Below are 72,089 nucleotides of genomic sequence, written 5' to 3'. Positions count from 1 at the left end.
TTGATCGAGTAGACCTGCATCACTCAAAATACAGTTAAACATCTAAACACAATCAATTAGTTTCATCATCAAAATCCGAGATTCAACAATAAGCTAGAAAGAGTTTTGACAGGTATGACTTTTGACCAGCTCGATATTGGACCTAGAGGGTCACACATATATGTTAGGCATTGCAACAAGTAGTGGTTCAAATATGAGATCTCCGTCGGAGCCCTTATCTTATTGGATATCTAATAAGCCCTTGAATTATTGGATTATATGGATGAGATCCAATAAGAGCCAACGAGAGATTATTGGATAGAGATCCACTAATCTAAGAGGCTTTGGTAGTTGGATGGAGATCCAATACCCAATATAATAGGATTCATTAGGGTTAAGTTGAAAGGGATCCTATATAATTAGGAGGGAATCAAAGACTCATAGGCTAGAGGCTTCTAAGTTGCTACCTCCTATTCTCCACTCCCCTTCTCCTCCTTAGATAGCTGAAGTGGAGATTTAGGTAGCGATTTGAGGAGTATCATTGCAGCCCTGTTGTGTGGATTACTGCTAGAGAGGAGGGCGCTTGACCTCTTTCATCCTCTCATACATATCTGTAGGGATTTAGGGTTATACAATCTCTATAGGCAATACAACTATCTCACATATGAATTTAAGTTTCGTGGGTTTTTGTGCACTAATCTTCGTATGACGATGAATACCTTTCTGGAAAATTTAGGGATTTTGTTTTTTGTTCTTCCGCTGCGCATGTGATGTTGCCCCTAGATTTCCCTACAGTGATATCAGAGCTAGTTGTTCATGCAAAATATTAGTTTTAAATTGCATGTGTTGTGTTTTAGAAAGACTTTTCACGTTAAAATTATTGACGCAAAAGTGAGAAAGGATAGCAACCGTTGTTGCCCTCATAGAATGCAGCCTTGGCTGCTATCTGCATGCATGCAGCCACTTGCAGCGGCGGCGCCTGCAAGCAGGTGGAACAATGCCCGTGGGCAGAAATACCCACAAGGGTGCTCGCCCTCGGGTGTAGCGTCGCTTACGGGTGCTGCACCCACAGGCAGTACCGTCCACTGGGACAGTGGTGCCCGTAGGAGCGACGTCGCCAACGGGCACACCGCATACGAGCAGAGGCAGCGCCCCCACCCCCGTAGTGGCCACTATTGATGGGGTGGTGATGGCCATCACAATGCAAAAGGGGAGGAGAAGGGAATTAGGGTTTTTGGCCGAATGATAATTTTGCCTCTCAAAATTTTAGAAATTCTGAGTTTTGTCTTTTTTGTCCAAGTTATCAAAATACCCTTCATAATTTGAAAAATTCTCTATAAGTCTCCAATTTCAGAAAATATTAGTTAATTAAAAAATTAATTAATTATTATCATTATTTATCTAGTAGTCATATATTATGATATTTGCATGTGATGTATGATGTGGACGAATGATCATGGACCATGTGATGTGTGTATATGTGATTATTATTATTGGGGCCTACAAGCCTCCAATTTATTTCTCGTTTATTTTCGGGCCTGCATATTTGTGATTAAGTTGTAATTACACGAGGAGGCGCAGCGGGAGCGTGGAAGCGATAGCGGGACCCACGAGGCCGAGACAAACGATCATGATGCATAGAGATGTGTCAAGATGCTGATGGAACCGACGAGAATAGATGATCACATGGCATGGAAATGCACCGCTACAAACATAGATCTTGATGTGAGTGATTAGGCTCACTAGCTCGCGCTTGATCCTATTAAGCTGGGGTTCATCATCATCTAGTGTGATTGCTCATGTGATGTGTGATTATGTTAGGACCCTTTTTCTATGCTTTTGAATAATGTTTATTGAGTCTGTTTAGTCCAGTTGTTTATTGAGTCAGTTTGGTTCAGTTAGAGTCAACTAGGGGTTTATTTAATATTTATTTATTATTAGAGTTCAAGTCCTGATGGACTTTGGGTGGAACTCTATAAATAGGGATGTAACTGTTGAATCTCGGATTTTGATGATGACAACTAATTGATTGTGTTTAAATGTTTGACTACATTTTGAGTGATACAGGTCTACTCGATCAGGATTAGACAATTAACGCAGGAGGAATTGACGTTGCGTCGGAGGAGATCACGTCAGGATATTGGATGGCAGAAGGCTTCGGGCGTCGGGCATCGGGCCAAGAGCGGAATTGCGCCAAGGATATCGGCGTTGTGGAGGTCAACCGCCGATTGGGCAATAAGCCGCAAGAGAGGACGATGCGCCGAAGAATCGGACGAAGCGCCAACCAATGACGTGCCGAGCAACAGAATGTCAATTCGCTTTATAATAATTGTCTAGATCGGAGTAGAGTTTTGGTTTGTGTGTGCAGGATTAACTATGATAACGATGAAGACATAAAGCGAAACAAAGTGCTGGAGTCAAGCGCGAAGGATTCGTTGGGAGTTCGAGAGTTCGACGGAAGTCCGAAGGTTCGTCGGGAATGCTGCCGGAACTAGCCGAGAATGAGTAGGGAGCTTGCCGAAGGGTTTTTCGGAAGCTCGCCGGAAGGTTCGTTGGAAGTTCGCGGAGCTCGCCGAGAAAGATCGGAGCTTACCAAAGAAGCTCGTTGGAACTCGCCAAGATCAAATCGTGAAGTCTAGGAGCTTGCCGGGAGTCCGCAGAATGGTTTCCGAGAGTTTATCGGAAGACCGTCGGAAGTTCGCTAGAAGCTCGCCGGAAGAAGTCTTGACTTGCGGACTTTGTAATAGCTTAGAAAATGTCTTTAAATTCGTAGTTAGCACATTAATTAGGGTTAGGATTAGGTGTTAATCCTATAACCCAAGTAGGGGCCAATTGGGCCCAAGTTCGGACTAGTTTGGGGCAAGATTGAAGCCTAACTAGTGGGCTGAAAACACTGTAGGCGGTGGCACCGCCTAGCTGGGCGGTGGCACCGCCCAACACCCGAGAGCTGGGCGGTGACACCTCCTAGCTGGGCGGTGGCACCGCCCAGCACCCGAGCATTGGGCGGTGGCACCGCTTGGATGGGCGGTGGCACCTCCAGCAGCGGGAACCCAAAGAGAATTCAAATTTTGAAGCCCAAATTTGAATCCTCTTGAGGCCTATAAATACCCCTCAAATCTCAGCTGAGAGAACAACTTTTTGAGCAGCAAGTGTTTGAGAGAAAAGCCTTAGAAAAGTGTTAGCTTGTCTTGTTTTCAATTTGCTAGTGTTCACCTCCTTCTTTCTTGTTGAAAATCTGTAAGAGAGTGAACCGCTTGTAAAAGTTGTAAGAGGGGTATTCACCCTTCACTTTCAAGAGATTTGCTAGTGGAAGGTGGAAGCCTCATCGAAGAGGGGCCTCGCAAGTGGATGTAGGTCACTTGACCGAACCACTTTAAAAACGGCGTAATCTCTGGTTTGCATTTCTTATTGTCATTTACATTACTGCAAATCTTCTTACTTGCTTTGTTTCATCATTACCTTTGCTGCGCAACTTTAAGAATACGCTTTCAAGTTAAGCTTTTCAAGTTCCGTTCTTATCGTACGAAAGATTTTACTAAAACCGAAGTTTTAATCCGCTGCACTAATTCACCCCCCCCTCTTAGTGCCACTCCGATCCTAACAATTGGTATCAGAGCCACGGTTTTCTACTTTGGTTTAACACCCAAATAGAAATGGCTCTTTATGGCTTTCAAGAGGGTCATTCTCTCATTCGTCCTCCCTTTTTCAATGGGACGGACTACACTTGTTGGAAAACTCAAATGAGAGTTTTCTTACTTTCTTTGGATTTGAATTTATGGCACATAGTCGAAAATGGATTTGAAATGTCTTCTCTCCCAATGAACCATTGGAATGATTTGGAGAAGAAGATGTTTTCTCTAAATGCAAAGGCTATGAATGCCTTATATTGTGCACTTGACAAAAATGAATTTAATCGTGTTTCGATGTGTGACTCGGCTTTTGATATTTGGAGAACTCTAGAGGTCACTCATGAAGGCACTAGCCGAGTGAAAGAGTCCAAAATCAATATTCTTGTGCATTCTTACGAACTTTTCCGGATGAAACCAAGTGAGTCCATCGGAGACATGTACACCCGGTTCACGGATGTCATCAATGGACTCAAAGCTCTTGGTAAAAGTTTTTCTAATTTTGAACTAGTCACTAAAATCTTAAGATCCCTTCCAAAAAGTTGGGATCCAAAAGTTACGGCCATTCAAGAGGCCAAGGACCTTAAAACATTCCCTCTCGAAGAACTTATTGGGTCTCTAATGACCTACGAAATGAACAATGTGACAAAAAAGAAACTCGAGAACAACCTTCCAAATGATAGGAAGGATTTGGGACATAGAACACATGAAGACCACTCGAGCATAAGCTCAAGTGATGGTGAACTTAAACTACTAATGAAACAAAAATTAAAAAGCAAAAAGAATGGAACTACTTGCTTTGAACGCAAGAAGAACAAAAGTTGGGATGAATTGAGCTCTTCCGAAGACGAGGAGAAAATCAAGAAAGGCGAGGTGGCAAACTATGCCTCACCCTCTTTCAACAATGAGGTAATCAAAATCCCACTAATTTATTTCGAAATTACATAATACCTTCTTGAGTTATTTTTAATTTAGTTTAGGATTAATTTTCTTGAAAATTGCTTGTGTTATGTTAATGCAATAAAATGTTAGATATAAATATAATGCTTATACACCTAGTAAGATTAATCTTATATATGTGCTTGAGAAGCAAGAATTTGTACTTTGATGATTTCCATATTAATTTTCAATGACGATGCATGACTTTTGAATGGAAGGTTTGATGATTTTTTTTATGAACCTTATCTTTGGTTTTCAAACATGATGTATAGTTTTGACATAAGAACAAAAATTTGAAGCATGCTAATATAAAGTCAATCATATAAAGTAAAACTAAAGAAATTTTAAATATCTATAAGAATCATTCAAAATTATGTTCAATAAAACCTTACTTGATGTTGTAATGAAACTATTGAAAGTTTTGATGCTATGATTTGATGATTTTATGCATGAGATTGTAAAGTTATACATGATGATTTTTTGGTCTTGATGGTTTTTATGACAAAATTCATTTTTCGATCCTAAATGTTGATGCACATTTTTATCTAGCATAAATGACATGAATTTAAATAACTAAAAAGAGAAAAGCATTGTTCTTGAAAATTATTTTTCTCTATCTTGTTGATTTATATGAATCCCTTGAAAATGATTTTGGTTTGATGATTTGAATTACAAATGAGTTATATCAAAATCATGATATTGATTTGACTTGAAGTAATGAGTTGAAATCATTTTTTTTTTTGGAATTATGTGTTGCACTTTTTTATCTTGATGATCTTTGATTTTTTTTGTTTTAAAACGATGATGCATGGATTTGAAAGAAAAGGAGATGCATGCATGGAATCAATCAATAAGTTGAAACAAAAGGAGGAAAGATTTTTTATTGAAAATTTTCTTTTTCTCTATCTTATTGATTTATACCTAAGAGACCAATAAAATTATTTATGTCATTTTGAATCTCTTGAAAGAAATGTTGAGATTTTGATGATTTAGACGATTTGAATTTGAATGAGTTTTATCTAAAATCATGATCTTGATTCTGTGATATTTACAAATTAAGATTTATTATGAATCAAGATTTTTCATTAATCGATCTCCTAAGATTTTCTTTTGATTATTAATGAGTAGGTTTTTCAAAAAGAAATCATGTCTTCTGGTATTCACATGTTCTAATCCTTCATGATAAAATTTTTATGTAATTCCTTAAATTCATGAAATGTTTATCTCATCACCAATTATTTTCTTCTTGATATTCCTTTTTTGGTGATATAAAATCATGCATGAAATACTCTTGAGATTATTTTGATGCATACAAATGAAAAGTTATGATCATGCATGGTAGGATGCAATTTGACAAATTAATACCATTATGATTTGAAATATTTATAATTTGGAATGATGCATGCAATACTTATGCCTTTTATTATGATAATATATGTGATGTATTGCATATGATGTGAATCATGAATGCTTTAAATGATAAATGTCTTGATATCATGATTGATGATTTTGTTCTATGCATAAGATTTTTAAAATTATGCATAATGAATCTTGTAATTTACAGATTATCGATTTTCTTTTTACCATAATGAAAGTGCCTTATTGATCCTTGTCATAATAAATCTAGCACTTTCGGTTTTAAACATGATACATGTTTTTATTTGACATAAAAAAATGGGAGGCATGCTTGAATAAAATAAATTACATGAATTGAAGCAACTAAAAGAGAAGAACATTTTTCTTCTTGAAAATTATTTTTTCTATATTATTGATTTTGATGAATCTATTTGTATTATTTTTATGAATCTCATAGATTATGAAAATGATTTGAATTTAATGGATTTTATTGAAATCATGATCTTGATTTCTCACAATTTTCTATTGAATGAATCAAGTTTGTTTTCTATTTAAAAGGATATTTATCAAAATTTTCATGGTCTTTTAGTATTCATGATATTGATAATTATATTTTGAAACTCTATGTAAATCAAGATTCTTCATCATGATTCTCTCGTTTTATAAAAGAGGAGATGTTCTATGTGAATCATAAGATTTTATATGCATGAATTGAGATTCTTTTTGCTATTAACTAGCAAGAAACTTGTTTTTGTAAACCATGACATGCTACTTGACATCTTGATAATTTATAACTTGAGTTTTCTTTTTGAATCAAGATTGTTTCCTATCATGTTTTCTATCTACAAAAGAAGAAATTTGTCAAAAATGTTATATGTCTTTTGACATTCATTTTTCATCTTTATTATTTACCCTTATCATGATTTGAATATTATAGTAAAGAGAAATGAATTACATGATTGTATTGTTATTCCCTTCTATTTGACACTGACAAAGGGGGAGCAAAACTTGCTAGATAGCAAATTTGCTAGCTTGCACAATTTGAAAAGAGGCAAAATAGTCCATCTTGCACATCTCAAAAGATGTAAAATTTTGCTAACTTTTTATGTGCAAAAGTTGATAGCTTGTATACTATAAATTTGCATACCAAAAATACAATCTTGTTTATCTCAAGATGCAAAACATACTAACTTGCACTTTGCAACGGAAGCAAAATTGCTAGCTCAAACATTGCAAAGGAAGCAAAAATTTGCTAGCTTACAATTTGCATATTTCAAGAAGCAAGAGTTGCTTTCTTGAACATCTCAATATTGCTAGCTTGCATGATGTAGAACTTGCTATCTTGAACATTACCAAAAGTGCTACCAAAAGTACTAGATATTTAAAATTTCTTTAGTTTTACTTTATATGATTGACTTTATATTAGCATGCTTCAAATTTTTGTTCTTATGTCAAAACTATACATCATGTTTGAAAACCAAAGATAAGGTTCATAAAAAAAATCATCAAACCTTCCATTCAAAAGTCATGCATCGTCATTGAAAATTAATATGGAAATCATCAAAGTACAAATTCTTGCTTCTCAAGCACATATATAAGATTAATCTTACTAGGTGTATAAGCATTATATTTATATCTAACATTTTATTGCATTAACATAACACAAGCAATTTTCAAGAAAATTAATCCTAAACTAAATTAAAAATAACTCAAGAAGGTATTATGTAATTTCGAAATAAATTAGTGGGATTTTGATTACCTCATTGTTGAAAGAGGGTGAGGCATAGTTTGCCACCTCGCCTTTCTTGATTTTCTCCTCGTCTTCGGAAGAGCTCAATTCATCCCAACTTTTGTTCTTCTTGCGTTCAAAGCAAGTAGTTCCATTCTTTTTGCTTTTTAATTTTTGTTTCATTAGTAGTTTAAGTTCACCATCACTTGAGCTTATGCTCGAGTGGTCTTCATGTGTTCTATGTCCCAAATCCTTCCTATCATTTGGAAGGTTGTTCTCGAGTTTCTTTTTTGTCACATTGTTCATTTCGTAGGTCATTAGAGACCCAATAAGTTCTTCGAGAGGGAATGTTTTAAGGTCCTTGGCCTCTTGAATGGCCGTAACTTTTGGATCCCAACTTTTTGGAAGGGATCTTAAGATTTTAGTGACTAGTTCAAAATTAGAAAAACTTTTACCAAGAGCTTTGAGTCCATTGATGACATCCGTGAACCGGGTGTACATGTCTCCGATGGACTCACTTGGTTTCATCCGGAAAAGTTCGTAAGAATGCACAAGAATATTGATTTTGGACTCTTTCACTCGGCTAGTGCCTTCATGAGTGACCTCTAGAGTTCTCCAAATATCAAAAGCCGAGTCACACATCGAAACACGATTAAATTCATTTTTGTCAAGTGCACAATATAAGGCATTCATAGCCTTTGCATTTAGAGAAAACATCTTCTTCTCCAAATCATTCCAATGGTTCATTGGGAGAGAAGACATTTCAAATCCATTTTCGACTATGTGCCATAAATTCAAATCCAAAGAAAGTAAGAAAACTCTCATTTGAGTTTTCCAACAAGTGTAGTCCGTCCCATTGAAAAAGGGAGGACGAATGAGAGAATGACCCTCTTGAAAGCCATAAAGAGCCATTTCTATTTGGGTGTTAAACCAAAGTAGAAAACCGTGGCTCTGATACCAATTGTTAGGATCGGAGTGGCACTAAGAGGGGGGGGTGAATTAGTGCAGCGGATTAAAACTTCGGTTTTAGTAAAATCTTTCGTACGATAAGAACGGAACTTGAAAAGCTTAACTTGAAAGCGTATTCTTAAAGTTGCGCAGCAAAGGTAATGATGAAACAAAGCAAGTAAGAAGATTTGCAGTAATGTAAATGACAATAAGAAATGCAAACCAGAGATTACGCCGTTTTTAAAGTGGTTCGGTCAAGTGACCTACATCCACTTGCGAGGCCCCTCTTCGATGAGGCTTCCACCTTCCACTAGCAAATCTCTTGAAAGTGAAGGGTGAATACCCCTCTTACAACTTTTACAAGCGGTTCACTCTCTTACAGATTTTCAACAAGAAAGAAGGAGGTGAACACTAGCAAATTGAAAACAAGACAAGCTAACACTTTTCTAAGGCTTTTCTCTCAAACACTTGCTGCTCAAAAAGTTGTTCTCTCAGCTGAGATTTGAGGGGTATTTATAGGCCTCAAGAGGATTCAAATTTGGGCTTCAAAATTTGAATTCTCTTTGGGTTCCCGCTGCTGGAGGTGCCACCGCCCATCCAAGCGGTGCCACCGCCCAATGCTCGGGTGCTGGGCGGTGCCACCGCCCAGCTAGGAGGTGTCACCGCCCAGCTCTCGGGTGTTGGGCGGTGCCACCGCCCAGCTAGGCGGTGCCACCGCCTACAGTGTTTTCAGCCCACTAGTTAGGCTTCAATCTTGCCCCAAACTAGTCCGAACTTGGGCCCAATTGGCCCCTACTTGGGTTATAGGATTAACACCTAATCCTAACCCTAATTAATGTGCTAACTACGAATTTAAAGACATTTTCTAAGCTATTACAAAGTCCGCAAGTCAAGACTTCTTCCGGCGAGCTTCTAGCGAACTTCCGACGGTCTTCCGATAAACTCTCGGAAACCATTCTGCGGACTCCCGGCAAGCTCCTAGACTTCACGATTTGATCTTGGCGAGTTCCAACGAGCTTCTTTGGTAAGCTCCGATCTTTCTCGGCGAGCTCCGCGAACTTCCAACGAACCTTCCGGCGAGCTTCCGAAAAACCCTTCGGCAAGCTCCCTACTCATTCTCGGCTAGTTCCGGCAGCATTCCCGACGAACCTTCGGACTTCCGTCGAACTCTCGAACTCCCAACGAATCCTTCGCGCTTGACTCCAGCACTTTGTTTCGCTTTATGTCTTCATCGTTATCATAGTTAATCCTGCACACACAAACCAAAACTCTACTCCGATCTAGACAATTATTATAAAGCGAATTGACATTCTGTTGCTCGGCACGTCATTGGTTGGCGCTTCGTCCGATTCTTCGGCGCATCGTCCTCTCTTGCGGCTTATTGCCCAATCGGCGGTTGACCTCCACAACGCCGATATCCTTGGCGCAATTCCGCTCTTGGCCCGATGCCCGACGCCCGAAGCCTTCTGCCATCCAATATCCTGACGTGATCTCCTCCGACGCAACGTCAATTCCTCCTGCGTTAATTGTCTAATCCTGATCGAGTAGACCTGTATCACTCAAAATGTAGTCAAACATTTAAACACAATCAATTAGTTGTCATCATCAAAATCCGAGATTCAACACAGTGACCACCAGTGCTTCCAGTCACCGCAGCCTTCTCCTCAACCGCTCGTGATCCTTCCAGCCAACTCCTTCGGTGGTGCGACAAAAACAGAACCACCATGCAGCAACAAAAACAGTGGCACCCTCGGCTGCCGTAGTCGTCGATTGTAACCACCGTCGTCGCTCCCGGCCAACGACCAACCCCTCGTTCTGCAGCAGTCACCCTCCAACAGCGAACGCAGCAATAGTACCAAGTACGCTGCCTTGCCTCAACCCCAGCAGCACACGCAACATTGATTCCTCTTCTCAACCTCGGCCGCATCAACACCGCCTCCCCCTTGCTTAGCATATTCTGCCACAACCACAGGTTGCTATCACCGTAGCCTCAACCCCGTTGCTCGACGATTGCTTCCTTGGGTCACAACAGCCGCAACCGTCACCTTTCAGCCTTGGCGCTCTCATCTCACGCAGTGACACAAACATAGGGCAGCTACTCTTCCTCCAACGCAGCGACCGCAGCACTGCCCTTGGCGTCCACCTCCTCGGCAACTTCGCATCGACAGTGTTGATGCCCTTGACCGACACCAAAAATAGAAGTTGAGATTACAGATTTGCAGTCTTACGCAATGGCCATTGATAACTCGGTGAAAGCACAAATGGAAGCATTGGAAATCAGAATTGAGAACCGACTACAAGAAACATTTAATGATTTCAAAAAGAGCCTACTGGAGAGCCTTAGCAAATTTCAACAAAATGGAGGCTCAAGTTCTACATTGCACAGATCTGAAAATACAGGAAAAGGGCCCCAAGATTGTGACACAAATTACTCACACATGAAGATGGAATTTCCAAGATGGAAAGATGAAGATCCGACCAATTGGATCTCTAAGGCAGAAAATTTTTTCCGTTTTCACAGAACCCCAGAAGAATCTAAGGTAGAAGTGGCCATAATCCAGCTCGAGGGAGATGCACTCCAGTGGTACGATTGGTATGAAACTTTCCACGGAGTTCCTTCGTGGGAGCAGTTCAAAAGAGGGCTTCTTGTTCGCTTTGGCCCATATGAATATGAGAATGTTGATTGTCAGCTCGCCAAAATTCATCAAACTTCTACAGTGTTAGAATATCAGAGTAGGTTTGAAAGATTATCAAATAAAGCTAGAGATTGGTCGAACCGACAACTTCTAGATACATTTATTCAAGGGCTTATTCCAGAGATCCGGTGTGAAGTTAAGGCTCGTCAACCCCGTACTATGATAGCTGCGATCTCATTTGCAAATCTACATGAGAAAAAAATTAGCAAGGAAAGAACAGCAAGGGGTTTGTATTATGATGAAAAATGGAGTATGAAGCACCGATGTAAACAAGGGCAACTTCTGATGATTGAACCAATTGGAGAGGAACCAAAAGCTAAGAATATGGACTCCGATCATGAAGGTATAAATTCTAATAAAGATGTTGGACCTACCATATATACAATGCATGCATTAGCCAACTACTCTAACCCGCAAACTATGAAAGTTGGCGAAACTCTGGAACATCAGCCTGTTATAGTTTTGATTGATACTGGTAGCACTAACAATTCTATGGATAGTGAGACTGTTGACCGATTGGCCCACCACATTGAAGACTATGACAGATTCGAAGTAAAGATCATTGATGGACGGATTTTCACTTGTGATAGCAAAGGTTCCAAGATAAAATTGATTATATAGGGCCAGAAGTTTCATGCAACGATTACTACACCGAAAGACCGACCTGTTGCTTACACTATCAAAAAGTGGAGACCATACTTACTTGATCAACGGGTTGTGATTCGTTGCAGATAGTCTATGGCTAAAGTGCTGAAAGAGAAGCTCCTCGAGATTGATGCTGCTCAGCCTTGAGGATAAGGCTGATTTCAAGAGGGAGGAATTGTTAGGACCCTTTTTCTGAGCTTTTGAATAATGTTTATTGAGTCTGTTTAGTCCAGTTGTTTATTGAGTTAGTTTGGTTCAGTTAGAGTCAAGTAGAGGTTTATTTAATATTTATTTATTATTAGAGTTCAAGTCCTGATGGACTTTGGGTGGAACTCTATAAATAGGGATGTAACTGCTTCTTTTCAGTAATCTATGAAAAATGCTATTCTGTCTTTTGACAAACCCTAGGAGGCCGATCCCCTCGAAGTAATCAAGGAGGGCCGATCCCCTCGAAGCGATCAAGGAGGGTCGATCCCCTCGAAGCGATCAAGAGGGCCGATCCCCTCGAAGTGATCATTATCATCCCCATTTCTCCCCTTTCTTCCACGATAAGACTTTAGGGTCTTATCATTTGGTATCAGAGCGACGATAAGACCTTTAGGGTCTTATCATTTGGTATCAGAGCGACGATAAGACCTTTAGGGTCTTATCATTTGGTATCAGAGCCCTATGATAAGACTTTAGGGTCTTATCATTTGGTATCAGAGCCTACAATAAGACTTTAGAGTCTTATCATTTGGTATCAGAGCCTACGATAAGACTTTAGGGTCTTATCATTTGGTATCAGAGCTTACGATAAGACTTTAGGGTCTTATCAGATTATTTATATATCTAGTAGATATGTATATATATTTACATGTGATGTAGATATTGTTAGGATTAAGAGCGCACTAGGGGGGGGGGGGGGGGATGAATTAGTGCAGCAGAAAACTTTTACGATTTAAAAGACTTATTACGATTAAGGCCGATTTAACAAAAGTGGTTTCAACTCAATCATTTTGGATGAACGTTGAACTTGAAACCTTTTGAGAAATACCAAGAGAAGACTAAGGTGATTTGCAGCAATGCAAATCACACAACTGAAAAACATCGGTTTCGTAAAGCTTTTGTACAAGTAAAACAGATTTTGGAAAATGTTTACGTCGAAGCGTAAGTAGACGTAGTTAAGCACAGTAAAGAGGAGAGGCAGTTTGCTTATAAAGGAAAGATGCTCAAAGTATATGCAAACCGAGATTTTAGAGTGGTTCGGTCAACGTGACCTACATCCACTATTGGCTTCCTCCTCCGACGAGGTCACCGGTATCCACTAGAGGCCTTCCTTCAATAAGCAAAGGCCAACCACCCTTTTATAGCTTTCTCCTTTTGATGGGCTTAGGAGACAACCCTTAGAAGTTTTCACTCCTCTCTTGAATGATCTCAACACTTAGAAGAAAGGAGGAGAACTCTAGCTTTTTCAATACTTTAAGGCCTCAAAGACTTAAGATTAAAGCAAGTTTTCTGTTGCCCTTTCATGCAGGAAAGGGTGGGGTTTATATAGACCCCAATGAGTTTGAAAATGGAGCGTAAAAGTGTCCATTCTCGAATTTCCGGGGTCCTGGTGGTACCACCGCCATAATTGGGTGGTACTACTGCCTATCATCGGACACTGAGCAGTACTACCGCTCAGTCTAGGTGGTACTACCGCCTGACAGCGCTCGAAGACCGATCTCAAGCGGTACTACCGCCTGACAGGGCTGGTACTACCGCCCAGAATCCTTAAGAGACCGAGTCTCCTGGGCAATGCCACCACCGGCCCTAGCGGTGCCACCACCAGCCCTAGCGGTTCCACCACCGGCCAAGAATTCTGGGTCCGAATGGGCTGTTCCATTCGGCCCAATTTGGGTCTATTAAGGGCCCAGTTGGCCCCTAATTAAGTCAGTAGGATTATCTCCCAACCCTAACTTAATCTATACTATAACTATAATAAATACGACATAATTACTATAATTTTGTGTTCCGGTGCATCAATTGCTTCTTCCGGTGAGCTTCCAGCAAACATCCGATGAACCCTCGGCGATGCTCCGGTGGACTCCCGGCAAGCTCCTGGACTTCGCGATGATCTTCTTGGCAAGTTCCAACGAGCTTCTATGGCAAGCTCCTGGACTTCCTGGCTGGTTCCCGTAGAACTTCCGATGAACGTCTGGACTTCCGACGAACTCTCGGACTCCCAACGTGATCTTGATCTTGACTCCGGCATAACACTTGCTTCATGTCTTACTACCATCATAGTTAATCCTGCACACTTTTTTTAACATATAGATTAGATAAACAAATGACAATTGACTTCATAATCAAAATTCGAGATTCAATAATCTCTCACTTTTTTATGATGACAATCAATTGATGACAGAGTTAACCTTAACTCCCCCTATCTTTATGCCATACTTGAGAAAAGTAATTCTTGAATTCAAAGCCTTTGAATTCAAGAGACATATTGATAAGTTAATTTCATTTAAACTTATCAATACCCTCATTATGATTCCTATCATGATATAGCAATGATGTCAAGGCATGACATCCATTTTCAAGTCTTATATTTCAAATGTGAATGATAGCAATCATAGCAATTCATCATATGGTAAGATATCAATTTGTAAAATTACAAGTTGAGCACTAGATATCTTATCATTAATGCAAACATTTTAAGTGTATAGCAATTCATTCTATCATTAATTTACCACATATTTCTCCCTCTTTGTCATCAACAAAAAGGAGAACGATTCAACAATAAATGCAAGTGTAGTAAAAATTCATGTCATAAAAAAAAATCATACCAATCATATTTCAAGCATTCATGACATGGTATCATTGAAAAGTTCATTAAAGAGATAGCTTTCATTACTTCTTCCTTTTTCTTTATCATCAAAACTTTGAATGAAGGAGGAAAGTAAGGAGGAAAAGCCATGAAGTTAAAAATGATTAGAGAGTTTCATTTCATTTTTCAATAGAAATGATAAAATCTTACTTCATTTTTCACGAGGATCAAGATATGCATGTGAAATTAAATCCTTGCAAGTGTTTATCTCAAAAAATCTTCCTTCATCTAGAAGGAATTCATTTGAAAGAAAGATTACATCAAATCCATTTCTCAATAAACATTAACAAAAGATAAGTCCATGAGAGATGCATTTGTCAATTAATTTCATGTATCAAAAATCATTAAGTGATAGAGCATGTATATGAAATAAATTCGATATGGCATAGGCTCATGAAAGCTCTATTCAAGAAATATATTAAGTCCGGAAGAAAAAATACAACAAAATCATGCATTCAGACAATGTTTTATCATAGCTTTTTAATCCCACTCATGAAGGTAAAATGATTAGTGCTTTGTAGTATAAAAAGATTAAGAATCCGATGTATGATTAAAACTTCTCAAATAACAATCATGAAAGTATAATATGCTCATCATCATGGAAACTTTTAGCATCAAGGCACAATTTCCTACATCATAGTAAACATGTTATTGAAGCACACACACAATCTTATCATCATGTAAAATTTGTATCATAAAATTTTCAGCACTGAATTGAAGTAATCAAAGAATCAAGAAAGTCCGAAAATGAAATTTAACAAATTCATGCATTCAGACAAATTAATATTCCTAACTCCGTAAATGCTCACCAAATAATACATCAAGTCGTAGATACCAATAGTTAAACATATCAAGGACTTGCGATCATCAAAGTAAGTGGCATTGCGATAATCAAAGTTGTTAGGATCGGAGCGGCACTAAGAGGGGGGGGTGAATTAGTGCAGCGGATTAAAACTTCGGTTTTCGAAAAATCTTTCGTATGATAAGAACGAAACTTGAAAGACTTAACTTGAAAGCGTATTCTTGAAGTTGCGCAGCAAAGGTAATAAGGAACTAAAGCATGTAAGAAGGTTTGCAGTAATGTAAACAGCAATAATGAAATGCAAACCAGAGATTACACCGATTTTAGAGTGGTTCGGTCAAATGACCTACATCCACTTGCGAGGCCCCTCTTCGATGAGGCTCCCACCTTCCACTAGCAAATCTCTTGAAATGGAAGGGTCAATACCACTCTTACAACCTTTTACAAACAGCTCAACCTCTTACAAATTTTCAATAAGAAAGAAGGAGGAGAACTCTCTAGCAAATTGAAAACAAGACTTGCTAAGACTTTCTAAGACTTTTCTCTCAATCAAAATGCTTCTCAAAAGTTGTAATCTCAACTGAGATTTGAGGGGTATTTATAGGCCTCAAGAGGATTCAAATTTTGGGCTCCAAAATTTGAATTCTCTTTGGGTTCCCGATACTGGCGGTGCCACCGCCCAGCCAAGCGGTGCCACCGCCCAGCGTTCGGGTGCTGGGAGGTGCAACCGCCCAGCCCAGGAGGTGTCACCGCCCAGCTCTCGGGTGCTGGGCGGTGCTACCGCCGAGCCAGGCGGTGCCACCGCCTGGCTCTCCGATTTCACTGGTTTGGCTTAATTTTAGCCCAAACCATATCTGACTTTGGGCCTAGTTGGCCCCTAACCAGGATATAGGATTATCTCTTAATCCTAATCCTAATTACAAGTGAACTACATAACAAAAACACATCCTAAGCAAGTTTTCAACCACGAACGTCGAGTCTTGTTTCGGCGAGCTTTCCGACGAACTTCTTCCGACGGACTCCCATCAAGCTCCTGATCTTGTGATGACTTTAACGAGTAGCCGAGCCTTCTCGGTGATCTCCGTGAACCTCCAACGATCTCTTCGGCGAACTTTCGAAAATTCCGATAGGTTCCCGATTTCTTCTCGGTTGGTTCCGGCAGCATCTCCGACGATTCTTCGGACTCTTAAACGTCCATCGATCTTGACTCCGGTATTCTTGCTTTGTGTTTTCTGGTTATCATAGTTAATCCTATACACTTAACTCAATAATATGGATTAGATCAATTAACCCATCAATTGATTTCATCATCAAAATCCGAGATTCAACAATCTCCCCCTCTTTGATGATGACAATCAATTGATGACGGAGTTAAACATAACTCCCCCTATCTATATGCCATATTATGAGAAGATGAAAACACTTGAATTTCATCCATTGAATTCAAGCATAAACCGATAAGTTCTAACCGTAGAACTTGTCGTTATTCTCATTAAGCAATAGTAAATGCGAAACTTCGATGAAAATCATAAGTCAAATGATATGGGACAATTTTTACTGCGATAGGAGATAAAGATTTTCAACATGAATTTCATGATATCGATGTAAGGCATGCTTTCAATATGATCAATCAATCTTGTGATATTCTCAAGGATTTTGCAAGGCATATAAGATATTCATATCACACAAGCTTTTGCAATTCATATAAGTCATGCTATTCAAATGATACAAGTCATCACTTTTCTCCCCCTTTGTCATCAACAAAAAGAGAATGAGACTTGAAGCACATAATTTATCATACAAAGATTTTATCATTGATTATACATCACTCATCTATATTATCATTGATCATACAAAGATTTTATCATTCAAAATTAAGTATGCTAAAATATTTAAGTAGAGTTCATCTTAAAGGAAAATTCAGCATTCATCCATATTATCAAATCTCTTCTTTTTATAAATAACAAAAATTGTAGATGTACAAAGAAGAGATTGGGATAAGAAAAAAATTTTAAGTAGTAACTCCAATAAGTCATGATCATTATTCGAATACAAATCCATTCAAATTCAATTCGTCAACTTGAAACTCATAATCAAGCCATCAAAATCAATTTTGAGATTCAAAATATCATAAAATCATTAATCTTGATCAGATGGAAGCGGTGTTTGACTTAAGATAGGATAAGATAATTTAAGAAGTCACCGAGGAACGGAGAGAGAATGAAAAACTTTACGGAAAATCCATTCAAACAAGTTTATTCTTAGGGACAATTTAACATACCTAATTCCCTTCTAATGAATTCAAATTGGTCTTCATTCAAAGCTTTTGTAAATATATCTGCTAATTGATGCTTTGTGTCAATGAATTATAGAACAACATCATTGTTAAGGATATGATCGCGTATGAAATGATGCCTAACGTCGATGTGCTTAGTTCTAGAGTGCTGAATTGGATTTTTAGTAAGACATATGGCACTAGTATTATCACATTTTATGGGAATGTTTTTAAAGTGAATTCCATAGTCTTCTAATGTATTTTTCATCCAAATGACTTGTGCACAACATGCACTTGCAGCAATGTATTCGGCTTCCGCCGTAGATAGTGCAACTGAATTTTGTTTCTTGGAAGTCCAAGAAACAAGTGCATGTCCTAAAAATTGGCATGTTCCGGATGTACTTTTTCTATCTATCCTGCATCCGCCAAAATCGACATCTGCATAAGCTATTAGATCGAATTTTTCAGATTTTGGATACCACAATCCTAAATTTAGAGTTCCTTTAAGATACCTAAATATTCTTTTAACACTCTTTAGATGAGATAATTTAGGATTAGATTGAAACCTAGCCCAAAGTCCTACACTAAACATAATATCTGGTCTAGTCGCGGTGAGGTAGAGTAGACTACCTATCATTCCCCTATATGTTTTTTGATCGAAATTTTCACTATTTTCATCCATATCTAACTTAGTCGCAGTACTCATAGGGGTGTTTATTGCTTTTGAATTATCCATGTTAAATCGTTTTAACAATTCTAATGTATATTTGGATTGGTTAAGAAATATACCATCACTAAGTTGTTTGATTTGTAATTCTAAAAAGAAAGTTAATTCACCCATTAAACTCATTTCAAATTCATGACTCATACATTTGGCAAATGATTCACATAGTGATTCATCCGAAGAGCCAAAAATAATATTGTCAACATAAATTTGCATAATAAGAAAATTATTTTCAAAATGTTTAATAAACAATGTAGTATCAACTTTGCATTTGATAAAATTATTTAAAATAAGAAATGAACTAAGCCTTTCATACCAAGCTCTAGGAGCTTGTTTCAAGCCATAGAGAGCTTTAGTCAATTTGAATACATGATTAGGAAGAAGAGAATTTTCAAATCCGGGAGGTTGTTCGACATATACTTCTTCGGAAATAAAACCATTCAAGAAAGCACTTTTGACATCCATTTGAAATAGTTTAAAATTATTACTACTAGCATAGGCAAGGAGCATCCTTATGGCTTCTAATCGAGCCAAGGGAGTGAAGGTTTCTTCGTAATCGATACCTTCTTCTTGGTTGAAACCTTTGGCCACTAATCTAGCCTTGTTTCTAACCACGATACCATTTTCGTCTTGCTTGTTTCTAAAGACCCACTTAGTACCAATGACTAAGTGGTCACTTGGTCTAGGAACAAGCTTCCATACCTCATTCCTCTCAAATTGGTTCAATTCTTCTTGCATTGCAATGACCCAAAAATCATCTTTTAAGGCTTCGTCAATGCATTTAGGTTCAATTTGAGAAAGGAAAGCGGCGTTAGTACAAAAATTCTTGAAAGAAGAACGAGTTTGAACCCCTTTTGTTGTATCTCCTATAATTAGCTCCTTTGGATGAGCATCTACATACTTCCATTCTTTGGGTAAAGAAATTTCGGAAGAAGATGCATTCAAATGGCTATTTTGAGGAGGGGGTTCGTTTAAATTCAAATTATCAAAACCAAGATCATCATCAAAATCATTTTTCTTTAAATCAGAAATTTCATTAAAAACTACATGAATAGACTCTTCTATTACTAAGGTCCTTTTGTTAAAGACACGAAAGGCCTTAGAAACGGAGGAGTAACCAAGAAAAATGCCTTTATCGGATTTAGCATCAAATTTACCTAGGGCATCCTTTTCATTTAAAATGAAGCATTTACAACCAAAAAACTTTAAAATAAGAAATATTTGGTTTTTTGTTATTCCATAATTCATAGGGAGTTTTTGATAGAGATGGTCTTATTAGGACCCTATTCATGATGTAACAAGCCGTATTTATGGCTTCGGCCCAAAAATATTTGGGTAAACTATGTTCATTTAACATAGTTCTTGCCATTTCTTGTAGGTTTTTATTTTTCCTTTCAACTACTCCATTTTGTTGAGGATTTCTTGGAGTTGAGAAGTTATGATTGTACCCATTAACTTCGTAAAAATTTTGAAAGTCACGATTTTGGAATTCACCACCGTGATCACTCCGAATTGATGAAATCATGAAGCCTTTTCGTTTTGAGTGAGTTTACAAAACTTAGAGAAACACTTGAAGCAATCACTTTTGTGAGCTAAGAAATAGGTCCAAGTGTATCTAGAGTAGTCATCCACAATCACAAAAGCATATTTGCTTCCACCTAGACTTGTTGTATCAATTGGTCCAAATAAGTCCAAATGGATCAATTGTAATGGTCTAGTGGTGCTAATTTGATTTTTTGGTTTGAAGCTTGTTTTTATTTGTTTGCCTAGTTGACATGCATCGCATACCTTATCCTTAATAAACTTCATATTCGGAATCCCTCGTACTAATTCTTGAGATGAGATTTTAGATATTGTTTTCATGCTTGCATGACCTAATCTCCTATGCCAAAGCCAAGCATCATCATTTACGGCGGAGAAACACATTTCATTACCTAGTTCATCAAGATTGATGGTATAGACATTTTATTTTAAAGCAATCATAGTCATGTTATGATTTGGTTTTTCAATAATGCACATATTTGATTCAAATCTAACGATATAACCTTTATCGCATAGTTGACTAATACTTAAGAGATTGTGTTTCAATCCATCAACTAGTAAAACATCATCAATGGAAAAACTAAATTTGTTACCAATAGTTCCCTTGCCAATGATTTTGCCTTTGTTGTTGTCTCCGAAGGTGACGTACCCTTCTTCTTTGCTAGTGAGCATAGAGAAATGAGATGGATCTCCAGTCATATGTCTTGAGCATCCACTATCGAGATACCATCTCTTGCTCCTAGCTTGTGGGTTTGTCTACAAAAGAGGATGATTTTTAGGTACCCATTTGATTTTGGGTGCCTAAAAAATTGACCCACTAATTTTGCTATTTATTATTGAATCCTTTATAGTTCCTTTAGGAACCCATATTAATTTTCGTGAACTAATTTTCCTAAATGGACATTTGTAGGCAATATGTCCGGATTTGCAACAGAAGTTGCATTTGATATAAGAGGAAACATGTAATGTAGGTCCTTTTATGAAAGTGGTAGGATTTTGATGTAATCCTTTTACAAATCCAATTCCATTTCTATTTGCGATGTGACCCTTGTGTGCAAGGATCATGTCTAATCCTTTGCTACCAACCTTAAACTTGTTTAAGGTTTCTTTAAGAAGCAAATTTTCATTTTTTATTGCTTCTAAATGCTCACACTTAGAGCATGGAGGAGTTTGAAGATTCTCAAACTTATCTTGTAGCAAAGCATGCTCTTTCTTTAAGATACTTAACTTCTTGCTAACAATTCTACATTCATCAAATAATTCATGAAAAGCGATAGAGAGTTCTTCAAAAGATAAATCTTCATTAAATAAATCACATACCTCTTCTCCTAAAGCCATTAGCGCGTAATGAGCAACTTGCTCGGTGTTGGACTCCTCTTCTTCGGATGCGCTTGAATCATCCCACGTTGCCTTGAGCGCCTTCTTCTTTGATGTCCTCTTTTTGGCTTGAGGACAATCGTTCTTGTAGTGTCCCGATTTTTTGCATTCATAGCAAATTACTTGGTCCTTCTTTTGTTCAAATTTATTTTTTATATTATTTTTAAATTTATTCTTTCTTAAATATTTTTTAAATTTTTGAGTCAAAAGTGCAATGTCATTATCACTGTCCTCATCACTTGATGTTCCTTTCAAGTGGTCTTCTTGTGATTTGTGTGCCATATCCTTCCTGTTCTTTGGAAGGGGGTTCTCGAGCTCGTCATGAGCTTGACATGTCATTTCGTAGGTCATTAGAGACCCAATGAGTTCTTCAAGAGGGAATGCTTTAAGGTCTTTGGCCTCTTGAATAGCCGTAACTTTTGGATCCCAACTTTTAGGGAGGGATCTTAAGATTTTAGTTACTAGTTCAAAGTTAGTAAAATCTTTACCAAGAGCTTTGAGTCCATTGATGACATCCGTAAACCGGGTGTACATGTCTCCGATGGACTCACTTGGTTTCATTCGGAAAAGTTCGTAAGAGTGCACAAGGATGTTGATTTTGGACTCTTTCACTCGGCTAGTGCCTTCATGAGTGACCTCAAGAGTTCTCCAAATATCAAAAGCCGAATCACAAATTGAAACACGATTAAATTCGTTTTTGTCTAGTGCACAAAACAAGGCATTCATAGCCTTCGCATTTAAAGCAAAAACCTTCTTCTCCGATTCATTCCATTCGCTTATCGGAAGAGAAGATTTTTGAAATCCATTCTCGTCAATAGACCAAAGCTCAAAGTCCATAGAAATGAGGAAGATCCTCATGCGAGTCTTCCAATATATGTAATCCGACCCATTAAACAAAGGTGGTCGTGCAATAGAGTGGCCCTCTTGCATGCCGGAGTAAGCCATCTCTCTTGGGTATTAAACCAAATATGAGAGATAACCTCGCTCTGATACCACTTGTTAGGATCGGAGCGGCACTAAGAGGGGGGGGGTGAATTAGTGCAGCGGATTAAAACTTCGGTTTTAGAAAAATCTTTCGTATTATAAGAACGAAACTTGAAAGACTTAACTTGAAAGCGTATTCTTGAAGTTGCGCAGCAAAGGTAATAAGGAACTAAAGCATGTAAGAAGGTTTGCAGTAATGTAAACAGCAATAATGAAATGCAAACCAGAGATTACGCCGATTTTAGAGTGGTTCGGTCAAATGACCTACATCCAATTGCGAGGCCCCTCTTCGATGAGGCTCCCACATTCCACTAGCAAATCTCTTGAAATGGAAGGGTCAATACCCCTCTTACAACCTTTTACAAATAGCTCAACCTCTTACAAATTTTCAATAAGAAAGAAGGAGGAGAACTCTCTAGCAAATTGAAAATAAGACTTGCTAAGACTTTCTAAGACTTTTCTCTCAATCAAAATGCTTCTTAAAAGTTGTAATCTTAGTTGAGATTTGAGGGGTATTTATAGGCCTCAAGAGGATTCAAATTTTGGGCTCCAAAATTTGAATTCTCTTTGGGTTCCCGATACTGGCGGTGCCACCGCCCAGCCAAGCGGTGCCACCGCCCAGCCAAGCGGTGCCACCGCCCAGCGTTCGGGTGCTGGGAGGTGCAACCGCCCAGCCCAGGAGGTGTCACCGCCCAGCTCTCGGGTGCTGGGCGGTGCTACCGCCCAGCTAGGCGGTGCCACCGCCTGGCTCTCCGATTTCACTGGTTTGGCTTAATTTTAGCCCAAACCATATTTGACTTTGGGCCTAGTTGGCCCCTAACCAGGATATAGGATTATCTCTTAATCCTAATCCTAATTACAAGTGAACTACATAACAAAAACACATCCTAAGCAAGCTTTCAACCGCGAACGTCGAGTCTTGTTTCGGCGAGCTTTCCGACGAACTTCTTCCGACGGACTCCCATCAAGCTCCCGATCTTGTGATGACTTTAACGAGTAGCCGAGCCTTCTCGGTGATCTCCGTGAACCTCCAACGATCTCTTCGGTGAACTTCCGAAAATTCCGATAGGTTCCCGATTTCTTCTCGGTTGGTTCCGGCAGCGTCTCCGACGATTCTTCGGACTCTTAAACGTCCATCGATCTTGACTTCGGTATTCTTGCTTTGTGTTTTCTGGTTATCGTAGTTAATCCTGCACACTTAACTCAATAATATGGATTAGATCAATTAACCCATCAATTGATTTCATCATCAAAATCCGAGATTCAACAAAAAGTGAGTAGCATAAAAGGTTTACAATAACATAGTATTACAACATGACAAGGAGGAATTGTGTCCACATTTTCTAAATACATACATATGCTCATTCAGGTGGTGGAAAGTTAAAATGTCTAAACAATGTGTCAAACTGTCGGTGAATCAGCAACAACTCAGATAAACTTTGATCTTGGCATTGTTCAAGTCGATCTTGTCTTTGTTCCAAGCGATCCATCCGAATCCCTATGTCTTCGATAGATGATGGAGATGCTTGCTCTGCTTGATGTGATTTGTCAAAGGGACCAGTTGGAGGAGATAGATTACCCCTAAAGATTTGTGTTTCTGGTTCTGATTCAGGTTCAGGTTGAGGGGGATCGGTCCTTCTAGGCAGTCTAACCCACATACCATTTCTAAATATACATCTCATCCGTTGAAGTAGATTTTTATTTATGATACTAAATCCATTTCTAACCCACATACCATTTATAACTTCTTCGTCGGGTGGAATTGCAATATCGTAGGCATGGAATATTCTAGTGATTATGCCACCATATGGAAGCATCAAGTCCTTTTTAGATATTTCTATCATGTTTTGTTGGATAAGGTAGCCAAAGCAATTGTTGTATCCCTTCATGATCCAATACATGGTTCCTAGTTCCATTTGGCTTACTTCATCATTATGATATTGTTTAGGGAGAAGGATGCTAATTAGGATTATTGAATCTCGTATTTTGATGATGAAACCAATTGATATATGTTTATGATTTAATCCGCGTTTTGAGTCACGTAAGATACTTTGATCAGGATGAGACAATTAAAGTAGGAAAATCATGTTGCGCTAGAAAAACATGTTAGAAGATTGGACGTCGGGCCGGTGGATCGGTCGACCTATTGACAGAAGGCTTCGGGTCGTCGATTCGGGCATCGGGCCAAGAAGAGCGGAGATTGTGCTAAAGATATCAGAGTTACGGAGTCAACTGGTCGATTGGGCAATAGGCCGCAAGAGAGGATGATGTGTTGAAGAATCGGACGAAGCGTCGAGGGACCAATGACATGCCGGACAACTTGATTAATTGTTTGGGATTAATTATCTCGATCAAAATTTTGTTTTAAGTGTGCAGGATTAACTACGATAGCTTGAAGACATAAAGCAAATCTACCAGAGTCAAGTTTGATGGGTGTTTGAGAGTCCACCGAGAGTCCAAAGATTCATCGGAAGTGTTGTCGGAACCAACCGAGAAGAAATCGGGCACTTGCCGAAGTTTTCGAAAGTCCGCCAGAGAGATCATTGAAGGTTCATGGAGATCACTGAGAAGGTTCGGTTACTTGCCAAAGACTCGCTGAACTCGCCGCAAGACCGGGATCCTACTAGGAGTCCGCCGGAAGAAATCCGAGGGTGTATCGGAAGTCTGTCGGAAGTTCACCGAAAAGCTCACCGGAAGGAAACTCGACATTGCCGGTTAAAAACTTGCTTAGGACTATGTCTTAATTTTGTAGTTTGTATGTAATTAGGGTTAGGATTAAGGGTTAATCCTATAACCCGGTTATGGGCCAATTGGGCCCGAGTTTAGATTAAGGGTTAATCCTCTTGGGGTCTATAAATATCCCTCAATTCTCAACAGAGAATACAACCTTTAAGTTAGAGATTGAGATAAAGCCTTAGCAAAGTCTTTAGCAAGTCTTATTTTCAATAGCTTAAGTGTTCACCTCCCTCTTTCTCTTTAAAAATCTGTAAGAGTGTGAACCACTTGTAAAAGGTTGTAAGAGGGGTATTTGTCCATCTCCTTCAAAGTGATTTGCTAGTGGAAGTTGGGAGCCTCATCGAAGAAGACTTCGCAAGTGGATGTAGGTCATTTGACCGAGCCACTTTAAATTGGTGTGTTCCTTGAATATGTGAGTGTTTTCTGAAACCGTTATTTACATAGCAGCAAGCTTTTGGTTTTCATCTCCTTACTTTACTCGAGCTACTTTTACAAAGTCATTCTTTGTCGAATTGAAATCTCTACGCATTTACGAAATCATTTTTAAACTTACGAGTTTTAATCCGTTGTACTAATTCACCCCCCCCCCCTCTTAGTGCCGCTCCGATCCTAACAATTGGTATTAGAGCCACGGTTTTCTACTTTGGTTTAACACCCAAACATAAATGACTCTTTTTGGCTTTCAAGAGGGTTACTCTCTCATTCGTCCTCCCTTTTTCAATGAGACGAACTACACTTATTGGAAAACTCGAATGAGAGTTTTCTTACTTTCTTTGGATTTAAATTTATGGAATATTGTCGAATTCGGCTTTAAAAGGTCGTTTCTTCCAATGAAAGATTGAAATGATTTGGAGAAGAAGACTTTTTCTTTAAATGCTAGAGCTATGAATGCTCTATTTTGCGCCTTAGATAAAATGAAGTTTAATCGAGTTTCTTTGTACGAAATGGCTTTCGATATTTGGCACTTTCTTGTAACTACACACGAAGGTATAAGTAGTGTTAAGGTTTCAAAGGTCAATCTTTTAATGCACGATTTTGAACTCTTTCGAATGAAACCAAGCGAAACCGTTGTTGACATGTACACCCGTTTTACGGATGTCGTCAATGGTTTAAAAGCACTTGGTAGAAGTTTTTTGGATTTTGAACTTGTAAACAATATTTTGCGTTCTCTTTCTAAAAATTGGAATTCAAAAGTAACTACGACACAAGAAGCTAAAAACCTAAACAACTTACCACTTGAAGAACTAATTGGTTCGTTAATGACATATGAAATGGTGCATAATGCACATGATGAACAAAACAACCTTCCAAAGAATAGGAAGGATTTGGGACATAGAACATATGAAGACCACTTGAGCATAAGCTCAAGTGATGGTGACCACTTGAGCATAAGCTCAAGTGATGGTGAATTTAAACTTGCAAAGAAATTTAAAAAGTTAATGAAACAAAAATTAAAGAATAAAAAGAATGGAACTAATTGCTTTGAACACAAAAAGAAGAACACAAATTGGGATGAATCGAGCTCCTCCGAAGACGAGGAGAAAATCAACAAAGGCGAGGTGACAAACTACGTCTTAACCGCTTTCAATGATAAGCTAATCGAAATCCCCCTAATTTACTTCGAAATTACATAATGCTTTTCATAATGCACTTTTTTTTGTAATTTAGTTTTGAATCAATTTTCTTGAAAATTAAATGTTTAAAAATAAAAATGCAAAAATATGATCATGCTCGTAATTTTGAAAATGACAATAAAAATTACATGCTTTATGTTAATGCAATAAAATGATAGATATAAATCTAATGCTTGTACACCTAGTAAGATTAATCTTATGTATGTGCTTGAGAAGCAAGAATATGTATTTTGATAATTTTCATATTGATTTTCAATGATGATGCATGGCTTTTGTATGGAAGGCTTGATGATTTATTTTTGAACCTTGCCTTTGGTTTTCAAACATGATGTATGGTTTTGACATAAGAACAAAATTTGAGCATGCTAATATAAAGTCAATCACATAAATTAAAACTAAAGAAGTTTTGGTTATCTATAAGAATCATTCAAAATTATGTTCAATGAAACCAATGCATAATGATGTCATGAAAATATTAAATGTTTTGATACCATGATTGACGATTTTATGCATGAGATTTTAAAAGTTATACAAGATGATTTTTGTGATTTTTTTTTCAATCCTAAACATTGATGCATGTTTTTATTTGCTATAAAAGAATAGAACATGCATGTATGAAATAAATCACATGAATTAAAACAACTAAAAAGTGGAAAGGTTTCTTCTTAAAAAAATTATTTTTTTGACTTTATCGATTTTTCAAAAAGGGAAATTAATGAATCTATTTGTATCACTTTTGTGAATCTTTTGAAAATGATTTTGATTTGATGATTTAAATGAGCTTTATCTTGATTTTTCGAAATTTGTAAATTGAGATTTCTTATGCTTAAGTCAAGAATCTATATGCATGAATTAATGACTTGATCTCTTATAAGATTGAATGAATTCTATCTTTTTCATGATTTCCTAAGAATTCTTGACATTATTTATTTAAGAGGAGATTTGTTAAAATGAATCACGGTTTCTCTTGATTTTTTGGAATTATAACTTGAGTATTCATTTTATAAATCAAGATTATTAATCATGATTCTCTCGTTTTATCAAAGAGAACATTTTTCAAAATGAATAATTAAGTTGTTTTCTCTTGATTTTTCGATACCCACAATTTGAGAAAATGTACCTTGATGCTTGGAACATTTTATGCATAAATTGATTTTTTTTATGAATCAATACTCCTTTGTAATTATGATATGTTTATTGCATGATATGATTGAATCACTGTTATAAAAGAAAAAGGAAATTGTTAGCTTGCTAATTGCAAAAATATATGCTAGCTTGAATGATAAAACATGAGATTGTCTATAGTGCAAATTTATTGTGCTCATGATGTGTAGATTGAAATAATGATTAGAATCTTGATGGTTTTTATGATAAAATATATTTTTTGATCCTAGATGAGTGATGACATGTATATATATATATATATATATATATATATATATATATATATATATATATATATATATATATATATATATATATATTTTTTTTTTTTGGCACAAAAAGGACAAAGGCATGCTTGTATGAAACAACTAAATAGAGAAAAGTATTTTTCTTGAAAATTCTTTTTCTCTATCTTATTGACTTTGATGAATCCATTTGTATTATTTTTATGAATCTCATGGATTAAGAAAATGATTTGAATTTAATGGGTTTTATTGAAATCATGATCTTGATTTCTCATAATTATAATTTAAAATTTCTATTGAATGAATCAAGATTGTTTTCTATTTAAAAAGAGATTTGTCAAAATGTTTCATGGTCTTTTAGTATTCATGATCTTGATAATTATGTTTTGAAACTTTATGTAAATCAAGATTGTCATCATGATTCTCTCTTTGAATATTTAAAGAGGAGAATTTTCTAGATGAATCATGATTTTGATGATTGAATATTTGATATGCATGAATTGAGATCTTGCTCTCCTACTATTCTTTTTGCTATTTTTTTTTTAAAGTCTTTTTGCTATTCTTTTTGCTATTCACAAAAAAGAAGACTAATTCTAATAAACCATGATATGTTATATGAATTTTATTGTATTCATGAAGTAATATCTCATCACCAAATTTTTTTATATTCCTTCATATGATGATATGAATGCATGAAACACTTATGATATGATTTTTATATAATTCCGTGTATTCATAAAATATTTATCTCATTACCCAATTAATTCTTCTTGATATTCCTAATGTGATGAAATGAAATTATGCATGAAATACAAATGGGGAGAAGTTTTGATCATGCATGGTAGGATGCAATTTGACAAATTAATACCATCATGATTTGAAACATTTATGATTTGAAATTATGCATGTAATTTCTTTTTATTGTGATGATATTTGCATATAATGTGTATCATGACTGCACTAGATGATGAATGCTTGGTATCATGATCAAAATATTGATAAATGCTATGATTTATTACCAAAATGATGTATCATGTATGATATGCCCATAGTGATTAATTTATTTGTATAATGCGTGAAGTAAGGATACAAATGTAAAGTTTTGAAATTGTGCATATTTTAATTTGAAAACATAATGATGTACAAATAAGATTGATACTTACCTTTATCATGATTTAAAAATTGATGTAAAGGGTCTTCCTTTTTTTTTGCCAATGACAAAAGGGAAGAAAGAGTTGCTAATGTGCTATCTTGAATTGATGTAAAGGGTCATCTGAAAAAGAAATTAGCTAGCTACCACAAGTCAAGAAAATACAAAAATTTGCTTACCTTCTTGCATATCTAAATAGAAGATGCAAATGTAACACTTGCCAAATTGTTTGCTTGCCTCATGTAAAACATTGTCTCTTGCTAGTTTGAAATTTTGCTAAAGAAGCAAAAATGACACTTCTCAAAAGAGAAGAAAGAGCTTGCTATCTTGAACATCACAAGCTTGCCTATCTTAAGAAACAAAAATTGCAAAAGTACTATCTTGCATATCTCAAGAAGCAAAACTTGCAACTTGCACATTGCAATAGGAAGCAAGAATTATGAGCTTACACAAGAAAGCTATCTTGCATTTGCTTTCGAAATTTTTGCTAGCTTGTATGTAGCAAAACTTGCATATTATAAAAATTGCTAGCGTGTAGCCTAAAGAGAAGCAAACAGTTGCTAAACTTGCACATCTTTAATTGCTAGATTGCATGATGATAAAATTTGATACTATGTTTATTATGCAATGATTTGAACTTTTTATCTCTAAACACATAAGAGTTGGAACTTCTCCTTTTTGTTGATGACAAAGGGGGAGAAGTATGATGACATGACATGTTATGCATGAGTTTATGATGACATATTGCTTAGAGTTTTGAATCCAAGAGTTTCTATCAATAAGCCAAATTGATAGGGGGAGTTTGTTTAAACTCCGGGAGTTAAGGTTAACTCCGTCATCATGTGGTTGTCATCATAAAAAAGGGGAAGATTATTGAATCTCATATTTTGATGATGAAACCACTTGATATATGTTTATGATTTAATATATGTTTTGAGTGACGCAGGATACTTCGATCAGGATGAGACAATTAAAGCAAAAAAATCATGTTGCCCCGGAGGAACATGTTAGAAGATTGGACATTGGGCCGGTGGATCAGTCGATGTATCGATAGAAGGCTTCGGGCCATGGATTTGGGCATTGAGCCAAGAAGAGCGGAGATTGTGCCAAGGATATTGGAGTTGCGGAGTCAACTAGCTGATTGAGCAATAGGCCGCAAGAGAGGACGATGTGCCGAAGAATTGGACGAAGTGTCAAGGGACCAATGACATACTGGACAACATGAGTAATTGCTTAGGATTAATTGTCTCGATTGAAGTTTTATTTTAAATATATAGGATTAACTACGATAGCTTGAAGACATAAAGCAAGTCTACTAGAGTTAAGTTTGATGGGTGTTCGAGGGTCCGCCGAGAGTCCAAAGATTCATCGGAAGTGCTGCCGGAACCAACCGAGAAGAAATTGGGGACTTGCCGAAGTTTTTGGAAGTCTGCCAAAGAGATCGTCGGAGGTTCGCAGAGATCACCGAGAAGGTTCAGCTACTTGTTAAAGACTTGCTGAACTCACCACAAGACCGGGAGCCTGTTGGGAGTCTGTTGGAAGAAATCCGAGGGTGTATCAGTAGTCCACTGGAAGTTCGCCGTAAAGCTCGCCGGAAGGAAACTCGACGTTGCTAGTTAAAAACTTGCTTAGGACTATATCTTAATTTCATAATTTGTATGTAATTAGGGTTAGGATTAAGGGTTAATCCTATAACCCGGTTAGGGGCTAATTGGGCCTGAGTTTGGACTAGTTTGGACCAAGTTTGTAGCCCAACCAATGAGCTAAAATAGTCTAGGTAGTGGCACCGCTAGACTAGGCAGTGGCACCACCCAGAACCCGAAGCATCAGGCGGTGGTATCGTTGGACTGGGCAGTGGCACCGCCCAGCACCCGGAAGGTCGGGCGGTGACACCGCCCAAAACCTGAGAATTCCGGCGATGGCACCGCTAGAACACTATCAATATGAAAATTGACAAGCGGTGGCACCACCAGCTCCGGGAATCTAAGAGGAATTCAAAATTTGGAGCCCAAATTTAAATCCTCTTGGGGTCTATAAATACCCCTCAATTCTCAGCAGAGAATACAACCTTTGAGAATTTAGAGATTGAGATAAAGCCTTAGCAAAGTCTTTAGCAAGTCTTATTTTCAAAAGCTTAAGTGTTCACCTCCCTCTTTCTCTTTGAAAATATGTAAGAGTGTGAACCACTTGTAAAATATTGTAAGAGGGGTATTTGTCCTTCCCCTTCAAAGTGATTTGCTAGTGGAAGTTGGGAGCCTCATCGAAGAAGGCTTCACAAGTTGATGTAGGTCATTTGACCGAACCACTTTACATTGGTGTGTTCCTTGAATGTATGAGTGTTTTCTGAAATCGTTATTTACATAGCAGCAAGCTTTTGGTTTTCATCTCCTTACTTTACTCGAGTTACTTTTACCAAGTCATTCTTTATCAAATCGAAATCTCTACGCATTTATGAAATCATTTTCGAACTTACGAGTTTTAATCCGCTGCATAATTCACGCACTAATTCACCCCCCCCCCCCCCCCCTCTTAATGCCACTCCGATCCTAACAAGGATGTGATGAAGTATTTTGGTGCTTAATGGTAGTAAATGCTCATAACTTTTTGAAAGTATCATTAAGTTGGGATTCCCAAAAATTGTTCCTAAGGCATTAACATAAGTGGTCCTAATTGTTTCATCATCCCATTGTCCTCTAAAATAACAACATCCTTTTTTCACTAGGATGCCTATGATTTCGCAAATAGATCTATCTGTAATGGATATATGGTGTCCTAAAATATAGGTTGATACCCTTTCTTCTTCATCTATATGTAGATTGTTGTAAAACAGCCTGTCAAGTCTAGAGTAGATAGGTTTACTTATTTGTAGGATTGGGAGAAGGTCTAGATTTTCAAAACATTGAATAGGTTCTAAATCACTTAGTTCATCTAAATCAACATATTTTCCCTTATGAACATGTCTAGATTCTATGGATGTAAATTTTAGGGCATGTTGATGTTGATGTGAATCGAAAAGTGTGGAATCATAGTTTTCTTCTAATCTCCTCTTCCCTTTGTCCCTAGAGGATCTTCTATAACCCATAAATACTACTATTATGAAGATAAGTAATGAGCAAGAGTAGATGATAAAAGAGAAATCAAAGCCTTTTAGAGAATACCTTAATTGAGATCTTCAAGAAGATGTAGGATTGATCCTTGATCTTGCAGGAGTTTTGGGTAGCTAGAGGGAGAGAATGGAGTTCAAATGAGGTTTGGAGCTACAAGGGTGAGTGGAAAATGAGTTGGGGTCAGTTCTACCGCCGGCCCTAGCTCGGTTTTAAAAAGGGGCAGATTATGGGCGGTGGCACCATTGGTTGGGATCTGCTATCGCCTGCCACCCGTGGCAGCTGGTGGTGCTACCGCCAGCTGGGTGGTGCCACTGCCTACAGGCAATGAGCACTGCTTACAAGGGTGTGTGGGCTGATATGGGTGATTGCAATTTGAAGAGAGTTTTCGTTTGTGGAGCACACAACCCTAATTACATAATCATGTAAAAATTCACATCATAAGAGGTGAAGATTCGTACGTTCATGATCGATCTTGCATACTATACCTAAATGTCATATAGAACTCATATATTTTTAATATGTTCATGACTCATCATGCAAGCATCGTAAGCCTCGAAATATATCACTCAAGTTCATCATACAAATTTATATACAAACCTAGCTTGAAAGCCATAAGTTCATGATCATGTAAGATATAGTTGGATCCGGAAAAATTTGAGGAAGGATTGAATCCGATAAATCCGAAAATCCGAAGGATGTGTGAAGGGGAATTCATTTTTTTTTTTATAAGTAAAAGTAAATTGAGTGAAGGGGAATTCATGCATAAGAGTTTGCAATTTTCAAAATTTGAGGGATCAAACTTAAGTGTTTATCACACAGGATTGCATTATTAATGTATGGAGTATAAGTATCATTTTGTAATTGATAGTTTTAATTCTACTGATCCTCTTTTTGTTATTTTAGCTAGAGAGTGTTATGAGTCATTTTGGATCTCTGGTCATAAACCTTGAGTACCCAAAAAGCAAGATATCATCTCTTGCTCCTAGCTTGTGATTGTATACGTTTCTAAAAAAGATGATGATTTTTAGGTACCCATTTGACCTTGGGTGCCTCAAAAACCAATCTAAACTGCTTATCATGTTGCATGGAGTTCTTTATGGTTCCTTAAGGAACCCAAATCAATTTGTTTGGACTAACCTTCTTGAATGGACAATGATAAGCTCTATGTCCATGTTTGCAACAAAAGTTGCATTTATTTTGGTGTGAAATATGTAAGATAAGGCCTTTAATGAAAGTGGTTGGATTTTGGTGAGAGCTTCTCGCACATCCGATTCCACTTCTTTTATGAACGTGACCCTTATTGGTAAAGATCATGTTCAAAGACTTGCTACCAACCTCAAATTTTCTCAAGGTATCCTTGAGTAGCAAGTTCTCCTTTTGAATTATTTCTAAATCTTGGCATTTCGTACATGGAGCTAAACTATCATTATGCTCAATTTTTAATTTATCATAATTACTAATGAGAGAATCATGCTCATTTTTTAACAATTTATATTTTTTACTAATTGTTTTGCATTCATCAAATAAATCATGGAAAGTATTTAATAATTTATTAAATGCTAAATTTACATCAATTGAACTTGATACCTCCTCTCCAATGGCCATTAGTGCATAATGAGCAACTTGTTCGGTGTTGGGCTCGTCTTCTTTGGATGCGCTTAAGTCATCCCATGTTGTTTTGAGCGCTTTCTTCTTTGGTGTTCTCTTCTTGGCTTGGGGACATTCACTTTTATAGTGTCCCGGCTTCTTACATTCGTAGCAAATTACTTGGTCTTTCTTGAGTTCAAATTTATTTTTAGTATCATTTTTAAATTTATTTCTTTTAATAATTTTTTTGAATTTTCTTGTTTAAAGTTCCAAGTCATCGTCAAAGTCCTCATCATTTAAGTTTTCTCTCAAGTGGTCTTCTTGAGTTCTAAGTGTCATATCCTTCATGTTCTTTGGAAGGGTGTCCTCATACTCTTCTTGAGTTCTAAGTGCCATATCCTTCTTGTTCTTTGTAAGGGTGTCCGCATACGCTTTGCATGTCTTTTCGTAGGTCATTAGTGACCCAATTAATTCTTCAAGAGGAAAGTTGTTTAAATCTTTGGTCTCTTAGACGGTCGTGACTTTAGGGTCCCAACTCTTTGGAAAGGATCTTAAAATTTTATTAACAAGCTCAAAATTCAAAAAACTTGTACTGAGTCCTTTCAGACCATTGACGACATCCGTAAAACAAGTGTACATGTTTCCTATGGTCTCACTCGGTTTCATTCGAAATAGTTCATAAGAATGTACCAAAAGGTTGATTTTTGACTCTTTCACTCTACTCGTGCCTTCGTGAGTCACTTCGAGTGTGTACCAAATATCAAAACCAGTTTCATAAATTGAAACACGATTGAACTCGTTCTTATCTAGTGCACAAAATAAGGCATTCATAGCCTTTGCATTTAGAGCGAAAGTCTTCTTCTCCAATTCATTCCAATTGATCATTGGAAGAGAAGACTTTTAAAATCCATTTTCTACAATATTCCAAAGCTCAAAATCCATAGAAATAAGGAAGATCCTCATTCGAGTCTTCCAATAGGTGTAATTTGTCCCATTGAACATGGGCAGATGTGTAATAGAGTGACCCTTTTGGTTTCCGGCAAATGTCATCTCTCTTGGGTTTTAATCCAACTGAGAGTGAACCTCGCTCTAATACTAATTGATAGGATCAAGAGCTCACTAAGAGGGGGGGGGGGTGAATTAGTGCAGAGGAAAACTTTTACGATTTAAAAGACTTATTGCGATTAAGGCCGATTTAACAAAAGTGGTTCCAACTCAATCCTTTTGGATGAATATTGAACTTGAAACCTTTCGAGAAATAACAAGAGAAGACTAAGGTGATTTGCAGCAATGCAAATCACACAACTGAAAAACATCGATTTCATAAAGCTTTCGTACAAGTAAAACAGATTTCGAAAAATGTTTACGTCAAAGCATAAGTAGACGTAGTTAAGCATAGTAAGGAGGAGAGGCAGTTTGCATATAAAGGAAAGATACTCAAAGTAAATGCAAACCAAGATTTTAGAGTGGTTCGGTCAACATTATCTACATCCACTATTGGCATCCTCCTCCGACAAGGTCACCGATATCCACTAGAGGCCTTCCTTCAATAGGCGAAGGCCAACCACCCTTTTGTAGCTTTTCTCCTTTTGACGGGCTTAGGACACAACCCTTACAAGTTTTCACTCCTCTCTTGAATGATCTCAACACTTAGAAGAAAGAAGGAGGAGAACCCTAACTTTTTCAACACTTTAAGGCCTCAAAGACTCAAGATTAAAGCAAGTTTTTCATTGCCCTTTCATGCAGGAAAGGGTGGGGTTTATATAGACCTCAATGAGTTTAAAAATGGAGCCTAAAAGTGTCCATTCCCGGATTTCCGGGGTCCTAGCGGTACCACCGCCATAATTGGGCGGTATGGCCTGTCATCGGACACTGAGCGGTACTATCGCTTAGTCTGGGCGGTACTACCACCTGACAGTGCTCGAAGACCAAGCTCAGGTGGTATGATAGAACCCTTGCAGATTCTAAACTTGGGGTTGATCTCTTTAGGGGATCGGCCTCCTTGGAACTCTATAGGGGTTCCTCCTTCCAAGTTGCTGCTCAAAGGCTGCAGAAAAGATTTATCTATTGCTTATCAAAAGAGGAGGAATACATGACTATTTATAGGGTTTCTAAACCCTAACTCCTAATACGACTCCTACTCAAGACTCCTACTTCTAACCAACTCCTAATAGGACTTCTACTCAAGACTCCTATTCATTTACAACTCCTAATTCTTCTCTAAGAAACAACCTCCTAACCCTCGCCGACCTCTTCACCTCTTTAATAGGGGTCGGCTTAGGTAGGTTTTACATAAATGTCCCTCTCAATTAGGACTCTCTTGTTAGGATCAAGAGCACTAAAAGGGGGGGGGGGGATGAATTAGTGCAGCGGAAAACTTTCGATGATTAAAATCGCGTTCGTACGATAAGAGCGATTTCGATAGAAAATCCGATTTGTAAATCACTTTAAATTGTAATCAAGCAAGAAGCAGTTAAAGCATGTCTATGAAGGCAGTTTGCAGTTGTGATAGAAATTAGAATATAAGCGTAAACTGAAATATGATGTTTGTACGATAAAACTGATTTACGTCTAAATGTCGATTCGAAAATTACTGAACTTGAAACACGATCGTGTTAGGATCGGAGCGGCACTAAGAGGGGGGGGGGGTGAATTAGTGCAATGGTAAAGTACGATAAACTTTTGACGATTTAAACACTTTCTAAAACTTCGTATGATAAAAGCAACGTTTCGTTTGAAACCGTTTCGATTGCATCTTAACTTGAAGGGATACGTAAGAAGGAGACAAAGAAGTAGAGCATTAAAGTGCAAATGGTTTGCAGTAATATAAATGACAATAAGTAAATGCAAACCAGAGATCATGCCGATTTTAAAGTGGTTCGGTCAAATGACCTACATCCACTTGCGAGGCCCCTCTTCGATGAGGCTCCCACCTTCCACTAGCAAATCTCTTGAAGGGGAAGGGTAAGTACCCCTCTTACAACTTTTTACAAGTGGTTCACTCTCTTACAGATTTTCAGCAAGAAAGAAGGAGGCGAACACTAGCAAATTGAAAACAAGACTTGCTAAGACTTTTCTAAGACCTTTCTCTCAATCAATTGCTTCTCAAAAAGTTGTAATCTTAGCTGAGATTTGAGGGGTATTTATAGGCCTTAAGAGGATTCAAATTTGAGCTCCAAAATTTGAATTCTCTTTGGTTCCCGAAGCTGGCGGTGCCACCGCCTGTCAATGTCTGCCACTGACAGTGGACTGGCGGTGGCACCGCCTGTCAATGTCTGCCATTGACAGTGGACTGGCGGTGCCACCGCCCAGCCATCAGTGCCACCGCCCAGCTCTCGAGTGCTGGGTGGTGCAACCGCCCAGTCTGGCGGTGCCACCGCCAGACCCTCAGGTTCACTGGTTGGACTTTAAATTTAGCCCAAACCAAGTCTAATTTTGGGCCCAGTTGGCCCCTAACCTGGATATAGGATTATCTCTTAATCCTAGTCCTAATTACATGTGAACTACATAACTAAAAACATCCTAAGCAAGTTTTCAACCGCGAACGTCGAGTCTTGTTCTGGCAAGCTCTCCGATGAACTTCTTCCGACGGACTCCCAGCAAGCTCCCGATCTTGTGATGACTTCAACGAGTAGCCGAGCCTTCTCGGTGATCTCTGCGAACCTCCGACGATCTCTTCAGTGAACTTTCGAAAATTTCGACAGGTTCCCGATTTCTTCTTGGTTGGTTCCGGCAGCATCTCCGACGATTCTTCGGACTCTCAAACGTCCATCGAAATTGACTCCGGTATTCTTGCTTTATGTTTTCTAGTTATCGTAGTTAATCCTACACACTTAACTCAATAATATGGATTAGATCAATTAACCTATCAATTGATTTTATCATCAAAATCTGAGATTCAACAATCTCCCCCTTTTTTATGATGACAATCAATTGATGACGGAGTTAAACATAACTCCCCCTATCTATATGCCATATTACGAGAAGATGAAAACACTTGAATTCCATCCATTGAATTCAAGCATAAACCGATAAGTTTTAACCGTAGAACTTATCGTTATTCTCATTAAGCAATAGTAAATACGAAACTTCGATGAAAATCATTTTCAAGTCAAATGATAAGAGACAATTTTTACTACGACAGGAGTTAAATATTTTCAACATGAATTTCATGATATAAATGCAAGGCATGCTTTCAATATGATCCATCAATCTTACGATATTCTCAAAGATTTTGCAAGGCACATAAGACATTCATATCACACAAGCTTTTGTAATTCATATTAGTCATGTTATCGATGCGCATAAGACATTTTCATTAAGTCATGCTATCGAAATAGTATAAGTCATCACTTAGTCAATACTTCTCCCCCTTTGTCATCAACAAAAAGGGAATGAGACTTGAAGCACATAATTTGTGATTATAACATTAGGAATTCAGCATTGATCATACAAAAATTCATCATTCAAAATTAAGTATGCTAAAATATCTACGCAGAGTTCATCTTAAAGGAAAATTCAGCATTCATCTATTTTATTAAATCTCTTCTTTCTATAAATAACAAAAATTGTAGGTGTACAAAGAAGAGATTGTGATTAAAAAAAATTTCAAGTAGTAACTCCAATAAGTCAAGATCATAATTCGAATACAAACTCATTCAAATTCAAATCGTCAACTTGAAACTCATGATCAAGCCATCAAAATCAATTTCGAGATTCACAAAATATCATAAAATCATTCTTGATCAGATGGGAGCGGTGTTTGACTCAAGATAGGATAAGATAATTTAATGTTTCATTTAGAATCGAAAGAGAAGGATCAAATTCACCGAGGACGGAGAGAGGATGAAAAACATTACGAAAAATCCATTCAAACAAGTTTATTCTAAGGGACAATTTAGCATACCTAATTCCCTTCTAATGAATTCAAATTGGTCTTTATTCAAAGCTTTTGTAAATATATCTGCTAATTGATGTTTTGTGTCAATGAATTCTAGAACAACATTATTGTTAAGGACATTATCGCATATGAAATGATGCCTAACGTTGATGTGCTTAGTTCTAGAGTGCTGAATTGGATTTTTGGTGAGGCATATGGCACTAGTATTATCACATTTTATAGGAACATTTTTGAAGTGAATTCCATAGTCTTCTAATGTATTTTTCATCTAAACAATTTGTGCACAGCATGCACTTGCAGCAATGTATTCGGCTTCCGCCATAGACAGTGCAACTGAATTTTGTTTCATGGAAGTCCAAGAAACAAGTGCATGTCCTAAAAATTGGCATGTTTCGGATGTACTTTTTCTATCTATCCTGCATCCGGCAAAATCGGCATCTGCATAAGCTATTAAATCAAATTTTTCAGATTTTGGATACCACAATCCTAGATTTGGAGTTCCTTTAAGATACCTAAATATTCTTTTAACACTTTTAAGATGAGATAATTTAGCATTTGATTGAAACCTAGCGCAAAGTCCTACACTAAACATAATATCCGGTCTAGTCGCGGTGAGAAAGAGTAGACTACCTATCATTCCCCTATACATTTTTTGATCGAAATTTTTACTATTTTCATCCATATCTAACTTAGTCGCAGTACTCATAGGGGTGTTTATTGCTTTTGAATTATCCATGTTAAATCGTTTTAACAATTCTAATGTATATTTAGATTGGTTAAGAAATATACCATCACTAAGTTGTTTGATTTGTAATCCTAAAAAGAAAGTTAATTCACCCATTAAACTCATTTCAAATTCATGACTCAATACATTTGGCAAATGATTCACATAGTGATTCATCCGAAGAGCCAAAAATAATATCGTCAACATAAATTTGCACAATAAGAAAATTATTTTTAAAATATTTAATAAACAATGTAGTATCAACCTTGCCTTTGGTAAAATTATTTAAAATAAAAAAGGAACTAAGCCTTTCATACCTAGCTCTAGGAGCTTGTTTCAAACCATAGAGAGCCTTAGTCAATTTGAATACATGATTAGGAAGAAGAGAATTTTCAAATCCGGGAGGTTGTTCGACATATACTTCTTCGGAAATAAAACCATTCAGGAAAGCACTTTTGACATCCATTTGAAATAGTTTAAAATTATTACTACTAGCATAGGCAAGGAGCATCCTTATGGCTTCTAATCGAGCCACGGGAGCGAAGGTTTCTTCGTAATCGATACCTTCTTCTTGGTTGAAACCTTTGGCCACTAATCTAGCCTTGTTTCTAACCACGATACCATCTTCGTCTTGCTTGTTTCTAGAGACCCATTTAGTACCAATGACTAAATGGTCACTAGGTCTAGGAACAAGCTTCTATACCTTATTCCTCTCAAATTGATTCAATTCCTCTTGCATTGCAATAACCCAAAAATCATATTTTATGGCCTTGTCAATGCATTTAGGTTCGATTTGAGAAAGGAAGGTGGCGTTAGCATAAAAATTCTTGAAAGAGGAACGAATTTGAACCCCTTTTGATGTATCTCCTATAATTAGCTCCTTTGGATGAGCATCTATATACTTCTATTCCTTGGGTAAGGAAATTTCGGAAGAAGGTGCATCCAAGTTGCTATTTTGAGGAGGGGGTTCATTTAAATTCAAATTATCAAAACCAAGATCATCAAAATTATTTTTCTTTAAATTAAAATTTTCATTAAAAACTACATGAATAGACTCTTCTATTACTAAGGTTCTTTTGTTAAAAACCCGAAAAGCCTTAGAAACGGAAGAGTAACCAAGAAATATGCCTTCATCGGATTTAGCATCAAATTTTCCTAAGGCATCCCTTTCATTCAAAATAAAGCATTTACAACCGAAAACTTTAAAATAGGAAATATTTGGTTTTTTGTTATTTCATAATTCATAGGGAGTTTTTGATAGGGATGGTCTTATTAGGATCCTATTCATGATGTAGCAAGCCGTATTTATGGCTTTGGCCCAAAAATACTTGGGTAGACTATGTTCATTTAACATCGTTCTTGCCATTTCTTGTAGGTTTCTATTTTTTCTTTCAACTACTCCATTTTGTTGGGGATTCCTTAGAGTGGAGAAGTTGTGATTGTATCCATTAACTTTACAAAAATTTTGAAAGTCATAGTTTTGAAATTCGCCACCGTGATCACTCCGAATTGATAAAATCATGAAACCTTTTTCATTTTTAGTGAGTTTACAAAATTTAGAGAAATACTTGAAACAATCACTTTTGTGAGCTAAGAAATAGGTCCAAGTGTATCTAGTATAGTCATCCACAATTACAAACGCATATTTGCTTCCTCCTAGACTTGTCGTGTCAATTGGTCCAAATAAGTCCAAATGAATCAATTGTAATAGTCTAGTGGTGCTAATTTGAGTTTTTGGTTTGAAACTAGTTTTTATTTGTTTACCTAGTTGACATGCATCGTATACTTTGTCCTTAATAAACTTTATATTTGGAATTCCTCGCACTAATTCTCTAGATGAGATCTTAGATATTAGTTTCATACTTGCATGGCCTAGTCTCCTATGCCAAAGCCAAGCATCATCATTTAAAGCGGAGAAGCACATTTCATTACTCAGTTCATCAAGGTTGATGGTGTAGACATTATTTTATTTTAATGCAATCATAGTTATGTTATGGTTTGGTTTTTCAATAATACACATATTTGATTCAAACCTAACGATATAACCTTTATCGCATAATTGACTAACACTCAAGATATTATGTTTCAATCCATCAACTAGTAAGATATCATCAATAGAAAATTTTAATTTGTTACCTATGGTTCCCTTGCCAATGATTTTGCCTTGGTTGTTGTCTCCGAAGTTGACGTACCCTTCTTCTTTGCTAGTGAGCATAGAGAAATGAGATGGATCTTCAGTCATATGTCTTGAGCATCCACTATCTAGATACCATCTCTTGCTCCTAGCTTGTGATGGTGTATGTTTCTACAAGAAGGGATTATTTTTAGGTACCCATTTTCTTTTGGGTGCCTTAAAAACTGATTTAACTTGTTCATCATATTGCATAGAATTGATCATGGTTCCTTTAGGAACCCAAATTAGTTTGTTCGGACTAATTTTCTTGAATGAACATTTATAAGTTTTATGTCCATATTTGTAACAAAAGTTGCAATTGCTTTGGTGCCGAACATGTAAGACGGGGCCTTTAATGAAGGTGGTTGGATTTTGGTAAGGACTTCTCACAAATCCGATTCCACTTCTTTTAGGAACGTGACCCTTATTTGTAAGGATCATGTTCTAAGATTTGCTACCAACCTCGAATTTCTTCAAGGTGTCCTTAAGTAGCAAGTTCTCCTTTTGGAGAGATTCTAGATCATGGCATTTTATACATGGAGCTAAAGTATCATGATATTCAGTTTTTAATTTATCGATATCACAAGTGATACAATCATGCTCCTTTTTTAGTAATTTATATTTTCTACTAATTGTCTTACATTCATCAAAAAACTCATGGAAAGCATTTAATAATTCATGATAAGGTAAATCTGCATCAATTAAATCCGTTACCTCTTCTCCGATGGCCATTAGGGCGTAATGAGTAACTTGCTCGGTGTTGGACTCCTCTTCTTCGGACGCGCTTGAATCATCCCACGTTGCCTTGAGCGCCTTCTTCTTTGATGTTCTCTTTTTGGCTTGAGGACAATCGTTCTTGTAGTGTCCCAGTTTTTTGTACCCATAGCAAATTACTTGGTCCTTCTTATGTTCGAATTTATTTTTGTATTCTTTTTAAATTTGTTCTTTCTTAAATATTTTTTAAATTTTTGAGTCAAAAGTACAATGTCATTGTCACTGTCCTCATCACTTGATGTTCCTTTCAAGTGGTCTTCTTGTGATGTGAGTGTCATATCCTTCCTGTTCTTTGGAAGGGGGTTCTCGAGCTCGTCATGAGCTTGATATGTCATTTCGTAGGTCATTAGAGACCCAATGAGTTCTTCAAGAGGGAATGTTTTAAGGTCTTTGGCCTCTTGAATGGCCGTAACTTTTGGATCCCAACTTTTAGGGAGAGATCTTAAGATTTTAGTTACTAGTTCAAAGTTAGTAAAATCTTTACCAAGAGCTTTGAGTCCATTGATGACATCCGTGAACCGGGTGTACATGTCTCCGATGGACTCACTTGGTTTCATTCGGAAAAGTTCGTAAGAGTGCACAAGGATGTTGATTTTGGACTCTTTCACTCGGCTAGTGCCTTCATGAGTGACCTCAAGAGTTCTCCAAATATCAAAAGCTCTTGGTATTTGGAGAAGAGCTTCTTCTCCGATTCATTCCATTCGCTCATCAGAAGAGAAGATTTTTGAAATCCGTTTTCAACAATAGTCCAAAGCTCGAAATCCATGGAAATGAGGAAGATCCTCATACGAGTCTTCCAATAAGTATAATCCGACCTATTAAACAAGGGTGGACGTGTGATAGAATGACCCTCATGTATGCCGGAGAAAGCCATCTCTCTTGGGTATCAATCCAAATATGAGAGTGAGCCTAGCTCTGATACCAATTGTTAGGATCGAAGCGGCACTAAGAGGGGGGGGTGAATTAGTGCAGCGGTAAAGTACGATAAACTTTTGACGATTTAAACACTTTCAGAAACTTCGTACGATAAAAGCAACGTTTCATTTGAAATCGTTTCGATTGTGTTTTAACTTGAAGGGATACGTAAGAAGGAGACAAAGAAGTAGAGCATTAAAGTGCAAATGGTTTGCAGTAATATAAATGACAATAAGTGGTTCGGTCAAATGACCTACATCCACTTGCGAGGCCCCTCTTCGATGAGGCTCCCACCTTCCACTAGCAAATCTCTTGAAGGGGAAGGGTAAATACCCCTCTTACAACTTTTTACAAGCGGTTCACTCTCTTACAGATTTTCAACAAGAAAGGAGGTGAACACTAGCAAATTGAAAACAAGACTTGCTAAGACTTTTCTAAGACCTTTCTCTCAATCAATTGCTTCTCAAAAAGTTTTAATCTCAGCTGAGATTTGAGGGGTATTTATAGGCCTCAAGAGGATTTAAATTTGGGCTCCAAAATTTGAATTCTCTTTAGTTCCCGATGTTGGCGGTGCCACCGCCTGTCAGTGTCTGACACTGACAGTGGACTAGCGGTGCCACCGCCCAGCCGAGCGGTGCCACCGCCTGTCAGTGTCTGACACTGACAGTGGACTAGCGGTGCCACCGCCCAGCCGAGCGGTGCCACCGTCCAGCTCTCGGGTGTTGGGCGGTGCCACCGCCAGACCCTCCAGTTCACTGGTTGGGCTTTAAATTTAGCCCAAACCAAGTCTAATTTTAGACCAAGTTGGCCCCTAACCTGGATATAGGATTATCTCTTAATCCTAGTCCTAATTACATGTGAACTACATAACTAAAAACATCCTAAGCAAGTTTTTAACCGCGAACGTTGAGTCTTGTTCCGGCGAGCTCTCCGACGAACTTCTTCCAACGGACTCCCAGCAAGCTCCCGATCTTGTGATGACTTCAACGAGTAGCCGAGCCTTCTCGGTGATCTCCGCGAACCTCCGACGATCTCTTCGGCGAACTTTCAAAAATTTCGACAAGATCCCGATTTCTTCTTGGTTGGTTCCGGCAGCATCTCCGACGATTCTTCGGACTCTCAAACGTCCAACGAACTTGACTCCGGTATTCTTGCTTTATGTTTTTTAGTTATCGTAGTTAATCCTGCACACTTAACTCAATAATATGGATTAGATCAATTAACCCATCAATTGATTTTATCATCAAAATCCGAGATTCAACAGATCGTAAATGCGCAGAAGGCAGTAAGCCATTAAGGAGGTTTGCAGTAAAGATAATATGCTCAAAGTAAATGCAAACCGAGATTTAGAGTGGTTCGGTCAATCTTGACCTACATCCACTTCTGGCTTCCTCCACCGATGAGGTCACCGACGTCCACTAGAGGCCTTCCTTCAATAGGCGAAGGCCAACCACCATTTTACAGTTTCACTCCTTTTGACGGGCTTAGGAGACCACCTTTACAAAATTTTCTTTCCTCTCTTGACAGATCAAAACTTGGAAGAAAAGAGGAAGGAGAACTTTTAACTCATACAACACATTTTGAGCTCTAAAAAACACATAGTAAGATCAGGATTTTAGTGGTTTTTGGTTACTTTGTCATTGCTGAAAGGGTGAGGTATTTATAGGCCCCAACCCAGTTTGAATTCTGAGCTCAAAACTGTCAATTCCCGGAATTTCGGGGTCTGGCGGTTGCACCGCTTGACTAGGGTGGTTGCACCACCTGGCAGAGCTCGAAGACTAAGCCTTTGGGTGGTACCACCTCCTGTCAGGGGCGGTTGCACCTCCTGCCAGAGCTCGGAGATCGAGCTCAGGCGGTGCCACCGCTTGACTGGGGCGGTTGCACCTCTGTCAGATGCGATTGCACTGCCCAGCCAGAGCTCAGAGATTGAGCCGTGGGCAGTGCCACCGCTGACCCAGGTGGTGCCACCTTTTGCCAAGTAATCTGGGTCCGAATGGGCAGATCCATTCGGCCCAATTTGGGTCATTCAAGGGCCCAATTGCCCCAAAATTAAGTTAATGGGATCACCTCCCATTTCTAACTTAATCATCGTGCTAACTATGAATTTCTTAACGCATTTACTGCAACTTGCTCCGGTGCGTCAATCGCTTCTTCCGGCGAGCTTCCGGCGAACTTTCGGCGAACATCCGACGAACCTTCGACGATGCTTCGGCGGACTTCCGGCAAACTCCTGGACTTGCGATGATCCACTTGGCGAATTCCAACGAGCTTCTTTGGCAAGCTCCTGGACTTCTCGGATTTATTCTCGCAGAACCTTCGACGACTGTCCGGACTTCCGTCGAACTCTCGAACCCCCAACGTTGTAACATCCCTCATTATCGAAATTTTCGTATAAGTTTCTAGTTATAATGTAAGTATCTATTTTAAATTTGATAAAATAACGAATGAAACATGAATCTGAGAACTTATTCAGAAGATTTGGGAGATTTATTCAAAAAGAAAAAAAAATCTGAGGACCTATATGTAAACCCTAAGGATCTAATCGTAAATATAATAATACAAGGACTAAACTATAAAATGCACAAAAATACAAATCCCACCGTTTAAGCCTCTCTACGTATAAGTTTCTAGTTATAATGTAAGTATCTATTTTAAATTTGATAAAATAACGAATGAAACATGAATCTGAGAACTTATTCATAAGATTTGGGAGATTTATTCGAAAAGAAAAAAAATCTGAGGACCTATATGTAAACCCGGAGGATCTAATCGTAAATATAATAATACATGGACTAAACTATAAAATGCACAAAAATACAAATCCCACCGTTTAAGCCTCTCTGCGTATAAGTTTCTAGTTATAATGTAAGTATCTATTTTAAATTTGATAAAATAACGAAAGAAACATGAATCTGAGAACTTATTCATAAGATTTGAGAGATTTATTCAAAAAAAAAAAAAAATCTGAGGACCTATATGTAAACCGTGAGGATCTAATCGTAAATATAATAATACAAGGACTAAATTGCAAAATGCACAAAAATACAAATCCCACCGTTTAAGCCTCTCTGCCATCGTTCTTAAGGAACCAGAGAAGGCAGCTACGTGGATGATCAGGGAAAGATAGAAAGAAGAAGAAGAAGAAGAAGAAGAAAAAAAAATTGGGGCTTTAAGGTTTCTTGCTCAAATCTTCTCATTTAGGGCCATAATTCTCAAAGGCAAGTGTTCTAACCCCATCCTACATAAGTATTAGTCTATGTTCCTATATTGATTCTGAAAGATTTATGCTTAGACTCTGATATTTCTCTCTTTGGACATAAAACCAATGATCTGAAAATTTTTCGGTAAACTGACCCCTATACATTGTTTCAGCTATAAATTTTAGCACCAAATGTGGATTTAGACAAGACCTAGCTCGTTTGAAATTAGACTCTTATATCTTTCTTTTGACACTGATTTTGTAGATTTTGGACACCGAATACTTACCCAAACGTCTGTTTCAAATGAGCCTATAGATGCTGTAGAACAGGGATCAATATTTCTGACCTTTTGATACTAAAATACCTATAAGTCCCTGTTGGAAATTCTGATTTGTACCAAACTGATTTCGTTCAAAACTAGACTTATAGACCTTTCTTTTGATATATAGATTGAAAATTTTGGAATTCAATTGCCTACCCTATTATCTGTTGAATCTGACCCTATGAATTCTGCAAAACAAAGATTTTGTTTTTGACCTTGTGTTACCAAATCAAAGGTAACTCTTTGTTGGAAACCATGATTAGTACGAAACTTGTTTCAACAAAAAATAGATTGATATATCTTTTGACAATAGACTTCTTGAGGTTATTGGAGCATAATTGATAATCTGAAGTATTTATCCAATGAGCCTCTCGAATTCTGTCAGAAATCGAGCTTTGATCGATTTCGTATCTTTTGTTTTCGTTCATTTGGAAATAGATTTTGTTCAGTTCCCTTCACTCAATTGTGGCTTATATTAATGTTTGAATTCTCGTTTGCTCTTATCTATAAATTATTACCATTCCTGAACATATTGTGTAACGTTTATGCTATATCACATTGACTTATATAGGCACATGTATAACCCATTGTTCCGCATTTGCTTTCGATGTGTGCCTATTCTAGTTTCTTTCCTTTGGATATCGAATTCATCTAACCTTCTTATTTGAATTGAGTTGTATGTGATTGCTTGGATTCCATATGTGCCCTTGCTTTCAATGTTAGGATCGGAGTGGCACTAAGAGGGGGGGTGAATTAGTGCAGCGGATTAAAACTTCGGTTTTAGTAAAATCTTTCGTACGATAAGAACGGAACTTGAAAAGCTTAACTTGAAAGCGTATTCTTAAAGTTGCGCAGCAAAGGTAATGATGAAACAAAGCAAGTAAGAAGATTTGCAGTAATGTAAATGACAATAAGAAATACAAACCAGATATTACGCCGTTTTTAAAGTGGTTCGGTCAAGTGACCTACATCCACTTGCGAGGCCCCTCTTCGATGAGGCTCCCACCTTCCACTAGCAAATCTCTTGAAAGTGAAGGGTGAATACCTCTCTTACAACTTTTACAAGCGGTTCACTCTCTTACAGATTTTCAAAAAGAAAGAAGGAGGTGAACACTAGAAAATTGAAAACAAGACAAGCTAACACTTTTCTAAGGCCTTTCTCTCAAACACTTGCTGCTCAAAAAGTTGTTCTCTCAGCTGAGATATGAGGGGTATTTATAGGCCTCAAGAGGATTCAAATTTGGGCTTCAAAATTTGAATTCTCTTTGGGTTCCCGCTGTTGGAGGTGCCACCGCCCAGCCAAGCGGTGCCACCGCCCAACGCTCGGGTGCTGGGCGGTGCCACCGCCCAGCTAGGAGGTGTCACCGCCCAGCTCTCGGGTGTTGGGCGGTGCCACCGCCCAGCTAGGCGGTGCCACCGCCTACAGTGTTTTCAGCCCACTAGTTAGGCTTCAATCTTGCCCCAAACTAGTCCGAACTTGGGCCCAATTGGCCCCTACTTGGGTTATAGGATTAACACCTAATCCTAACCCTAATTAATGTGCTAACTACGAATTTAAAGACATTTTCTAAGCTATTACAAAGTCCGCAAGTCAAGACTTCTTCCGGCGAGCTTCTAGCGAACTTCCGACGGTCTTCCGATAAACTCTCGGAAACCATTCTGCGGACTCCCGGCAAGCTCCTAGACTTCACGATTTGATCTTGGCGAGTTCCAACGAGCTTCTTTGGTAAGCTCCGATCTTTCTCGGCGAGCTCCGCGAACTTCCAACGAACCTTCCAGCGAGCTTCCGAAAAACCCTTCGGCAAGCTCCCTACTCATTCTCGGCTAGTTCCGGCAGCATTCCCGACGAACCTTCGGACTTCTGTCGAACTCTCGAACTCCCAACGAATCCTTCGCGCTTGACTCCAGCACTTTGTTTCGCTTTATGTCTTCATTGTTATCGTAGTTAATCCTGCACACACAAACCAAAACTCTACTCCGATCTAGACAATTATTATAAAGCGAATTGACATTCTGTTGCTCGGCACGTCATTGGTTGGCGCTTCGTCCGATTCTTCGGCGCATCGTCCTCTCTTGCGGCTTGTTGCCCAATCGACGGTTGACCTCCACAACGCCGATATCCTTGGCGCAATTCCGCTCTTGGCCCGATGCCCGACGCCCGAAGCCTTCTGCCATCCAATATCCTGACGTGATCTCCTCCGACGCAACGTCAATTCCTCCTGCGTTAATTGTCTAATCCTGATCGAGTAGACCTGTATCACTCAAAATGTAGTCAAACATTTAAACACAATCAATTAGTTTCATCATCAAAATCCGAGATTCAACATTCAATTCCTTTCAAATCTGAATATAATTGTGAAAGATTATTGCTTACTTCGGATTGACTCGTAAAGGCACATGTACGTTTTGTTGTTCCACGTGTGCTTCCGATATGTGCTATTCATTATTCATACTATCCTTTTGTACACTGGTGCTTGTGGGATATTGTGAACCTTCGCCAGAAATGGTGAAGGGAGTTATGCGTAGAGCTTGAGATGCTCTGCCGGCCCCCTATGACTTCACTCAAACGTGGGTGGATGGAGCTCCCAGACGTGGGAGACTTATGTTTGGTGGTCATTCAGAAATTGATGTACCATATTATGTTATGGTCCCACTTCACCTTCTGTATGTTTGATATGATATCCAGAGCTTTGGTTATGTGTTTCTATACATGCTTTGGATAAGAATGATATGAATGCAATGTCAAAGACGACGTTTGAGCTTCTGTTTGGTATTTGTTATTGATATGCTTCGAAATGTTCTATATGCCATTGATATGTTCCGGAACATTTCATACGCCATTAATAAGCTCCGAAATGTTTCATTCATTGTTGATATGCTTCGAAATGTTCCATATGCCGTTGATATACTCCGAAACATTTCATACGCCATTGATAAGCTCCGAAATGTTTCATTCATTGTTGATATGCTTCGAAATGTTCCATATGCCGTTGATATGCTCCGAAACATTTCATACGCCATTGATAAGCTCCGAAATGTTTCATTTGTTATTGATATGCTCCGAAACGTTTCATTCGTAGTTGATATGCTCCAATTACTCTATGCCCCCTCTGTTATGAACCAAATATGTTTGATTGAAATGACAATTGTGATTCTGCACCTAATGATATTACGTCTATGAATTCTTATATTCTGCCTTGTATTTCAAAACTTTATCTCTTTAGAAATTGTCCTCTTTTGATATGGATATGTTAGTCACTTGCTGAGCTCTATATGCTCACCCCGTTGTTGTATAAATTTTTCAGGATAGCTTGTCGCTTGCTTAAATGTTAAGATTGGGCTGAGGCGGTGGAAAGCTAAAAGATTTTGGGCAGATCTTTATTAGTATATATGTTTTTGTTGTATATGCACACGCTGCATCTAATGAAATGTTGACGATGAATCTAAACTTGTGGATTTTGTATAAGTTTAAAGGACCTCTCATGTTTAAGATTCCGGAATGTTAAGTTTAATGTATGATGATATGAACTTGTGGTGAATAGTTGGAGTTCTGATTGTATAATTTATTTAGCTTATGGATTTATAAATGTTGTTCATATTTGACAAGTTGGCTTAGGTTGCCATAAATGTGAATTATCGAGTGATGTGATATATGATTATAAACTGCACAGGTTTTATAGATGTGAATTTGATAGAATGTTTTTCGGTGTCCTCAAATGTGTGTTTGGATCCTGGATTGGTTTACGATGAAAGTTTTAATAATATTGCTATTATTTTGAGGGACGTGACAAACGTGATCACAGTCTTGACTCCGGCGCAACTTCTGCTGCATGTCTTACTTTCATCGTAGTTAATCCTGCACACTTATCTCAACATATGGATTAGATAACAAATGACAATTGACGCTATCATCAAAATCCGTGATTCAACAATCTCCCCCTTTATTATGATGACAATCAATTGATAACGGAGTTAACCTTAACTCCCCCTATCTATGTGCCATAATTGAGATAAGTCATTCTTGAATTCAAGAGACATATTGATAAGTTAAAATCATTTAACCTTATCAATACTCCCATCATGATTCTCATCATTATGTATCTCTCTGAAAATGATGTATGATGTCAAGACTCGACATCCATTTTCAAATTTCAAATGTGAATTATGGTAATGATAGCAATTCATCATATGGTAAGATATCATCATGTAAAATTTCGAAGTAAGATTTTGATATCTTAACACGATGCACATATTTCAAGTATTTTAGCAATCATAGCATTTCATTACATGGTAAGATATCAATACGTAGGACTACGATGCAAGTTATTGATATCTTAACCTGATGCAAACATGGTATATTGCTAATATGGCAATCATAGTTATCATTAATTCATATTTTTTCGATGATGCAATCATGACATAGTATCAATACACATATATCTGCTTCTTTCAATATAATATGACATTTATAGCATCAATTCATATATTTCTCCCCCTTTGTCATCAACAAAAAGGAGAATAATATAAACAATTTTAAATATACGTGCGATGCCATAAGTAGGTTCATGTCATTTATCTACATAGAGTGATAGGATACAAACATCTCAAGAAGAACATGACATGAAGTGAAAACTTCTTCCTTTTCATTTGTTATTATCTTTTTGCATGAAGGAGGAAAGCCAATTATGTAGTTCAAATCGATAGGATATTAAGGCATGCTTTACAAGGACCAGGATATTTATGTGAATCAAATCCTTGCACATAAAAATATCTTCCTTTTATAAGAAGGAATCATCAAATCTATTTCTCAAGGAGAATATTTTTCATATGATAAGTCTAAAAGATATGCATTTGCTAGATGATTCTATTTGTCAAAAATCAATGATGTGAATCAAACTATAAGTGACATATGTTTATTAAGTCTGAAAGAGAATAATGTATTCAAGAAATCCGATTGGAACTGAAATATTAATTTAACACTTTCATGCAATCGGACAAGACTATAATCATGAAGACATGCTCATTGTTATGGAAATTTTTGTATTAATTTTTAGCATATGATTTTAGGCATGTAATAGCAATTAAGTGATTTGATCATTCAATCAATAAAGTCCAAAAAAAATTTTTAACAAATTTATGCATTCGGACACATCAACATTCCTAATTCTCTTCTTATGAAATCAAATTGTTCTTCACTTAGAGGTTTTGTAAAAATATCAGCTAGTTGATGCTTAGTATCTATGAACTCTATGATTACATCATGATTAGTAACATGATCACGTATAAAGTGATGTCTGCTAGTCATAGGTGCCCAACAAGCCAATCACGTGAGTGATGGCACGTGTGACTTGATACATAATCTTTTTGCTTATTATATTTTAGCGTATATCACTTTATAACAATTGCATATGTGCATATATATATTGTGATGTCCTTGGATTTGCGCAATGGGAATTGATGAGATCACGATAATGAGATCGATTCACCTTTAAACACATATCCTAAATAATCCCGGTCATAGGTTACTCGAGAAGGACATCATGATAACCGGATAGACTGGTGTGCTGTATACCCGTCCATATGATGGATGCAGCTGGTCTCATAGCTGCTCATGTAGGGACACTAGGGATACAGTACAGGTGCTCATTGGAGAATGAGTTCACTGATTGATCCGCTTACGGAATGCTGGATGGTTGATGATGCCTTATTGTCGGACAGCGATTCCGTAGTCCTAGTGGTGTATTTGGTCCTTAGACTTGAGACACCAAGGATGTCCTGTATGAGTGCTCCACTCTTTGATACCAGACTTATAGGTTTGGCTGTTCCCAGATCTAGTACAGTTGGTCATTGGGAGTGGTAGTCGACCTTACGAGGGCTATTGAGTGTCCATAGAGAATCATCCACTCTCGGCGTCATGAGAGGAATATCATATGTGTTCTTGCTCAGACAAATCCCTGGCCAGGGTCATTCGGGTTGAGAGAGAAAGAGTTCTCCGGGAGAATCCGATTAGAGCGAGACTCGAGTAGAAACCGTATGGGTCTGACAACACCATGCTCGATATACGGTCTCTGGGATATTAGATGGATGAGGGACTATAGGTACATGGTAACTGAGGACAGACAGGTCCAATGGATTGGATTCCCCTGTATCGTCTGGGGACTACGGCGTAGTGGCCTAGTACGTCCGTAGTCGATGAGTCGAGTGAATTATTACAGAGATAATAATTCACTGAGTTAGAAGGAGTTCTGACAGGTATGACTCACGGCCAGCTCGATATTGGGCCTAGAAGGTCACACACATATGGTAGGCATTGCGATGAGTAGAGGTTCGGATATGAGATATCCGACGGAGCCCTTGTCTTATTGGATGCAGATCCAATACCCACTAGGGAAGGACCCATTAGGGTTTGACACGGGATCTCTATAAATAGGAGGGATTCACAGCCTCATAGACTAGAGTCTTTGCTTGCCTTTCCTATTCTCCTCTCCCTCTCCACCTCAGAGTAGGCCTGGAGTTTTGAGGAGCGTCGTCGCAACCCTGCTGTGTAGATCACCGCTAGAGAGGAGGACGCTTGACCTCCTTCACCCTCTCCTAAGGATCTGCAAGGAAACAGGGATATACGATCTCCCTAGGTAACATAATCTCTATACGCAGTTTTGTGTTTTGCGGATTTTGCGCACCAATCTTCGCACGACGACGAACATCTTTTTGGGAATCGGGGATTTTGTTTTCTTGTTCTTCCGCTGCGCATATGATGTCGCCCCCCCATGATTTCCCAACAGTGGTATCAGAGCCAAGTTGTTCGTGCGAATGATTAGTTTTGAACTGCGTGTGTTGTGTTTAGGAAGAATATTGACGTCAAAATCGTTGACACAAAAGCGAGGAAGGGCAGCAACAGTTGCTGCCCTCGATCTGCATGCCTGCAGCCACCTGCAGCGGCAGCCGCAGCCGCAGCCAGGCAGCACAGCGCCAGCGCATGCGCAAGCGCTGTGCCTGCAGCAGCCGGCCGGTTGTCTGCTTGCAGTAGGCTTGCTGTTGGCGGGGCTGGCAGCCCACGGGCAGAGGCGCCGCAGGGCAGCGGCGCTTGCCGCCGCTGCTCCCGCGGGCGAAACCCCCCCCGCACAAGGGCGGCCGCCCGGCGGGACAGCACCGCCTGCGGAGGCAACGGCGCCCGAAGGGGGAGCCCACCCACAGTGGCATCGCCGCCAGCGGGCGTGCCGCCTGCAGGCGAGGGTAGTGCCCTCGCCCCGCCGCACAGGCCACGCCAGCAGGGTGGCGGCGGCGGCAGCGGCAGCAGAAAGAGGGAATTAGGGTTTTTAGGGAAAAAGACAGTTTTGCCCCTCGGAATTTGAGAAATTCTAGTTTCTGTCTTTTGTCAAAATTATGAAAATACCCTTAGGAATTGAGAAATTCCCTGTATATCCCTGATTTCAGAAAATATTAATTAATTAAAAGGTTTAGTTGATTATTATTTTTATTATTATCTAGTAGTCCTACATGATGATGATTATTTATACATGTGATGTATGATGTGTGGACGGATGATCATGGACCGTGTGATGTGTGTACTTGTGATTATTATTATTAAGGTCTGCGAACCTCCATTATATTTCTCGTTTATTGTCGGGCCTGCGTGGCTATTATTAAGTTGTAATCACACGAGGAGGCGCAGCGGGAGCGTGGATGCGATAGCGGGACCCACGAGACGGACGATCGTGATGCATGGAGATGCATCAAGATGTCGACGGAACCGACGAGGATGAGATGGACGATCACAGGGCATGGAGATGCACCGTTACACACATAGATCTTGATGTGAGTGATTAGGCCTACTGGCTCGGGCCTAATCATATTAGGTTGTGGTCCATGATCATCTGGTGTGATTGCTTATACACAAACTAGATATGTATATATATTTGCATGCGATGTAGATATATATTAAATATGTATATGTGTGACATGTCATATTAGGGGACCAAATTATAGAAACATCTCTCGATAATATTAAGTCGGTAAACATGAGGCAATTAGATTGACCCACGTGGCCTTCCATCGTTATGAGTAGGAACCGATTCCCAGTGTAGGTTGAGTTGGTCGAGTCCCTCGAGACTCACCTATATCGCGATTCGCTATCTTGCTTACGACATAGAGATGTCACCGATGACCTGAGGGCATGGAATGCTTGGTCGAGTCCCTCGAGGGTATATCATCAAATCAGACTCATCTTGTAACGAAGGTATTGACTTAACCGAGCATCATGGTTGGTCGAGTCCCTCGAGGCCATGGTGATTCGGAGGCCGAACAGGACGGGAATCACAAGGAGTTGTGATCGGCAAGAGTTGCCTACCTTTTAGGCTTAGTGTGATTGGTTGAGTCCCTCGAGGTTACACTAAGACGCTGATTGGATCCTGATCCCCACTAGAAGTCTGCCGGAGACTTCCGTTTCACGTGCTGAGGGTGTCGCGTGACTCGATAGTAAAATAGTGGGAGCATATTAAGATAGAAGTCCATATCTTAATAGTTTATTTCTTGCAAAATCTGCATGTTATTCATTTCTGCTACATCTTTATTTTCAGAAAATGTCGCTTTCAAATCCCTTACGTGGCATACTTGATGTCAACCGCCTCACTGGTCCAAATTATACGGATTGGCTCCGTAACTTGAGAATTGTTCTCACAGCGGAGAAAATCGTGTACGTCCTTGATACAGTGATGCCTACGCCCGAAGAAGGGGCAAGTGAGGATGAGATCGCTCGCTACGTGAAGTACATTGATGACTCCTGTCACGCCCCCCCTGAATTATCACATTCAGGAAGTGTGACCCTGTCTAAAAATCAATAATATTATAATTCATCAATCAATTCAATCCAGGATCCAATCTAACAATTTGAGGATACTAAGAATCATTCAAAAAAATCTCTTTTCACAATTCATAAACCTGTACATTACATAATCATAATCCACTTCACTCAGAGATTTACAAAATCCAAAGACAACTCAACTAAACATCAACCACACCACAAATCCATAATCATAGAAGTATATACAATCACAAAAAGATAATTATTTACCATGAGTTCTTATCCTTACACATATTAAACTTATCATTCCATACACATGAGCGGTCCTTTGACATTTTACAACACATAAGTATCAATAGATCCTTAACATTACATCAGAAGTAAAGTTTACTATACAACAAAAACCATCATCCAACAAAGATTAGCTCAAAAATCTTCTAGCCTTTCATTGCTTTAACTCAATTTTAGCTTTACAGTGCGTGACAAGCTACCCTGAAAAATTTATATAGCAACGGGGTGAGCATAAAGAGCTCAGCAAGCGTCTAACATATCCATGGCGATAGGAGAAGTTCAAGCAAGCTTAGTATCAAGATACAAAAGTAGAAATACAAGTCTTCATTTGAAGTCATCTCATTTGATATAAAATCACAAAGGTTTACCTCGTTCAAAAACAGGCATTAGACATAACAATAGGAGAAAGGAAATTGGAGCATATCATTGGCATAAGGAGCATATCGATGACATATGGTAATTTCAAGGCATAACAAGGACGTAAAGAGCATTTTAGATATCAATGGCATATGAAAATATTCGGAACATATAATTGGTGAATGAAATGCTTCAGAACATATCAATGGCATATGGAAATATTTCGGAAGCATAAGAAGCATTTTAGAATATATCAAAGAACAAATACGAAATAGAAGCTCAGACGTCGTACTCTAGCATACTGCATGTGAGGATTAACTCAGTGGTGGCTCCACGCCGTGATGAGTTCTCGACTCCATCCACGGGTAGCCCTTTCCTACTCGAGCCCTCTCACCCTGCCCAAGTGCTAGGTCGGCTCTGAATTTTATATCAAACAGATAGAAGGTGAAGTGGGATCATAACATAATATGGTCCATCCATTTCTGGATGACCACGCATAAGTCTCCCACGTCTGGGAGCTCCATCCACCCACGTCTGAGTGAAGTCAATGGGGCCGGCAGAGCAATCGCGAGCTCTAAGCATAACTCCCTTTACCATTTCTGGCAAAGGTTCACAATATCCCACAAGACACCAGAGTACAAAAAGGTAGTACGAACAATAACATTGACATATATCAGAAGCACATGCGGAACAACGAAATGTACATATGCCTTTCGAGTCAATACGATACAAACAGAATCTTTCACAAATGTATTCAGATTTAAAAGGAAACAAAAGCAGGAGTGTACAAGGATTTCAAGAAATCACATATGGCTCAATTGAAATAAGAAAGTTAGATGAATTCAATATCCAAAGAAATGAAACTGGAAGAGGCACATATCGAAAGCAAATGCGGAACAATGGGATGCATGTGCCGAATCATTACGCTGAAAACATGAACTTTAGATGATAGCTGCAGATAAATAAATAAAGGACAAAAGTATACAGGAATTTAAGGTAATAATGTAAAGCTTAACTGAAGAGTGTTTGCCGAAATCGATTTCCAAAGAGAAGAAACAAGGAGAGCCGAAATCGACCAAAGCTCGATTCTGGCAGAATTTGATAGGGACATTGTATGAACTATTTAGATAACCAATTATGCTCCAATTTATACAAAATAGGTGTCATTAGAAAGCTTTGTCAATCTAGTTTTATGCAAATCAAGCTTTACAAGATTTGGAATTTACAACCGGGAGTTACAGATAATTTCGTAGCGAAAGGTCAGAAAATATTAGCTCTGTTTTACTGAATCCATAGGGTCGATGAAAGCAGATGTTTCAGTTAGCAATTCTAATCCAAAAATTTCAAATCAGGTATATACAGAAAGCATTTTGAGTCTATCTTCGAATAAATCATACTTTGTATGAATCTGAGTTCATAGCAGAAAGTTATAAGTAGTTAAGCAACAAGAGGTCAGAAATTTCAGTCCCTGTTTTGCAGAATCTGTAGGGTTAATTTAGACAGAAGTTTTAGTAGGCATTTAAACTCCAAATCATTCAATCTTAGTGTCAAAATAAAGATATTTGAGTCTACTTTCAAATGGAATAGGTTTTACCTAATTCAGAGTTTAGTGCTAAAAGTTAGATCGAAAACAATGTACAGAAGTCAGATTACCGAAAAATTTCAGATTCATGGCTTTGTATCAAAAGGAAAGAACGGTTTGGTACTAAGCTGAAATCTTTTGCATTATGAAGAATTAAAAGGAAAACAGAGATTAGGAATTCTGTAGGAAGAGGTTAGAACACTTGCCTTAAACAAATTTGATTCCCAAATGGGGGGAGTTGATGCAAAACCTCAATCAAATCTTCTTCTTCAATTCCTCTTCTTCTTCTTCTTCTTCCCTTCTCTTCTCAAACTCACGTTGGCTGCAACTCTTCAGGTTTGTTTTCTTTAACTTTTCATCTAATTATTTGGGTTTTGGCTAATGCAAAAGTTGCAAGGTGTCATGCATGCATGAAAGGGGCTAGGTGTCATCTTTAGAGCAAAGATAAGTGGCACCATTAGGCTAGCTAGTGACACATGTCCACTAATTTTTATTTTATTTTATTTTTATTTACTCAATTCTGAATATTCTATAAATCATATCAAAATTTTAATATTTACTCTTAGGTCCTTAGCCATAAACTTTAATATAATATTATTTAATATAAAATAATTATTAAATAATCCTTATTTTTACAAACAAATATTTTACTAAATTTTCAAAAATGGGGGATGTTACAACTCCACTCTTGCTTAGTGCTATATGTTGGGCTCTATGACTCCAGAGTTATAGAGACAACATGAAAAGATGGATGCCAGATCCATTCTCCTACATGTCCGCAAATTGTTTGAGGAACAGGGAAGGACTCAACAATATGAGATATCCAAGAGCCTTTTCCACGCTAGGATGACTGAGGGGACACCGGTTCAGAACCATGTCGTAAAGATGATTGAGTGGATAGAGAAACTCATAGGTCTAGGAATGGTCATAGAGGATAACTTGTGTGTGGACATTGTGCTTCAGTCCCTACCAGATTCCTTTTCATAGTTCATAATGAATTTTAATATGAACAAGCTTGAGGTGACTCTCCCAGAGCTCCTTGAGAGAGGCAGAGAGTACTATTAAGAAAGAGAAGCCAGTTCTCTACACTGGTGAGACCAGAAAGAAAAGGAAAGCAGAAAGGTCCCTTAAGAAGGGAAAGGGCAAGGGCAAACAAGGTAAAGCAAAGGTTGCTAAGAAAGACCCAGGAAAGGACAAAGGCCAATGCTTCCACTATGGTAAAGATGGGCATTGGAAGAGAAACTGCAAAGAGTACCTTGCAGAAAGGGCGAAACAAAAGCTTGATGAAGCTTCAGGTACATTCATGATCAGTCTCCATTTGTCAGACTCTTATGATAACACATGGGTATTGGATACCGGTAGTGCTTATCATATATGCAATTCGTTGCAGGTTCTAGCAAGGCCTAAGAGACTAGAGAGAGGCGAGATGGACCTCAAGATGGGTAATGGAGCAAAAGTTGCTGTATTAGCTGTTGGCGAGGTCGCCCTACATCTGCCTAGTGGAGCTTACATTGCATTAGGTGCATGTTATTTTGTTCCTTCTATTATCAAAAACATTATCTCCATTTCATGTTTAACAGTTAGTGGATATAAATTTGTTTTTGAGAACAATGGTTGTTCAATATTATTAGATGATAAGATCATCACGAAAGGAACATTGCATAATGGTTTATTTATGTTAGACACTACTCCACATATCATGAATGTAAATGTGTCCAAAAGGAAACGAGATGAGTTGAACAGTGCATACCTGTGGCATTGTAGGCTAGGTCACATCCATGAAAGAAGGATTCAAAAGTTGCTAAATGATGGATATCTAGATGCATTCGACTATGTGTCATATGCAACTTGTGAGCCTTGCATTCGTGGAAAACTGACCAAATCTCCATTTAGTGGAATTGGAGAGAGAGCCACTGAGCTATTGGAACTCATACATAGTGATGTATGTGGACCCATGTCAACTCATGCCATTGGAGGTTACTCCTACTTCATTACATTTACTGATGATTTCTTAAGGTATGGATATGTGTACTTAATGAAGTACAAGTCCGAGGCCTTTGAGAAATTCAGAGAGTATAAGAATGAGGTGGAGAACCAGACTGGAAAGAGTATCAAAACTCTTCGATCAGGTCGAGGAGGTGAGTGCTTAAGTACAGAGTTTACTCAGTTCCTCAAGGACCATGGGATATTATCCCAATGGACACCTCCTTACACACCTCAGCTCAATGGTGTCTCTGAAAGGAGAAATCGTACTTTATTAGATATGGTACGGTCCATGATGAGTTTCGCTGACCTACCTATCTCATTATGGGGATATGCCCTAGAAACCACAGCTTACCTACTGAACAGAGTTCCAACTAAGTCGGTAGTGTCTACACCATATGAGATATGGAAAGGGAAGAAGCCTGATCTTAAGGTTGTTAAGATTTGAGGCTGCCCAGCCCACGTTAAAAGACACAACCCCGATAAGTTAGAATCAAGAACAGAGCGATGCATATTTGTGGGATACCCCAAGGAAACTTATGGGTATTACTTCTATCATCTCGAGGACCAAAAGGTCTTTTTAGCTAAGAGAGTAGTGTTCCTTGAGAAGGAACACATTCTTGACAGAGACAGTGGGAGAATGATAGAATTGAGCGAGGTTGGAGAACCAAGCTCAAGCACCACTCTACAGCCCGAGTTTGTTCGGGTACCTAATACACAAGTATCAACTTTACGTAGGTCTGATAGAGTATCCCATCCTCCTGAGAGATATGAGACATATTAGAGGAGAGGATGTAGAGGATATTGATCCTCAAACATACGAGGAGGCTATTATGAGTATAGACTCCGGGAAGTGGCAAGAAGCCATGAATTCTGAGATGGATTCTATGTATTCCAATAAGGTTTGGAACCTAGTTGATGCGCCCGAAGGTATTGTACCCATCGGTTGCAAATGGATCTTTAAGAAAAAGATCGGAGTAGATGGAAAGGTAGAGACCTATAAAGCAAGGCTAGTAGCTAAAGGGTATCGTCAAAGGCAAGGTGTTGACTACGATGAAACCTTCTCACCCGTAGAAATGCTAAAATCCATCAGAATTCTATTGGCTATTGCAGCACACTATGATTATGAGATCTGGCAGATGGATGTGAAAACCGCATTCCTCAATGGGAACCTCAAGGAGGAGGTGTATATGATGCTACTTGAGGGATTCGTGTCCAAGAACTGCCTAGATAAGGTGTGTAGGTTGCTTAAATCCATTTATGGACTAAAGCAAGCTTCCCGAAGTTGGAACATAAGATTTGATGAGTCAATCAGATCTTATGACTTCGTTAAGAATGAAGATGAGCCTTGTGTGTATAGGAAGGTAAGTGGGAGCGCTATCACCTTTTTGGTGTTATATGTGGATGACATCCTCATCATTGGGAATGATGTAGGAATGCTATCCACAGTAAATACTTGGTTATCTAGACACTTCTCCATAAAGGACTTAGGGGAAGCATCCTATATCTTGGGGATTAGAATCTATAGAGATAGATCCAAGAGGATGCTTGGCTTGTCCCAGTCCAGGTACATAGAAACCATTGTCAAAATGTTTGGCATTGAAAATTCTAAGAAAGGGCGAACATGGATATGATACCTTATGCCTCAGCAATATGGTATATCATGTATGCCATGCTATGTACTAGGCCTGATATAGAGCATGCTCTGAGTGTCACGAGCAGGTATCAGGCGGATCCAGGCTTGGAGCACTGGAAAGCAGTAAAGTGTATCCTTAAGTACTTGAGAAGGACTAAGGATCTTTTACTAGTATATGGAGGTAATAGCCTTAAGGTTGAAGGCTTCATTGACTCAAGTTTTCAGTCTGATGTCGATAATAGCAAGTCGAATTTAGGGTATGTGTACACCTTGAATGGAGGAGCAGTGTGCTGGAAGAGTTCCAAGCAAGATACCACTGCTGACTCGACCACAGAGGCGGAGTACATTGCTGCATCGGATGCAGCAAAGGAGGGAGTCTGGATGAATAAGTTCATCACAGATTTGGGAGTCGTGCCGAGTAACGAGGAGCCGACTTACTTATATTGCGACAACTACGGGGCGATTACTCAAATAAGGGAACCCGGGTCTCATCAGAAGTGTTCTGAGGAGGTTCCAACTTATCAGAGAGATCGTAACCCGAGGAGATGTAGTAGTGGAAAGAGTTCCATCCGAAGATAACATTGCAAATCCACTGACAAAGCCTTTGTCTCAGATTATCTATGAGCGTCACAGGAGTCTGATGGGGATCAGACACATAGGTGATTGGCTTTAGGTCAAGTGGGAGATTGCTAGTCATAGGTGCCCAGCAAGCCAATCACGTGAGTGATGGCACGTGTGACTTGATACATAATCTTTTTGCTTATTATATTTTGGCGTATATCACTTTATAACAATTGCATATGTGCATATATATATTGTGATGTCCTTGGATTTGTGCAATGGGAATCGGATTGTGATGAGATCACGATAATGAGATCGATTCACCTTTAAACACATATCCTAAATAATCCCGGTCATAGGTTACTCGAGAAGGACATCGTGATAACCGGATAGACTGGTGTGCTGTATACCCGTCCATATGATGGATGCAGTTGGTCTCATAGCTGCTCGTGTAGGGACACTAAGGATACAGTATAGGTGCTCATTAGAGAATGAGTTCACTGATTGATCCGCTTACGGAATGCTGGATGGTTGATGATGCCTTATTGTCAGACAGCGATTCCGTAGTCCTAGTGGTGTATCTGGTCCTTAGACTTGAGACACCAAGGATGTCCTGTATGAGTGCTCCACTCTTTGATACCAGACTTATAGGTTTGACTGTTCCCAGATCTAGTACAGCTGGTCATTGGGAGTGGTAGTCGACCTTACGAGGGCTATTGAGTGTCAATAGAGGATCATCAACTCTCGGCGTCATGAGAGGAATATCCTATGTGTTCTTGCTCAGACAAATCCCTGGCCAGGGTCATTCGGGTTGAGAGAGAAAGAGTTCTCCGGGAGAATCCGATTAGAGCGAGACTCGAGTAGAAACCGTATGGGTCTGACAACACCATGCTCGATATACGGTCTCTGGGATATTAGATGGATGAGGGACTATAGGTACATGGTAACTGAGGACAGACAGGTCCAATGAATTGGATTCCCCTGTATCGTCTGGGGACTACGGCGTAGTGGCCTAGTACGTCCGTAGTCGATGAGTCGAGTGAATTATTACAGAGATAATAATTCACTGAGTTAGAAGGAGTTCTGACAGGTATGACTCACGGCCAGGTCGATATTGGGCCTAGAGGGTCACACACATATGGTAGGCATTGCGATGAGTAGAGGTTCGGATATGAGATATCTGACGGAGCCCTTGTCTTATTGGATGCAGATCGAATACCCACTAGGGAAGGACCCATTAGGGTTTGACACGGGATCTCTATAAATAGGAGGGATTCACAGCCTCATAGGCTAGAGTATTTGCTTGCCTTTCCTATTCTTCTCTCCCTCTCCACCTCAGAGTAGGCCTGGAGTTTTGAGGAGCGTCGTCGCAACCCTGCTGTGTGGATCACCGCTAGAGAGGAGGACGCTTGACCTCCTTCACCCTCGCCTAAGGATCTGCAAGGAAACAGGGATATACGATCTCCCTAGGTAACACAATCTCTATACGCAGTTTTGTATTTTGCGGATTTTGCGCACCAATCTTCGCACGACGACGAACATCTTTTTGGGAATCGAGGATTTTGTTTTCTTGTTCTTCCGCTGCGCATATGATGTCGCCCCCCCAATAATTTCCCAACAATGTCTAATATCAATATGTTTTGTTCTTGAGTGTTGAATGGGATTCTTTGTTAAATATATTGTACTCGTGTTATCACATTTAATGGGAATGTTTTTAAGATAGACTTTATAATCTTCTAAGGTTTTTTTCATCCACACAACTTGTGCACAACGTGCACTAGCTGCAATATATTCAGCTTCGTTTATTGATAGTGCAACCGAGTTTTGTTTCTTAGATGACCAGGAAACAAGGGAATGTCCCAAAAATTGAATTGTTCCTGATGTGCTTTTTCTATCTAGGCTACACCCAGCAAAATCCGCATCAGCATAAGCAATTAACTCAAAATTTTCTAATTTTGGATACCATAATCCTAGATTTGTGGTACCTTTAAGATATCTAAGTATTCTTTTAACCGCTTTGAGATGAGATATCTTAGGGTTCGATTGAAACCTAGCACAAAGTCCTACACTGAACATGATATCTAGTCTAGTTGCAGTGAGGTAAAGTAAACTTCCTATCATACCCCTATAAGTTTTTTGATCGAATCTTTCTCCACTTTGATCAACTTTTAACTTAGTGGAGGTGCTCATAGGGGTGTTAATAGCTTTTTGAGCTATCTATATTAAATCTTTTCAGTAGATCTAAAGCATATTTAGTTTGACTAATAAAGATGCCATTGCTTAGTTGCTTAATTTGTAAGCCTAAGAAAAAGATTAATTCTCCCATCAAACTCATTTCAAATTCGAGACTCATGGTTTTAGCAAAAGATTCACAAAGAGATTCATTCGTAGAACCGAAGATAATATCATCAACATAAATCTGAACAATAAGAAAATTATTTTCAAAGTTCTTGATAAACAATATAGTATCGACCTTGCCTTTTGTGAAATTATTTTCAATAAGAAAAGTACTTAGTCTATCATACCAAGCTCTTGGGGCTTGTTTTAAACCATAGAGAGCTTTGGTTAATTTAAATACATGATTAGGGAGGCTATTATTGTAACATCCCCCATTTTTTAAAAATTTAGTAAAAGGTTTGTTTGTAAAAATAAGGATTATTTAATAATTATTTTATATTCAATAATATTATATTAAAAGTTTATGGCTAGGGACCTAAGAGTAAATATTAGAAGTTTGATATAATTTATGAAAGATTCAGATTTAAGTTTAAAAAAAAAATATATAGTGGACATGTGTCACTAGCTAACCTAAGGTTGGTGCCACTTATCTTTGCTCTAAAGATGACACCTAGCCCCTTTCATGCATGCATGACACCTTGTAACTTTTGCATTTGCCAAAACCCAAATAATTAGATGAAAGGTTAAAGAAAACAAACCTGAAGAGTTGCAGCCAACGTGAGTTTGAGAAAAAGAAGAATAAGAAGAAGAAGAAGAAGAAGAAGAGCTTGAGGTTTTTTTGCCAAATAGTTATCCAAATATAATTGGTTATCCAAATAGTTTATATAATGTTCCTATCATATTCTGCCAGAATCGAGCTTTGGTCGATTTCGGCTTTCCTTGTTTCTTCTCTTTGAAAATCGATTTCGGCAAAAACTCTTACTTCAGTTAAGCTTTACATTATTACCTTAAATTCCTATATACTTTGTCCTTTATTTATTTGTACATCTACAGCTATCATCTAAAGATCATATTTGCATCGCAATGATTCGGCACATGCATCCCATTGTTCCACATTTGCTTTCGATATGTGCTTCTTCCAGTTTCATTTCTTTGGACATTGAATTTATCTAACTTTCTTATTTCAATTGAGCTATATATGATTTCTTGAAATCCTTGTATGCTCTTGCTTTTGTTTCTTTTCAAATCTGAATACATTTGTGAAAGATTATGTTTGTATCGTATTGACTCGAAAGGCATATGTACATTTCATTGTTTCGCATGTGCTTCCAATATATGCTAATTTTATTATTCATACTATCCCTTTGTACTTCGATGTTCGTGGGATAAATGTAAACCTTTGCCAGAAATGGTAAAGGGAGTTATGCTTAGAGCCCGCGATGCTCTGCCGGCCCCCTATGACTTCACTCAGACGTGGTGGATGGAGCTCCCAAACGTGGGAGACTTACGTTTGTTGGTCATTCAGAAATGGATGGACCATATTATGTTATGATCCCACTTCACCTTCTATGTGTTTGATATGATATCCAAAGCTTTGGCTATGTTTCTATACATGCTTTGGATAAGAATGAAATGAATGCATCGTCATGTGACATTTGAGCTTCTATTCATGTTTTGTTCTTTGATATATTTCTGAAATGTTATAAGTCTTTGTTATACCTTGAAAACTACCATATGTCATCGATATGCTCCTTATGCCAATGATATGCTACAATTACCTTTCCTCGATTGTATGAATAAAACGTGCTTCGAACGAAATGACATCGTAATTATGCATTCATGATATCCAAAATGCTCCTTACGTCTTTGTTATGCCTTGAAATTACCATATGTCATCTATATGCTCCTTATGCCAATGATATGCTCCAATTACCTTTCCTCGATTGTATGAATAAAATGTGCTTCGAACGATATGATATTGTAATTCTGCATTCAAACATAACATGCTACTGTTTCATCTTGTATCTCTGCTTTGTATTTTGATACCTCATTTGTTTGAAAACTGTCATCTTTGCTATGGATATGTTAGTCATTTGCTGAGCTTTATATTCTCACCCCGTTGCTATATAAATTTTTCAGGATAGCTTATCGCTCACTAAAATGTGTAAATTGGGTTGAGGCAATGGAAAACTAGAAGATTTTGGGGCAAATATTTTGTACTTGATTGGTTGATGTTGTATAAGTTCTTTTTGGGTGTAATGAAATATCAATGACAAATCTATATTGATGTATCTTGTAAATATTTGAAAAGTACCTCTTACGTCAGGATTTTGGAAATGTTAAGTCTAAACTGTGTACTGATATAAACATGTAGTATATGTTGGTTTTGTGATTGCATTAATTACCGTGCTTATGGATTTATGATATACTTATGGTTTAGTTAAGTTGCTTTTGGATTTTAAGAATCATCTAGTGACATGATGTATGATTATAGACTGCACAGGTTTTGTGAATTATGGATTGTAGAGGTGAATAACTTGAATGTTTTTCTTAGTGACCTCAAATGTGTGATTGGATCCTGGATTGTTTGTTGAATTAAATATTATCAATCTTGAATTAGGTTCACACCTCCTAAATGAGAATTAAATTCGGGAGGGGCGTGACAGAGTGGTATCAGAGCATGGTTTGAGGATCACTGAAATATTCGATATGTTGACGTGCAAAATATATTAAGGTCTAGTGAACTATAGTGATTGGTGAAAATTTTCTTTGATGCATTTTAGGAATCTAGGATGACAAGGACATTTAGTCCTCCTACTTCGTCTGCTTTTGATTAATTAAGTGTGATAAAAGGGTTGATCGGGGATATTAAATCAGAGTGGCGTAGTAGAAGCGTGGTGAACCTAATACATTGGTAGCAAAAAAAAATAGATGATGCGATTGGAGAAGATATTTTATGTACAAAATTGTTCTGATGATCAAAAGAATTTATAGAGATCAAGGATAGGAATAGCAAGGACAAGTTTACCAAAAAAAAAAAAAGATTAGAAATGAATCAGAATATGATAACAAGACGGTCAAGACATCATCGATTTGAAAAGGAAAGTCACCACAAAAGATTCAATCCTGTGTACGATGCAAGTTAGATTATGAAATAAGTTTGTATTTGTAGGTGATTGGAGCCTATTTTGCTTGTGAAAATTTGGATCATTAAATAAAAGACTGACCTTTGAATAAGAAAAAAGAATCACTGCCTCATAAATTATCAGCCTATGTTAGAGTGTATGCTATTACTGAATATGATTCTAAAGCTTCTGAATTAGTGGTCGAAGGTACTATTCATGTTTCTGAAAGAATACAAATATTTGTTTGACCATATGTCTCGTCTATGATTGGATTCGCAATATTTTGCTTATCACATGAGCATTCAACCTAAACCACTAGATTATATGCTATATATAAATACGGTTATTGGGGATTGTTTGATAACAAACTCGATCTGGTCATCTTGTTTGATTTCTATTGTAGAACACAAACTTCATGCTGATTTGGTTCTCCTAGATATTTGAAGTTTTGATATTATACTTGGCATCGATTGACTATCTTCCTATCATGCTAATGTTGATTACTATACAAAAATAATTACTTTCTGCATACCAGATCAACCTATATTTTACTTTGAGAGTATTAGGCATGATTTGCCTCCTTGCTTGATATCAGCACTTCAAGCTTATCGTTTTATGCAGAAGGGTTGTTTTTGTTATATGGTGTGTGTAAAGGAGCATTCAAATCAAGAAACTCACCTAAATGAAATTACAGTGGTCAAAGAGTTCCCTGATGTATTTTCAGATGACTTGCCCGGTTTATCTCCAAATAGAGAGGGTGAATTTACTATTGATTTGGTCCCTGGGACAATCCCAATATCTAAGCCTTCTTACAGAATGGCACCACTCGAGCTAGAGGAATTGAAAAAGCAACTACAAGAACTATTAGATAAGGGTTTCATTCGACCCAGTGTTTCACCATGGGGTGCTCCGGTGCTATTAGTTAAGAAGAAGGATAGAACGTTAAGGCTTTGTATTGATTATAGACAATTGAATCAGGTGACCATCAAAAACAAGTATCCCCTACCCAGAATTGATGATTTGTTTGATCAATTGCAGGGTGCACAAGTATTCTCCAAGATTGATTTAAGGTCAGGTTACTATCAGTTGAAGATCATGAAGGAGGATATTCCAAAAACAGCTTTTAGAACTCGATATGTTCACTATGAATTCTTAGTGATGCCTTTTGGTTTAACTAATGCCCCTGCAGCTTTTATGGAACTGATGAATAGGATATTTAAGCCATTCTTGGATGATTGTGTGATTGTATTCATTGATGACATATTAGTATATTCAAGGAGTAATCAGGAGCATGAGGAACACTTGAGAAATGTATTATCCATACTAAGAGAAAAGAAGTTGTATGTAAAGTTCAGCAAATGTGAATTTTGGTTGAATGAAATTACTTCCTTAGGCCATGTGATTTCAGGGAAGGGTATATCTGTTGATCCAAAGAAAGTGGAAGCTGTTGTTAAGTGGGAAGTACCAACAAACGTGACAGAAGTTAGAAGCTTCTTGGGCATGGTAGGTTATTATAGGAGATTTGTGGAGGGATTTTCTCGAATCGCTCAACCTCTCACCAAACTCACTCAAAAGAATGTGAAATTTGTATGGGGTGATGATTGTGAGCAAAGTTTTCAAGAGTTAAAAAGGAGATTGACTAGTGCCCCTATTCTCACTATTCCAAGTGGTGATGAGGGATTTATGGTTTACACTGATGCCTCAAGAAAGGGCCTTGGATGTGTTTTGATGCAAGAAGGGAAAGTGATTGCTTATGCTTCTAGACAACTAAAGAGTTATGAACTGAATTATCCAACTCATGATTTGGAATTGGCAGCAATTGTTTTTGCTCTAAAGATTTGGAGGCATTACTTGTATGAACAAACATTTGAAATCTTTACTGATCATAAGAGTTTAAAGTATATTTTTACTCAAAAAGAGTTAAACATGAGACAGCGGAGATGGATAGAACTTCTAAAGGATTATGATTGTACCATTCGTTATCACCCGGGTAAAGCTAATGTTGTAGCAGATGCCCTTAGTAAAAAATCTACAAGTTTTATGGCGACTTTGGTTGTGAAGCAATTGAAGTTATTAGAAGAGAATTATGATTCGAATGTTATGAGAAAATGGCAAGACTCAATGATATTAATGGCCTCCATCCAAGTGCAATCTGATCTCATTCAACAAATTAAAGGAGGATAACTACGAGATCGATGCTTGATCTGCTTAAGGAATGAAGTAGAAAAGGGATTGAAAGTGAATTTTTGAGTTTCAAAGGATGGCCTATTGAGATTTAGGGATAGAATATGTGTTCCAAATGACTCAGATATCAAAAAATCAAATCCTGAGGGATGGTCATAATTCAAAGTACACCATGCATCTTGGTAGCACTAAGATGTATAGAGATCTCCAAAGTTATTATTGGTGAGAAGGCATGAAGAAGGAGATTGCAATATATGTTTATCAAAAATTGATAAACATTGATCTATATCGTTTATCATGTTGATCTATATCGTTTATCATGTTGCATAGAGTTTGTCATGGTTCCTTTAGGAACCCAAATTAATTTGTTCAGACTAATTTTCTTGTATGGATAATAATGCGTATTGTATCCATGGTTGCAACAAAAGTTGCATTTGCTTTGGTGTTGAACATGTAGGATGGGGCCTTTTATGAAGGTGGTTGGATTTTGGTGAGGATTTCTCACAAATCCGATTCCACTTCTTTTGGGAACGTGACCCTTGTTTGTAAGGATCATGTTCAAAGACTTGCTACCAACCTCGAATTTCTTCAAGGTGTCCTTACGTAGCAAGTTTTCCTTTTGGATAGTTTCTAGATCATGGCATTTTATGCAAGAACCTAAACTATCATGATATTCAGTTTTTAACTTATCGAAATTACAAGACTATCATGCTCCTTTTTTCGTAATTTGTATTTTCTACTAATAATCTTACATTCATCAAATAAGTCATGGAAGGCATTTAATAACTCATCAAATGTTAAATCTGCATCAATTAAATTTATTACCTCCTCTCCGATGGCCATTAAGGCGTAATGAGCAACTTGCTCGGTGTTGGACTCCTCTTCTTCGGACGCGCTCGAGTCATCCCACGTTGCTTTGAGTGGCTTCTTCTTTGATGTTCTCTTCTTGGCTTGGGGACAATCACTTTTGTAGTGTCCTGGCTTTTTACACTCGTAGCAAATAACTTGGTTCTTTTTGGGTTCAAGTTTATTTTTTGTGTCATTTTTAAACTTGTTTCTCTTAACGAATATTTTGAATTTCCTTGTTAGAAGTGCCAAGTCATCGTCACAGTCCTCATCACTTGAGTTTTCTCTCAAGTGGTCATCTAAAGTTCTAAGTGTCATATCCTTCCTGTTCTTTGGAAGGATGTCTTCTTGCTCTTCACGAGCCTTGCATGTCATTTCATAGGTCATTAATGATCCGATTAGTTCTTCAAGAGGGAAGTTGTTTAAATCTTTAGCCTCTTGAATAGTAGTGACTTTAGGGTCCCAACTCTTAGGAAGGGATCTTAGAATCTTATTTACTAGCTCAAAATCCGAAAAACTTTTTCCGAGTCCTTTTAGACCGTTGACGACATCCGTGAAACGGGTAAACATGTCGCCAATAGTCTCACTCGGTTTCATCCGGAAAAGTTCAAAAGAGTGTAACAAAAGATTGATTTTTGACTCTTTCACTCTACTTATGCCTTCATGAGTCACTTCGAGTGTGTGCCAAATATCAAATGTGGTTTCACAAATCGAAACACGATTAAACTCATTTTTATCAAGTGCATAAAATAAGGCATTCATAGCCTTTGCATTAAGAGCGAAAGTCTTCTTCTCCAATTCATTCCAATCGATCATTGGAAGAGAATACTTCGAAAATCTATTTTTGACAAGATTCCAAAGTTCAAAATCCATTGAAATAAGGAAGATCATCATTCGGGTCTTCCAATAGGTATAGTCCGTCCCATTGAACATAGGTGGACGTGTAATAGAATGACCCTCTTGGTTTCCTGCGTATGCCATCTCTCTTGGGTTTTAATCCATTTGAGAGTTAACCCCACTCTGATACTAATTGTTAGGATCAAGAGCACTAAGAGGGGGGGGGGGGGGGGGGGGGGGGTGAATTAGTGCAATGGAAAACTTTCGACAATTAAAATCACGTTCATATGATAAGAGCGATTTCGATAGAAAATCCGATTCGTAAATCACTTTAAGTTGTAATCAAGCAAGATGCAGTTAAAGCAAGTCTATGAAGGCAGTTTGCAGTTGTGATGGAAATTAGAATGTAAGCGTAAACTGAAATATGATGTTCATACGATAAAACTGATTTACGTCTAAACATCGATTCGGAAAATACTGAACTTGAAACACGATCGTAAATGCGCAGAAGGCAGTAAGCTATTGAGGAGGTTTGCAATAAAGATAATATGCTCAAAGTAAATGCAAACTGAGATTTAGAGTGGTTCGGTCAATCTTAACCT

This window comes from Musa acuminata, chromosome BXJ2-11 (genome assembly GCF_036884655.1).
Source record: "Musa acuminata AAA Group cultivar baxijiao chromosome BXJ2-11, Cavendish_Baxijiao_AAA, whole genome shotgun sequence".
Classification (NCBI taxonomy): domain Eukaryota; kingdom Viridiplantae; phylum Streptophyta; class Magnoliopsida; order Zingiberales; family Musaceae; genus Musa; species Musa acuminata.
The sequence above is the reverse complement of the archived record's forward strand: the minus strand, read 5'-3'. Positions refer to the sequence as shown.